At 42.7% G+C, this 72,089-nt stretch overlaps 8 protein-coding genes across 8 annotated transcripts; 7 read left to right on the top strand and 1 right to left on the bottom strand.

Moving 5' to 3' along the window:
• The first annotated feature begins 24,052 nt into the window (after window positions 1–24,052).
• LOC138935891 (uncharacterized) lies at window positions 24,053–24,778 on the top strand. The gene has a single exon (XM_070300785.1). It carries the CDS (start codon window positions 24,053–24,055, stop codon window positions 24,776–24,778), a length of 726 nt encoding a protein of 241 aa, XP_070156886.1.
• A 6,294-nt stretch (window positions 24,779–31,072) lies between these two features.
• LOC138935300 (uncharacterized) lies at window positions 31,073–31,489 on the top strand. The gene has a single exon (XM_070299752.1). It carries the CDS (start codon window positions 31,073–31,075, stop codon window positions 31,487–31,489), a length of 417 nt encoding a protein of 138 aa, XP_070155853.1.
• Window positions 31,490–36,111: 4,622 nt separating this feature from the next.
• LOC138935597 (uncharacterized) lies at window positions 36,112–36,837 on the top strand. The gene has a single exon (XM_070300278.1). The coding sequence runs from the start codon at window positions 36,112–36,114 to the stop codon at window positions 36,835–36,837; it is 726 nt and encodes a 241-aa protein (XP_070156379.1).
• A 3,875-nt stretch (window positions 36,838–40,712) lies between these two features.
• On the bottom strand, window positions 40,713–41,648 carry LOC138935299 (myosin heavy chain, clone 203-like). Its single transcript, XM_070299750.1, has one exon. It carries the CDS (start codon window positions 41,646–41,648, stop codon window positions 40,713–40,715), a length of 936 nt encoding a protein of 311 aa, XP_070155851.1.
• Window positions 41,649–46,630: 4,982 nt separating this feature from the next.
• Window positions 46,631–47,245, top strand: LOC138935297 (uncharacterized). The gene has a single exon (XM_070299749.1). The coding sequence runs from the start codon at window positions 46,631–46,633 to the stop codon at window positions 47,243–47,245; it is 615 nt and encodes a 204-aa protein (XP_070155850.1).
• Window positions 47,246–50,040: 2,795 nt separating this feature from the next.
• On the top strand, window positions 50,041–52,140 carry LOC138935296 (matrix metalloproteinase-24-like). The gene is made up of 3 exons (XM_070299748.1): window positions 50,041–50,365; window positions 50,535–51,017; window positions 51,773–52,140. Exons 1-3 carry the CDS (start codon window positions 50,041–50,043, stop codon window positions 52,138–52,140), a joined length of 1,176 nt encoding a protein of 391 aa, XP_070155849.1.
• Window positions 52,141–64,105: 11,965 nt separating this feature from the next.
• Window positions 64,106–65,005, top strand: LOC138935295 (collagenase 3-like). The gene has a single exon (XM_070299747.1). It carries the CDS (start codon window positions 64,106–64,108, stop codon window positions 65,003–65,005), a length of 900 nt encoding a protein of 299 aa, XP_070155848.1.
• A 1,499-nt stretch (window positions 65,006–66,504) lies between these two features.
• Window positions 66,505–67,737, top strand: LOC138935294 (uncharacterized). The gene is made up of 2 exons (XM_070299746.1): window positions 66,505–67,608; window positions 67,717–67,737. Exons 1-2 carry the CDS (start codon window positions 66,505–66,507, stop codon window positions 67,735–67,737), a joined length of 1,125 nt encoding a protein of 374 aa, XP_070155847.1.
• Window positions 67,738–72,089: the final 4,352 nt, after the last annotated feature.

The raw sequence follows: 72,089 nt of genomic DNA, 5'->3' as shown, positions 1-72,089 counted from the left end.
GAGTGGGGGGAGTTGAAGGGTAGGGTGTTGAGAGCGTTAGAAAAGACGGAAGAGGAAAAGCAACGGAGGAAGGAAAAAGGATGGTGGGATGAGGAATGTAAAGAGGGGAAAGAAGTGGTTAGGAGGGAGCTAAGGAGATGGAGGAAGGAGGGGGGGACAGGGGATAAATATAGAGAGGAAAAGAGGAGGTACAAGGTCATATGTGAGGAAAAGAAGAGGAAGGAAGCTGAGAGGTGGGAGAGAGAGGTGAGGGAAGTGAAAACGGAAGGGCAGATTTGGAAGATAATAAATAGAGAAAGAAGGATCAAGAAGAGAGTGAATGAGGGGATAGAAATGGAGGAATGGGATGGTTTTTTTAGAGGGCTCTTGGGGGGAGTAGAGTGGAGGGTAATAAGGGGGATAGGAAGGAAGATGGGGGAGAATGAAGAGGAGGAAATCGGAAGGGAGGAGGTTAGAAAAGTGATAAAGAAGTTGAAGGATGGCAAGGCGGCGGGGGGGGATGGAATACCGAATGAGGTGTGGAAGTATGGAGGAGAAGAGGTGGAGGAGGGGATTTGGGGGGTGTGTAGAAGGATTTGGAAAGGGGAAGAGTGGCCAAGAGAATGGAGGGAGGGGATAATAGTGCCGATACTGAAAAAAGGGGAGGGGGATAGGGTAGAGGAATATAGAGGGGTAACGTTAACCCAGACGGGGTATAAGGTGTATGTAGCGGTATTGGCGGAAAGGTTGAGGAATGAGGTGGAACGGAAGCGGTTGATACCGGCAAGTCAGACGGGGTTCAGAAAGGGAGTAGGGACGATAGACAACATATATGTGCTCAATTATTTAATTAATAGGCAGGTGGGAGAGAAAGGAGGTAGAATGGTAGCTATGTTTTTGGATTTAAAGGCAGCGTTTGATTCCGTGGATAGAGGGGTGTTAATAGAGGCGATGAGAGCAAGAGGAGTAAGGGAGGGTCTAATTGAGAGGTGTGGGGAGGTTTTGAGGGAGACGGTAAGTAGGGTGAGGGTGGGGGAAAGGGAGGGGGAGAGGTTCTGGACAGTGAGGGGAGTGAGACAGGGTTGCCCGTTGAGTCCATGTTTGTTTACGTTGTTGTTGGCGGACGTGGATGATGAACTGAGGAGGGGAGGGTGGGGTGGGGTCAGGCTGGGGGGAGGGAAGGTGTATACTTTGGCATATGCGGATGACATGGTTTTGTTGGCGGAGGATGAAGGAGGAATGAAGGGGATGATAGGGAAGTTGGAGAGTTATATGGACAGGAAGGGTTTGGAGGTGAATGTGGCAAAGACTAAAGTAATGAGATGTAGAAAGGGAGGAGGGAGATGGAAGAAAGTAAAATGGTTTTGGAAGGGAAATTTGCTGGAGGAGGTGAGGGAGTTTAAGTACTTGGGGTACACGGTGAGGTCGGATGGAAAACAGGATGCGCATGTGAGGGAAAGGGTTAGGAAGGGAGCAGCATTATTGGGTCAGGTGTGGGGGATAGGAAAAAGGAGGTTTGGGGGGGATTGGGGAAAAAGGATTTGGTTGTTTGATAAGTTAGTATGGTCGGTGGTTAGTTATGGGGTGGAGGTGTGGGGGTGGAAGGAAAGGGAGAGGGTGGAAAAATTGCAGGACAGGTATTTGAAGTGGGTGTTAGGAGTGGAAAGGTATACGCCGGGATATATGGTAAGGGAGGAATTGCAGAGGGATTTGTTGAGGGGGAGGGCGGGTATGAGAGCTTGGAATTATGAGAAGAAATTGGAGGAGGGTAAGGGGGGAGAGCTGGCTAGGAAGTGTTGGGAGGAGATGAAGGGAAGGATTAGGAGGGGAAAGGAAGGGATAGGATGGGAGGGGGAGAGGAGGAGATTTATAGAGGAAAGGGGGTGGGAAATGGAGGAGATGCTGAAATTAAGGGGGGAAGAGATGATTGAGAGAGAAAGAAAGTTGCAGAGAGAAGAAAGATGGAAGAGGATATGGGGGTCGGAATATAATAGGTGGTATAAATGGGTGAAGGGGGAAGGAGTGCCAGGGTATTTAAAAAAAGGATGGGGGGAAAGTAGATGGCAAAGGGTAGCAAGATTTAGATTAGGGAATGGGATGAGAGAAGGGAGATACTGGGAAGGGGAGGAGGGAAGGAAATGCAGGGAGTGTGAGAGGGTGTTGGAGTCGTGGGAGCACGTTTGGGAGGAATGCACGGATTGGGGAAGGGAGGGTGGGTGGCAGGAAAATGTAGGGATGGTATTAGGGGAGGAGGGGGAGGGGGAGAGATGGATGAGGGAATTGGAAGAAAGAAGGGGGGAAAGGGTGAATGAGTGGAAGAGTAGGGGAGTGGATGAGGGAGAATGTGAATAAACGGAAACGGAGATCCATAGGCTAAGTTAGTGGTTAAGACAGCGTAGATGCGTAGTGTGTGTGTGTATTAGGTAGGGTAATGGAGTATAGGTTAAGATTGCGCGATAGATTAAGAGTTTAGTTGTAAGAAAAAGATGTATAGCGTTGTTTTTATTTGTATGCTGTGTATGATGGTGTTTTGTAACCCCAAGGGGATCAATAAAGAATTATATATATATATTAAATTTTTATTTAAATATTCTATCTATAATTATATTTTATAAAAAAAGAGAAACCTATATAATGAATATACTGTGACGTGACGTTTTTGGGACGTCCGTCACAAGGGCCGAATGGCCCGATCGGGGGCGGTTTTTCGGGGGCCTGCGTCTTCCTAATTTAGGGAGAGAGCGGCCCGATGGTCAGATCAGCGCGATCTGACTCGGTTGGAAAAATCGCAAATGTAAGCTCGAGATGAGCCCGCGAATTAGTTGTCGGCGGGAGGTCGAGCGGCGGGATCCCATCCGGCGGAAGGAGAGGAAGAGAGAAGATAGACGGCCAAGAGCGGGAGTCCAGGACACAGGAGGCATCAGGTCGTAGTTTTTCAGTATTAACTACACTCATGGTGACCAATATACCTCGCTACCGATAATTTAAAATTACTATAACAGGGACAGAAGCGAAGGACCGGAAGGAACCGGCCGAAGGGGCGGCCACTCCACCCGCGCGAAACGAGGGAGTCCCACGGACGGAGCGGCGGGAGGATTCTTCACCATGGACCTATTTTTCGAAATAGGAAGGAGAACCGCTCGGACGCTGCCGAAATTCCGCATCTGTCGGTCAATCAACAACCGATTTAGGAAATTTCGGGGCGAGGATCCACCAACACGGCCGTGAGGACAACAAGGATCGCGAGGACCGCCGGACAGCCCTGCGTAACGCTAAAGCGCCACAAGTGGCGCGATAGCGATTTATCGCGCCGACGTGTCTCCTGCAGGACTCTCGCTCGGCACTGTTCGGCGAGCCTTTAGAGGAGACGCAGGCTTTTCCGGGAGCGAGCGAACATACCGAACCGCTTAGGAGAAGCACAGAGAACTTCCGGCCGGTGGGACGAGCGTCGTCGACCCGATTTTGTTGCCGCATAACTGTAGGTAATTAATTCGGATGAGTCGCGCCCTAAATAGTTGTCGAGCCACGCGCTTTGGTGAATTAATTTGGTGAATAATTTTGGTAGATTAAGTCGCACGGCCGACGGGCACCTGTCGCTCATCCGAATTAGATAAAATAGGCTCTCTCTATTCACTTCGCCGCCGCCGACAGTCATTAGTGTTATTTTCGCGTTAGTCTGTATAAAATGTTGTAAATTACCGGGATTTTTGTGTTCACGCGATCGATATTCCGACTCGCGCAAAGTATTGCGCCGCGAGACTCGTACATCACAATCGTTATCGATAGTTTCCGTATTGTTTCTGTGTATTGTTAGCGCGTGTTTTGGTGAGTATTGTAAGAAATTAGAGTTAAAAGGAGGCGAAATCCTAAAACTTTGTATAATAAATCTATCGGGTGTCTTTGAGCCCGCTATTAGTCTCCGCGAGTCATGCGAGTTAGATATTCGGTATTTCAACGGGAAGGTCACCGTCATTGTTATTGAGACGTGTATCGGCTTCCCGCGAGCCGGACCAACGGACCGATTTGAGTCGTGCAATCTAGTATGTTCTATTATATCGAAGCGGATTCACGAGCGTGCGTAAAGTAGTTACCGGCGTATTCGAGAGATTTCTTTAGCTGTCGCGGTCCAATTAAGTCTCGTACGGCGGAAATCCTCGCGGCCGAAAAGTCGAGTTAAAGCGCGTAAGACGCCCGGTAATTGGATACTGTTGCGCACGGTCGTGCCGATCTCCGCGGAAAGGATATATCTTATTCGCCTGTAAAATAATTACTGTCATCCAAGGCTATTATTTATACGAACTACTCTATACTCTTGTTTCTCTCGTTTTAAATATATTATTATTATCTTTGTTTTAACCGACCGAATGCTCATTTTGGCTCCCGTGTTCTCGACTCTCAAGATTTCTCCCGTCTTCCCCCGAACCCCCCCCTCTACCATTTTGGGTATACTGAATAGCCGCGGAATTTTGCCGTCGCGTTAATTATCGATCGCGCGATTATCTTTTGGTGTTGCGTTTTTCGTGAATGGTGCGGCCTGCCGTACCTGGCGCCCAACTTCGTTTATTTGTGATTCCGGGAATTTTTGTGGATCGCGAGATCGATATTAGAAATACGCGCCGAAGGTGTACCGTGGGCATCGGAGAACCGCCCGCCGAATCAATAATTATTAATTAAATAATTTAGACAGAAATATACGGTTACAATACATATATTTCACATTACACATATATCTCGCAATTGTACAACATGTTATTATAATATTAGTTATATGTATGCAAAGAAAGCCAAAGTATATATATACATAGTATTTATTATTCTCAAAGTGGATCTTATTGTAACAAAATTTTAATCGCTTTAACTTATTAATCCGTTTGTCAGTATATATACATAGTGTATGTATATTTTGGCTTTCTTTGCATATATATTGAAAGACAGAAAGACGAATTAAGTGTGACTTGAAAAAAACTATATTTAATTATATGTTTGTGTAAAATAAAAAGAACAATTATAACTTTTATATATATATTAAATTTTTATTTAAATATTCTATCTATAATTATATTTTATAAAAAAAGAGAAACCTATATAATGAATATACATATATTTCACATTACACATATATCTCGCAATTGTACAACATGCTATTATAATATTAGTTATATGTATGCAAAGAAAGCCAAAGTATATATATACATAGTATTTATTATTCTCAAAGTGGATCTTATTGGAACAAAATTTTAATCGCTTTAATTTAGTAATCCGTTGGTCAGTATACATAGTATATATATTTTAACTTTCTTTGCATACATATAACTGATACGTTATTTTATAAAACAAAAAACTTATGAATATATATCGCAATATCAAAACATGTATTATAATAATAGTTATATGTATGCAAAGAAAGCCAAAGTATATATACGTAGCATTTATTATTCTCAAGGTGGATCTTATTGCAACAAAATTTTAATCGCTTTAACTTATTAATCCGTTTGTCAGTACACATAGTATATATATTTTAACTTTTTTTGCATACATATAGCTGATACGTTATTTTATTTAAAAAAAAACTTATAAATATACAGGGTGTCCCATTTTAAAGAACCCACTCAAATATCTCAGAAACACTGCATTAAATCGAAAAATGTTTCAAACAAAAGTTGTGTGGCTTCAAGGGGGCCATAAGATGGTGACAATGATTTGACCTTGTAAAATCATTTGAAGGTCATGTGAAGGTCAATTTTAAAATATTAAATGGAAACCCCCATTTTGTATTTAGTATTCTTGTAGCTGACATCAAGAGCTTTCCAAGACACTATAATAAAGTATTTTTTTGTTAAGTACTTTTGAGTTATTTTATATTTTAATCTGACATATTTTGATATAAAAAATTAAATATCTCGTAAAATATTTAGTTTTTGATAATCTTACCGTAATACTTCTATGTACAGAATAATGAGACAAATCAATTAGTATAAAAAATTATTGTTTTAAGAAAAATTATTTATAATGTATGTGGCAGCCTACGGCAACCACAAAATTACGGCATCGCGATATTCGCGAAATATTAGCGTTTCTCGCAAGCGCTCGCCCATCCGCGCGTAGTGTGGGAGACACCGCTAGTCGGCGCAAGGCGCTCGGGCCAACATGGAAGTGGAAAGCAGTCCGGCGCGCATATAGCGCGTTCGCACGCAGTTACGGGCGGCACCGCTAGGCGGCGCAGGGCGCCTGGGTCAACCTGGAAGAGGAAAGCCGCCCGGCCAGAATATAGGTCAGACTCCCTGCGGTGAAAAGCACGAAGAAAATTCTTGGCGCCAGTCGCCTACTTTCTAAGCGCAAGCCGCTTTAAAAACTGCTCAACGATACGGCGCCAGTCGCCGCACCACTATTCAAAACGCCACGAATAAAGAGCGCCAGCACGCTGCCCACATTGGCCGAAATCACCCTTCGGCGCAAGACTCGCCCAACGCCGTTGCACTTTACCTCGGCCAAACGGAGAAGAATCGGCGCTCAGTCGCCTCCGGCGCTCGGTCGCCTCCAGCATCTAGAGCTCGGTCGCCTTCAGCCTCCGGCACTCGGTCGCCTCCAGCCTCCGGCGCTTGGTCGCCTCTAGCTTCAGGCGCTCAGTCGCCTCCAGCCTCCGGCGCTCGGTCGGCGGATTCACCAAGCGCTCAGCCGCTGCATACTCTGGGCACAATAGATCTGACCTACGGCGCCAATCCACCATCTGCCAGAAACGAACCACCGGCTTTAGAAGACTCGCTACCGAAGCGGAAGAAAACCAAGGCCCGGCTTCAGGCACTATTCGGCGCTAGCCCGCCGAAATCAATTACTTGGCATTCGGGAATCAAGAGGGACCGACCGATCACGCCAGATATTGGACGACCACAGAGTACCACGCCTCCGATCCCGTGGTTCTTTCCACCGCTTATATCGCCCCTACAAAGGACACCCGTAAAATTGAGCATCGCCATGCAGACGAGCCCTCACAAAACCGGCATCGACGCAGCGACACAACCGAAGAGACGAGGAAGAAGGGCACGCAAGGTGCTATTAAATAACAAATATCAAATGTGCAATCGAAATTACGATAAGGAGAATCGTTATTGTAAAAAGTAAATGAAAAAATAAATAAATTATATTCTAAACAACACATTCATTTCTCTACCTACAACTTTGGGTTAAGAACTGCGAATTAGCATATAAACTACGCGTATAACCGCGCAGCGACCCATATGTATTTTTTTAAACAATTTGTTTTTTGTGACACTAATTGATTTGTCTCATTATTCTGTATATAAAAGTATTACGGTAAGATTATCGAAAACTGAATATTTTACGAAATATTTTATTTTTTATATCAAAATATGTCAGATTAAAATATAAAATAACTCAAGAAGTACTTAATGAAAAAATATTTTATTATAGTGTTTTGGAAAGCTCTCGAGATAAGTTAAGAAGAATATAACAAGAATATGTAATGAAAAATAGGGGGTTCCATTTAAAAAATTCAAAGTGATTTTTATATGACCTTGACGGTGCTATTCAAGGTCATACTAATATTATTATATAATGCGCCACTTAGAGCTCTACAACTTTTGCATGAAACATTTTTCACGAAAATGCATTGTTTGTTTAAAAAACTGCTGATATGGGCGCTCTGTTACATCCTGTATGATACATATATATATTCTGGATATTATCACGTAACTTTCTATAAGTTACAATCTGTACAGTATAGGTCGTTTTTTTCCAATCAGTATAATCGATGGTTATATAAGAACAATGTATTATTTATATAAATATAATATACAATATTATATATATATTTTTTTGTTATTGTATATATATATATATATATAAATATTTATATATATGTAATAAAAATTTACAATTTACATGTATGTGTATGTGTACACACACACACATACACATACTCAAATGTTGTTCTTCTTGGAAGATATGTACGAAGGCATATAGCCCCTATGAACAATATGAAATTGTGTTCAAACATGTGAAGAAGGCAGATACGGCTATATTACTGCTATCTATAGATACGCTTATTAGATATGCTAATTAGATATGCGTGCGAGGCGATACAGCAGTAGAAATACACGATGTCTAATTTCAACATATTGAACACAATGCGAATTTGCTCCTTATAACATGCATGAATCATGCATAAATATTAGTATCGGTAACGGCAAAAGTAAAATTGTTGGTATTATCAATAATTTAGTCGATATATATATATATATATATATATATATATATATATAATACCGACAATTTTAGTTATATCTAAGTGAGGGCGCTAACCCGTCGGAATTTGCCCGTCGCTTTGGGATCCCCTTAAATCTTAGCCAATCCATTTTGCATTTAACATCAGAGACACTATTAATGCTCACAACTTATAAAATTGACGTGCAGTCACCACGTTTTCTTTACACATTTTTCTTATCTATTAAAATTATTTACAAGTATCTGTCTTTTATTAAACTTCTATATTTTGTTATGTCGTAACTCAAAATCGTATAACGTAATTACGATCTATAAAAGTAAAAAAGGAGCACAGCGCAAATTCAGCATTTTGTAAACTGTTGCGCGCGCTCCCAAAACCGCGATTAAATGCAAGATATGCAATTCGTTGCAATATGCAATTAAGACATCGCGACTTAATACCGAAAAACCACCTACTTTCGGACCATAAAAAGAGAGGTAACGAGTATCTCGAGGCCGTATTCCGAATCTAAGTGGTGACGCGTGTACTTGAAGAAACCGTGAGATTCTGCAAACGCCGACACTGTTACATCGCCGAAGCATCACCGAACCGAACTCTACGATACGAAAGCTGTACAAATAAATCTCTTTGCACGGAATCTTTGCCTCGTGTTTCTCGACACTCGGAGTCCCTACTCCTAAGACGAGCCGAACCCTTGGATCATCCCCAAAAATCTCGTCGTACTCGGAGAGGCACAACAAAATTGGTGGCAGCGGTGGGATTAGTCCAGTTAAAGGAATAAATAAGAAATGTGGGATACGCCCAACTATTTCGAGATACAATCAATAACAAAAAATTAATTGAGCAAATCAGCACAAAGTGCGAGCCAAAACATCGTCAGTGCCTGAGAGACCCGGAAGAAGAACCGTGACAGAGAAGCTAAAGCGCAAAGGAAGGAGCAATCCAACGCAACGCCCAGCAACTAGCCGATCGTAGCAAACCGAGAACGCCGCCCGTGCAACGGAAAACTCACCGACGCTGACCTACAACAACGTGCACCGCCGAGCGATCCAACCACAACAGCTGACCGTGCAGAAACAACGAGTAAGCGAAAGAAGAATGCGTATCATCGTTATACTGTAAGTCAAAAACATTGTACAATAAAATAGCGTGAATGTCGGCACAACCAAAAAAAGTTACGTTTCATCGACCGCGATTTCTAAGCGCACCTGCGCGACTAGCAAATAAGTTCGGCTTCGTAAACCCCGTACAAGTAATCGAAGGAGCGGCCCGCGACATTCGCGATAACGTACGGAGAAATTTAGATAACCATTTTTCAGGCGAGAATTCACCCGAATTAGGATCCCGCGAACTAGAAATAAACCAAGTAGCGGAAAATACACTCCCGCCTAACAATAACAATAACATAATAGAAGTAGACGGACCTGATATAAATCGTACATCCGTCGAACGCGTTGCCGTTAGGAGAAATTACTCTCCCGTATCATACGACAGTAGCATCTTCGAAGCAAATAACGAAGAAAACATGCAACGTAATCCATTACCATCAACTGTCCCCCCCCCCCGAAGACGTTGATAGGGGAATAAAACACTTGCGAGCACAGGCTAAAAATAACGCCACCGCGGATTATGAAGACGCCGGACGTCCCCTCGAACAATCCGAGCAATGTACTGATAATCGAAATCGTGCAAACCGTTTGAGAAAAGCCAGAAGAATTTTCCTGCCCAATAAGTGTTATAAACACTACCGAAAAATATATTAAACTACCAACTCCATGCGTAACAGTCGAAGAAATAAAAAAATACAGCGGCTCAAAAATGCAATACTCAAAAACAACAAGAGGCTACAACGCTTTCCCGTCGCGAACAAATAAAAAATTTACTGCGTATACAACACCTAAATTAATAAAAGGAAAAAACACTGCTAGAAATTTGCGAAGGTTTTAGCGACATATTTTTTATCGAAGGAGATGCACTCACTTATATTCCTACTATCACACATGAAATTACGGTTCAAACCAACAGTGCACCCGTACATATACGCCCATATCGCTTACCAGAAAAACATAAACCAGAAGTAAATCAGCAAATAAAAGGCATGCTGAGAGACAAAATCATTAGACCAAGTACCAGCCAATGGTATGCTCCATTACTAGTGGTCCCTAAGAAGACCGATGCGTCAGGTAAACAAAAACTACGAATAGTCGTAGATTTTCGAAAGTTAAATGATTTAACAATAGGCGATTCCTTCCCATTACCTAATATAACGGACATACTAGACCAACTGGGAAATGCAAAATACTTTACCACCTTAGATTTAGCGTCAGGTTATCACCAGATACCCGTGGCCGTGCAAGACAGCGTTTTCTACACCGTACGGACATTACGAATTCAATAGAATGCCGTTCGGATTAAAGAACGCGCCAGCCACATTCCAGCGGTTAATGAACTCTGTGCTGACTGGACTACAAGGAATCAAATGTCTAGTATATTTGGACGACATAGTCATATACGAAGTTTAAAGGAACATAATACACGGCTTATCGAAGTATTAAACAAAGTACGAAAACATAAGTTAAAGCTTCAACCTGATAAGTGCGAGTTCCTCAGAAAAGAAGTAATATATTAAGGGTACATAGTAACCGAAAACGGAATCATGCCTGATCTTTCTAAATTAAAAGCAGTACGAGAATTCCCAACACTGACCAAGGTAAAAAAAATACAATCCTTTATAGGTTTAGCAGGATATTATCGAAAATTTATAGAAAATTTCTCTAAAATTACCAAACCTCTTACGAAATTAACGAAAAAAGGAGAAAAAATAAATTAATTACCGTCCTGGTGCTAAAATATCCTGATTTCAGTCAAGAATTTCTTTTAACGACGGACGCATCAGATTACGCTATCGGAGCTATATTGTCTCAAGGAGAAGTAGGCCAAAACCGGCCGATTGCTTACGCCAGCAGATTATTATCGCAAGCTTATCGCAAGCAGAAGCAATACTTTGCACAAAGCTCAAGGGAAAAGCTATGGTAGACTTTGAAACGCGAATATAAACAGTTTCGGACAGTTTAAAAGAGAACTCGAAATCTGCTATTTAAGCAAGAAGAGCATCACTCACTTGCAAATCGAGTTTAACTCCTTAAAACAAAAAGCCGGTGAGAGCGCCAGAGCATACGGGCTGCGCGCCGACAATTTGGCCATGGAATTATATGAATCCATGATCGAAGGCCAAGATTACGGCAGCGAACGAAAACGCATTATACTTGAAACTATACAACAGCAAGCTCTGCAAAATTTCCAAATAGGTCTTCACGAGGATATCAAATTGGTAGTACGAGCACAGCATTACTCAACGCTTCAAGAAGCAATCGCAGGAGCCAATGCGGAAGAGAAAGTCAAGAGTCCATTAGAACATGCATTGCGGCATAAGCCCGATCATACAATTTCGCAAGCAGCGCGAAATAAAGTATTACAATGCAATAAATGTGGAAAACTAGTACATCACGGACGAGAATGCCGAACAAGCAGATATTCAAACCGATTCTCCTTACCGAAGCCACAGGGACAATCTCGAATAAATACATTCGAAAAACACTGCACCTACTGCAAAAAATCAGGCCATGGTCGAGATGAATGCTGGAGTCTACACGGACGTCCTGGGATAGTACAATCTAACCGGACGAAATCAAGATAAAAAGCCACAAAATCATAATAAAACGAATGGGCAACGAAGAAAAAATACAACGCAAGACGAGGATGAAGAAAAAGACGAAGAGAATACAAGCCAGCCGAGATCAGCGCTCGAGTATCAAATATCGCAAGTAACAGGAAAACCGCAAACAAAAACTGGATTAGATCTAGTAACTCTTCCCATCCAGGAAATTAAAAAAGGGAAATTAAACCTACTATTTGACACGAGCAACGGTTACATTAATAAAGTTAAAAAATCTAAAAGGAGAAACCATGATTTACGAGGAGCAAATAGCACTCACTGGAGTTACAGGACACAAAATGAATACAATAGTAAAAATCAAGGCAACGATAATCCTGAAGAACCAAAAAATACGGCACTCAATTTATATCGTGAAGGACGACTTCCCAATTGATTATGAAGGAATCCTAGGAGTAGACTTTCTACAAAAACACAAGGTAACGTGCGATTATACAATAATAAGAAGCAGATACAGCTAGCAGATACGATATTAAAATTATATCCGTACCGATCATTAACCTTAAAACCGTGTAGCGAGACAATCATTCAAGTTACTACCGACTCAAATAAAGTAGGCATAATACGTGCTGAGGAAACACAGTCTGGAGTTTTTATTGGCTATTGCCTAGTAAAGCCAGAAGAATTTTCTAGAGCGCTAATGACATGGAAGGCCCAAGAAATAACAACAAAATCAAGCCAAGAAGCCGGAAATAAAATAGAACAATTTAAGCAAGAACCAGGAATATATTTTGAAAAAATCGGTGATCTACATCAAGTAGAATCAAGCTGGAAGTTAGTAATAAACATTGATATAGGAGCCTTAAATAAAAGATTCCATGATTTACAAAATTACATCGATCATGCACTCTTCCTAGGCAACCTACAAAATAAAGCGCAAGAAAACTGCCAAACCTTAAAAGGAATAATCGAAACAGATAATGAGAAATTGGCGCAACTCCTGAGACGCGTAAAATATATATAAAACGCCAACAGATAAGCGCAGAGGCCTCATCAATGGAATTGGATCTTTAGCGAAAACTCTCGTTGGAACAATGGATGCCAACGACAAAAAAATCATCAAAGAACAACTTACCCTCTTAAAAAACCAAGAGCAAACGCTACATTATACAATGAAAAATCACGTTAAAATATTAAACGCCACTATTGTTCACATTGATAATTTAGAAAAAATAACGCAATATAATCAACAATTATTACTCAATTTTACTTCCAAAATACAAAAACAATTGACAAATCAGATTCAACGCGAAGAAATACATGAACACTTTTACATAATTAACACGATCATAACAGATTTAATGAGAGACATCGAGGATATAATACAACATCTAATGGCAATAAAGGACGGAAAAGTACATCCTAGATTAATCCCATTAGAACAAGTTGTAGATAGCTTCAAGGAAGCTACCTCACAAGTACCACAAGGACTACATTTTCCCTTTGGTATCTTCGAAAACAATTGGCTAACGATTGAAAAATTTATAACGATTAGCGCTTACTACGACACACCCTATAAACATACTATCTTACGCTTTCCACTAATCTCTCATCCTAAATACAAAAAAAATTTTTAGAACAGGGCGAATTGCACTAATAAATATGATAATGAAAACTTCGGGAGTAATAGATACTACCTATCTTCCAACATATTTGCCGGAATATAATATATCAAACTTAAAATTTGCCCTAACTAACACGCCAACAAAACCTAATGGAGTAAAAATAAAAAAAATAATACAAAATCCGAACGAATTAATGGATTTAAGCACTAAACTGCAGGAGATAACAAAAAAATTAGATAAAACTGTAACGATACCGTTACCAGCCTCGCGGGCCGACCAGCCGCCCGCAATTCCGAGACTCGGCGCCTATGGCGCCCCTAAACTTCCACACCCGTGTATCGGCCCCACCGTGGGGCCATCCCACCACGCGCCGATTCGCGTGAGTGGGAGGCCGGCCGCCGGTATATAAGGCGCTCCGGCAAGCATAGCGGTACCAGTTCCCGATCCCGAGTCCTACCTCGTACAACTCCAGATCCGAAACCTATACCGCGTTACACTAGGCTACGGGCTACCCGTAGTTACGCCGGGTTACCCGGTTGCTGGGACGGCGCACCCTGATACCTAGCGTTAAACCAGGTCACGGGCTACCCGTGGTTATGCCGGGCTTCCCGGTTGCTGGGACGGCGCATCCTACCCCGCGTTAAACCAGGTCACGGGCTACCCGTGGTTATGCCGGGCTTCCCGGTTGCTGGGACGGCGCATCCTACTAGTCGATAAGTTCGCACCGCGTTATACCGTAAGACCGTTTGCATATATACCGTGACCCGTTTGTATCGTAAGACCGCTTTGGTCTCCGCGCCCTGATAGATTCTAGCACCGGTTGTATATATACCGCGACCTGTTCGTATTATAAGACCGCATTGTACATATCGCGACTTTTAACTAGAGAGTTAATTAGACCTTAGGATTCCCGCCGGTGTCGCGCCGTTTCTATCTTCACCCACGGCCCTCAAACTACTACGGGAGCGTCAGTCCTTTTAAGGATAGAACGCCGAGAACGTCGACGCCCCGTCCTTTTAAGGATAAGGCAGTCAGGCAGTTGGAATTACATTGAGGGCCCCGCGACACCCCGTAGTGTTTAAGATCTGTACTGTACCACAAATAATAATCGTAGTTTAATTGCATGCGACCACCGCGAATGTAGAACACGGCCGCTTGAGCCACGCTCGCTTCCCGAGCTCCACGCGCAAAACTCTGTACGCACCGTGCTTGCACGTTGCCTCGTGAATAACAACCGTTCACGCACGAAACTCTGTACGCGCACCGTTCCCGCATGTTGCTTCGCGCATAGCTTTGAGTGTTAAATATCTCTTGTAATAACAGCTTGAATAAAACAGACTTGTTTAAACCGATTACCCGAAGGTAAAGTAAGTTGGAGTTTCCCCCTTCTCCCGAATCCTGGCACCGGCGAGCCTTGATCCGCGGCGTACGGGAAAGATGAAACGTTACAAAACTAACAATTATCCATTCTTACAAAAGCAAGTTATATACCCAATATCAGGCAGCTTTGCAATACTTATAATAAGTATCATAGTAATAGTATTATGGTGAGCCCACAAAAATTGTAAACGTACACCACGCATAGAATAAGAAAGAATTGTAAACAGAGTCTCACATACAGTCTCAAATAGAAAACGTCACTACCCTTCCGTTTTCTCCTTCAAAGGGGGAAGGATGTCGTAACTCAAAATCGTATAACGTAATTACGACCTATAAAAGTAAAAAAGGAGCACAGCGCAAATTCAGCACTTTGTAAGCTGTTGCGCGCGCTCCCAAAACGGCGATTAAATGCAAGATATGCAATTCGTTGCAATATGCAATTAAGACATCGCGACCTAATACCGAAAAACCACCTACTTTTGGACCATAAAAAAAGAGGTAACGAGTATCTCGTCGTATTCCGAAACTAAGTGGTGATGCGTGTACTTGAAGAAACTGTGAGATTCTGCAAGCGCCGACACTGTTACATCGCCGAAGCGGGAAAGGGAAAGAACGCACGATTAATCGAATTTGCCTAATGCACAATTGGCGAGGATTGACAAAAGATGTCGAAGACTATATAACAAAATGCGAATTTTGTTAAAAAAACAAATCGCGAAAAATTAAGGCACCGCTAATAATACCGGACACTGCCGACAAACCTTTTGAAAAATGTGCTTTAGATATCGTAGGTCCACTAACGATTACTAATAATGAAAATAAATATATTTTAACGTTCTAAGATAATCTAACAAAATTTAATAAAGCAATTTCGATACCGAACCAGGAAGCCGCGAACAAAATTCGCGACAAAAATAATCTTTGAACACGGTATCCCAGAAAAAATATTAACGGATCAAGGAACAAATTTTTTAAGTGAAATATTTAAAAACACATGTAAACTATTAAAAATCGAAAAGATTCAAACAACCGCGTATCATCCGGAAAGCAACGGAGCGCTAGGACGATCTCACCGAACGCTAGCCGAATACCTCCGACATTATATAAATGCCGATCAAACGGATTGGGACGAATGGATTCCCTACGCGATGTTTATGTACAATACAACACCGCACACGGCGACAGGGTTCACACCTTTCGAATTAATTTACGGGCACCGAGCAACATTACCGACAACATTGTCGCAACCGCCTCAGCCTACGTATACGATGATTACGCGCAAGAATTAAAAGAAAAATTACGCGCCGCACAGCAAGTTGCAAAGGAGCATCTAAGAAATGAAAAAATAAAAACCAAAGAAAACTATGATAAAAAGACGAAAGAAATTAAACTTAAGGTAGGAGAAAAAGTCCTCTTGTACGACGAAACAGTTCGCCGAGGATGATCGAAGAAATTGGACTCCCTATGGACCGGACCATACACAATAATCGAAAAGAATTCGGAAGTGAACTACACGATAAAAAGGGGAAGGAAAATCATACGCGTCCACATAAACCGACTGAAACCGTTCATCGAAAATTAAAAAAAGCAGGAGGAAGAAGGATAAGAAAAAATAAAATTCGCATGAATAAAATAAAAATAGAATAGATGATAAGGAAAACAAAAAACAAAAAACTAAAGAAGTTCCTACCTTAATGTCCTCCACGACCACGTCCAGCACCGCGACCCAGATTCCACTCCCGCATAGCCTGAAGGAGGCCTGACCACGACCCACAGGACGAGGCTCAGGGTTGAGGAAACGACCGCGACCCACAAAACGAGACGCCGGATCCCAACGGAACTCAAGTCCGCGACCTCGATTGATATAGGGCGGCGGCGCGTCCACAGGCACTTCCGGCACAAACGCAACGTCACGATCGACCATCAAATCTGGAAGACCCAGCAAGTCGACCTCGCGAACAAGCGCGGGCGCCAAGAGTTGATCGCGAAAGGAACGAGCAAAATGGTCCGACAAGTCTGGCACGTCCACTAAAGGATATTGACTCCTAACAAAAGCCTGAGCAGCGCTAAAGAACAGCTCGTGGCAGTTAGGAGCCATGACAAAAAAAAAAAAACGTCTGCACAACACCAATCGTATATAACGCTCGTAAAAAACGACAGGACGACGTCGAAAAACAGACTGAATAAAAGAATGAATAAATAGCCTGGAGAGGGCTAGGTAAAACAAAAGTAACTGCATATGCACCCAGAGAAAAAAGTAAGTGCACCGCATGATTCTAAGAAAATATTATAATATAATACAAAGCTTTTTATTACAGGAGTCTTATTGCATGGAGCACCTGCAAGGAAACCAAACCCGATACCCAAGAATTTAAAAAGAATAGAAGAGAAATAAAAGAATTTAAATATGGACCGAGTATCTATTTCGAAAAATTGGGCAAGATAAGCCAAATCGAATCCACATGGAAAATGGTGATAAAACTAGACATCGCCGCAATGGACCATCGGCACGAATAATTGAAAAACTATATGGCACAGACGAGAGCTCTATGCTACGATAAACCATTGCAAATAAAAATGAAAGAAACCTGCCACAACCTGCTACAGATAGCAGAAAAGGACAGAAAACAAGCACAAAAACTGCTGAAACGTCTGAAAATCGCGTACCAAGCACCCAGGAAGACAAAACGAGGGTTAATCGACGGTCTAGGAACGATAGCCAAAACACTATTCGGCACAATAGACGCAGACGACGAAAAAATTATAAAAGAGCAATTAAATCTCATGCAAAAAAATCAGCAAACGCTGCAACACGCGATGAAAAATCAGATTAAAATATTAAACGCAACAATTGCACATGTGGATAATGTTGAGAAAATTCTGCAAGAAAATGAAGAACAATTTCTAAATATAACAGAAAAGATGCGACAAGCCTGGATACAAGCAGAAGTCGGCTATGGACAACGAGAAGAATTCGACGAATACTTTATAATATTAAATGCCATAATAAAAGACCTAACAAACGATCTTACGGACATTATCGCGCATCTGACTAACGCGAAAGGAGGAGTAATCGACATAAGATTACTACCCATAGAAAGCATCCTAGAGAACCTCAAGGAAACAGCATCACAAATACCGCAGGGAACACACTTCCCATTTCAAATATCCGCAGAAAATTGAAAAACAATCGAAAAGTTCTTAACAATTACCGCCTATTACGATAATACAAATAGATTTACGATTATAAAGATTCCGCTAATCACATACCCCGAGTATGAAATAATAAAGACAATCCCACTACCTACGCACAAATATAACAATACATTTATATTTATAGAGGTAAATCAACCAATAATAGCGATAGACGTAGATAGCCAAACATATTTTACGCCTGACGAAAACGATCTAAATAAATGCGTGCGAAACAATGATCGATATGTTTGCGAACAGAATTATCCCGTACATCATTTAGACGAAGGAGCGCTATGCGAAGTACAAGCATATGTACAATTAGAAACATACGCAAACAATTGTACACATACATTTAATTCGACACATACATACGAATACAACAATATAGATAGCGCTGAGTAATGCGAACTCATAGTTATACTCTACACGAGCAAACCAACCGATCGAAATAACGTGCAAAAACGACGCAACGCGAAAAATAGAAATAAAAGAAGCGGACAAATCACATTAAAAGAAAAATGTAAACTAACAACACAAGACGTCATAATACGGACAAAAAAGCCCACGATAATAACGGTCGTACAGACAAAGTTACCAGACTACAATATCTTACGATAACACACAACGAACTAAACGAAAAAACATTGGACAAAATTAGACCGATAAAATTGCGAAAAGTCATTAGAAACCCGACAGAATTAAGGGACCTAAGCGAAAGACTTGACGAAACAAACGAAGACTTAAATAACAATTATTTCCCTACTAACGGACACATTATATATCCGTTAGCTTCAAGTTGCACAGGAATAACAATAATAATAATAATTACCATAATAGCAATTATATACGTTAAGAAAAAATGTAAAACGGAAAAAAAAAATTATCAGAAACTAACATAAATCCGATGTGCAAACCGAAAATAATTCAAGATCATATCTACGGCACCGCAAGCGGATCGAATAGAACAGCTGAGATAGAAACCGACACCGCGATAACTAACACTGCGATGTTATATTAAAATAAAGTAAATATAAGAAACAAATGCGAAAATGTATAGCGAAAAAATATGTAGGCGAAAATTCACGTATAGTTAATTTTCTTTTTCCAAAGGGGGAGGGATGTCGTAACCCAACCAATTTCTTAATATAATAAAGAATAAAACAATAAAGTGACACAGAAAATTGTAAGAAAGAGCTGAGTAAAGCAAAGCATTAAAATTAGAAAAGAGATCAAGGAAAATTAGGAAAGAGTAAAGTAATAAAAGAATATTAATAAAATAAAAGTAAGATACGTGACTAAAGAGAAGGAAGTCACGGTCAAGTTCTTGGAAGCTGAGTAAGCAGCTGACGAGACAGACTGACAAGCGAAGCACGAGACATGCTCCGGTCAGGGACACCACACTTCTCCCCAATCAACGACCTAATTAATTAAGAGATATAATAAGCGTGAGATGCACCTTGCGAGACGACTCGCAGACGACTCGCTGACTACTCGCTCGCTCAATATTATCGAAGTACCGTACGTATCGCGCCCGACTATTATAATCGCGAATAAGTGAAAGTGTATTAAATCTTGCAAAATATACTAAATTATACCTAACGTCCGGGAGTGTCTTATTTCGAGCGTGGATCCTAATCCTTTAGGCGTACAAATCCCAAAAGAGCTCTTCCTTAGCGACTAGAGGCACAACAGAATCATCGTACGAACAATGTACATAATATGCTATGCTAAATACTTTATGATGTTGGTAATTTCTCTCTTCCTCCGTCTTCTCTAAAACACACTCCAAGTCGGCGTACACGACGAAAGAAAGCCGCTCTTTCCGATTATAGTTGTTGAACGTGAGCCACTTGTCCTTATTGCTCGGTAATCGGATAGCGCACTCGTTCATCTCTCGACAGTCCACCGTATGTGACTGTAACTTGTCGTTCGAGCCAAAGTAGTGCAAATATCTGTAAAAGAAATAATTTTTAATTTTTGTTCAAAGATTTCTGCAATATAATTTATTAAATATATACGTACCGATCGCAGATATATTTTTGACCATTATGTTTGCTCAATTGCGAGGTCACGAGGCGGGATAGATTCTTGATCTACGCGAAATGTCCAACGTTGTTGTCTTCAATGTACAACAGGTTGACGTGTTTGTCTCTTTTCAGCTCATTCAGACGTATCGGGACAATGTTCTTTTTCTCGATACTATACCATATACATTGATTGTGATATCGTTGGCAAGTTCGAATTTTTTTATTTGATTCACAGTCACTGGAAACTCTTGGAGATTCAGCACTGTCGTGTAATGAGGATACGAAGATTCCCGATAAACATGATCTTCAGCTGGACATAAAGCGGCGACCTCCGCCCACGCAAAACACGCATTGTCATTAGATTGCACGTTTATTACCGCTCTCTTCATCGTTATTTTTTGCGGTAATTTAATGTGGCACCCCGCGCGCATTGGATTATATTTATTTATATTTATAGTTAAATCGAGTATTCGCGACAATGTCCACCCGCTGTCGCGTTCCTGAAATTCTTCGAGCGATGCTAGAGTGAGCTCGACAACGCGCCGCTCGTACCACTCGCGTAAATTGGATGTGCGAAAGAGTTCATAGTTTCTTGGTATTGATATTTTATTTGCGCGTTTATCACCCGTCACAAATTCACCAATGAACACTGTATTAATTTTCACATTAAAGTGTTTTTTCAGCACGTTTTGCACGTGTTCGAGCACAATATCTTTGGCATCCTCGAAAAATTGACGAGGCTTGATGTGATTATGATTTATAATCGCACCAGTCAATATGCGGCTGTCGAACGCCGTATCAATTTCTCGCCAACTCTATCCCTGTTGTCGCGTACTACATCCTGCACCCGCATGTACAAAACGCCTGCGTAACGAGTTCTTCAATCCCTCGAGTCGTGCAATTCGAGCAATCAGCGATTGCCGAATCCCGATCGATAATCGTGGACGTTTGATTCAACTTTGCTCTTCCAACGATTCGATATATTCGTTACATCGTTGTTCCCACGCAACGTACTCCTCTATCGAATTCGCCTTTGCAGCTTGCTCGCGCAGATTTTGTTCGGCACTGTTTTTCGCCATATTTCCAAATTTATGCCAAAAAAATTTTTGCTAACAAGATGCGCTTATTAAATAGCTCTTGTCTCGGAACTCTTGGCGAAAATACTGACAGGGTGTGCCTCTTTACCATGATTTTATATTCTATCTTGATGTCTCTTTTCATCATGTGTATCCATCTAGGTAAATCTTTATCTCGCGTTTTGACTAATATCGATTATTACATTTTTGTCATCTAGAGATGATGTCGAATCCCAGATGCATTGCAAAAGTTTCAAATTACATGCAGCTGTCCAATGTTAGTGCAATTTAATCATGAAAATTATCCTTATATTTTAGGATTTTGTCATGTTTTGACACGCGCGTTTGAAATCTGATATCTACGGGTGATGTCATCGCGAAGCAACCGCACATCGGCGCTTGAAAATTTTATATTACATTGCATTTTTTGTGCATTTGGCTAAATCTCACACCTGGTAATGATATCATCTCAGCCCAGATGCATCGCAAAAGTTTTAGATTAATTGTATATTGGCACGATTTAATCTTTATAATTATTCTTATATTTCACGATTTTGTCATGCTTTGACATGCGCGTTTGAATTCTGATATCTGAGGATGATGTCATCGCAAAGCAGCCGCACATCGGCACTTGAAAATTTTATATTACATTGCATTTTTGTGCATTTGGCTAAATCTGAAATCTGGTGATGATGTCATCGCGAAGCAGCCGTATATCGGCGCTTGAATAGAAAAATTGAAAAATATATTGTGTCATCAATAATCCCTACTACATTGCAATACCGCGACGCTAATATATATTTTAAATGTGTTCATACGTTCAGTATTGCATTGACCACTTGTGTGAAAGGATCATATAAAAATGTATCCCACTGAAGGAAGCTGCATGAATTATTACGTTCCAATTCAAGATGCTGAAGAAACTTCACCGTGTAAGAAGAAGAAACGTAACAAGTAAGTTTTAATTAACTTAATGAATTTTAGCATTTCATCCGAGCCTCATCGTGCGGTTCGTATACTTGGAAGACGATACGCCTTAACCCCGACGTCATACAAATATTTGGACATTGGAATAAAGGTTGGAGTTGTATCTTGCGTGGAATTGGCTCTTAGCGACAATTGAGGCAATCAAATAATATTGCCTTTCGAAACGTGGAAATCATTGATGCAAAAACGTGCGGACATTGAACAACTTCTACAATCGACTGAAACCCCATTGCGAATTCGAGATTTGATATTCGAAGTGGTTAAAATATCTGATTCGAATATTATAAAACTGGTGTTATCCAATAGTTTTTTATATATAAAGCCACCAACTCCATTATATTTATTTGATTTTGAAAAATGTATAGATCATATGTAGTAGGAAAGTAAGGTCGGTTCTAGCTCACTTTTGCAATGAGTGCGAGAGAGAGGTACCATTGGAGAGAGAGAGAGACAGATATATGTGTCAGAACAGTTTGACGGCAACCGCGGGGGGCAGTTCGGGCCGGGGGGAACGGGGGGGGGGGGTACGTAGGGCGAGGGGGGAAGGGGCGGAAGCGGATACGAGTCGCCGAGAGTGCCCGAGAGATGGCGCTCGGCTCGATCGCGGGGCCACACCTACTTCCTCGCCCTACGTACCCCCTGTTCCCCCCCCCCGGAAGTGTGGTTGCCAACAAACTGTTCTGACACATATCTCTGTCTCTCTCTCTCCAATGGTACCTCTCTCTCGCACTCATTGGAAAGTGGGCTAGAACCGACTTTACTAGGTATTCGACAAAATCAACGAGATCGCCCGGGAGATGGCGCTCGGGTCGATCGGGGGTTGCGGTTCCTCCCCGACTCGACCTTGACGCGACTCGTTCTTTAGGGACGCGCGCCGTTTCTAGCGCGCGATCCGCTATCGCGATTCTTTAAGGACGCGCGCGACGCTTCTAGCGCGCGATCCGCGAGCGGACGCCGGGCGTCCGGCGTCGAGAAGGACCGAGGATCGTCGGAGGGCGGTCGAGCGGATAGGGGAGCGTCCCTCGTCGCTCTCCTCTTCTCGCGGCGCGCGTTAGCGGCGATACGAGCGCGCTTATCGCGTTTCGGGGCGTTTTTTTCCGTTTTCCGGCGTCGACGCGCGTCCGGTGGCGAGACGCGTCCAAAAGCGATTATCCGGCTTGGTTAATCGGGGCGCGTCCTTGCTATTTTTCCCTGTTATAAAAGGACGCCGCGGCGATCTCAAAGTATTAGTACGTTCAAGAATATTCGCGCGATGAAACGCGCGCCGAGCGCGCCGGAAGAACGGTGAATGTACGAATCGGAAGTTCGAGGATATACAGAATTTGGAGATACCGAATTGTTCGAAGAAGGAACTGCACGAATGTTACATAGAGGACTGTTTGTACTGTAGAGAAAAGATCGGCTTCGCGGAAGAGTTCGTGCGAGAGGCGAGCGAGACGCGATTCGACGAGCCCTTCGCGAACGTCGGAGCCGGCGGCTATTTGCTTTATCGCAATTAAAAACGGCGATACGGAGTTCCAAAATTTTCAGACGTCGCGACGGAGGACGCGTATCGCGCGTGGGCACGACGGTGCGACGAGCGTCTCGAGTCTCTGCGGGAGAGGTGTCGAGGCGAGCGCCGGGGGAGATCGACCGAAGCGATCAATTCTCTTATCGCTCGAATCGTTCGATTGACGGGCGATCTGTGTCGACGTTTCGAACGCGTGGGAGGCGGCGTAGAGAGACGCGAGGGATTCTCGTGGTCCGAGATCGAGACGGCTTTCTCTAGACGCGTTTTAACCGGCGCGGTTATTAATTTCGATTATATCGAACCTCTGCAATTTCTCGAGGACGCTAGAGATACCGTGCTCGATCGAATACGCGATATTATGGATGAATATAACAGTGTCAAGATCAATACCGCGTTCATCGGCGAGTTTGTTTCGGGCGACAAGATCGATGTTAAGACTATTGCCAAGAAGAATTATCCGCTTCTACCTCTTTCCAACCTGCGAGAATGGTACGGGAAACGAGTGGTCGATGCTACTCTAGCTTCGCTGGAGGAATTTCAGGAGCGCGATAGCGGATGGGCGTTATCGCGAATATTCAATTTAACGGTGAATGTGAACAAGTACAATCCTATGCACGCCGGATGTCACGTCGAGATACCGCGAGAGATTATGTTGAAGAAAGCGGTGGTTAATGTGCGATCTACGGATAACGCGTGTTTCGCGTGGGTGGTAGTTGCCGCTCTATATCCAATCGAGAAAAATCCGGAGAGAAGCTCGCGGTATCCTCACTACTCGACGGTGTTGAATCTGGAAGGCATTGAGTTTCCTATGAGTTTGAACAGAATTACTAGATTCGAGCGTATTAACAACATATCTATCAACGTGTACACCGTTCGGGATAAGAAGGACGGGAAAGGCGGCTGCCGCGTCGTTCCTCTGCGTCTCACTGGCGATAAAAAAGACAGACACGTTAATCTGCTGTATCTGGACGATACGATGCAACGAGATAACGCGGCGCATTTTGCATGGATCAAGAATCTGTCGCGACTCGTCGGCTCGCAACTGAGCGGTAGGCAACATAAATCGCATATATGCGATCGGTGAGTACAAATTAAAAGAATTGTCGCGCGATGTCGATAATGTACGCGATTTAAAAATGTGTGTTATGTCGCAGATGCATGCATTATTTTCGAACGAGCGATAAGTTATCGGCTCATAGCGTGGATTGCGAAAAGATAAACGAATACGCTATAGTCCTTTCTACTGTTACGTCCTGGCGACTCCACGATTCCTTTCTTCCGCGACGTTGCGGTAACGATCGTCAGTTGGTGATAAGAACGAACCGTTCAATAAGCAGAGCATCTTGTGCCATACGTTTCTTTTAAACACAGTCATTTGTCAGTAACAATATCCACGAGTATCCGTGGGAAAGACGCAAGAAAATCGGTGATGGAAACCATGCTGGTCTTGAGATAAATAAAAAATAACAGCTACTCCTTGCAATAGAATTTCCGGCGGAAGAACAACGAGATAACAAGAACTTTTAACGAAATGTTTAATAAACTCAGCTGCATTAATACTGATAATAATTTTCTAACGGACAAGTAATAAACACAGCTGCATCAACGTTGACAAAAATAATTATAAGGAAGTAAGACTCTTTTCTAATCAGATCATGTGCGCGAGGTTCCTCCGGAAAGGCTAATGTTTAAAGAACTTTTGAACTAATATCGAACTCACCAACCGACGATCAGCACGGGTAAAAATACGAAAATAGGAGACACCCCTTGCCGAATGAGGACTTCAAGATAATTCACCTCAACAAGAACCTAGATTTTGACTACCATGTAGACATGACTGATTTATTATCTGATAAATCCATTATCCCTAGTCGTGCACAATGGATACATGAATATGACAAACAGGTCCACCGGACCAATTGGGGATTCTTCCCACAGGGTCCGCCCCCTACCTCTAAAAGTGTAGTAGTGCATTATCTAAAACAGGATACGATAACAGTAAAAGAAGTGATAAACATGCTTCATGAAGATAATGTACTCCTGGCCTGGAGAGTTATGGTAGCTGTACCAAAGGAACGGGAGTTCAAGGATGAGGATGCAAGATTTTATGGAAAAATGTGTTTTGAGATGAGACTGTACCAGACCTCCACTGAAAAGAACATAGTAGATGGGGTATTTCTTTATGTTAAACATCAATCTATGACTATGAGTGAAGAGCAGCTAATACGCACAATCCTACGAATGAACACGCCCATCATTCACTTAGAAGGAAAAACGTATGTTTTCATAGTGCTGGACTTTTCATCTTGGTGCACTAACTTCCGCTATGAGTTGATAACACCTTTGTGTGAAGAATTAGATAAGCTTTATGGTTTAAATGGCATTTTCTCCTTAACACATCTCTTTCCCATGATATCTGTGCTCTTATTTCAGGATAGGTTCAAACCACCTAAACAAAAACCAACAGGTGACCCAGAGGAGGGTCCACGCTGTTACTATGCACCGGAAGCTGGGCTGGAGGGCCAGGGACAAAAGGAATGGACCTTGGCCACCATTCTTATCATCCTTCTTGCCTCTTGGAGATGTGGCACGTCTGCCTCTTTGCTGGGACAAGGGGATAATCAAGTCATTCTTCTAAGGATACCCCCAGGAGATTTTCTTACCCAAAAGGGCCAATCAATGGATGACTATAAAAACACTAAGAGTGCTAAAAGAGTTGTGTGAAAAAGCACAAATAGTTATAAAACTAGAGGAGACATGGTATTCCAGGAATCTCTTTGAATATTCAAGAAAATACCATTATAAAGGTGCACAGGTGAGTAGCTCCTGTAAAAGAATAACAAAGGTTGCTAGTGAAGTTAACCAAGTTATACCTCCCTTAAACAGCGAGATAGCCAGTATTTTCTCAACAGGCACAGCAGCTGCAGCTGAGGACACTACACCTATGGCAGCATACTTTTTTGCACTATTGTAGAGGCATCACTACATTTATGGGATACCAACCCATGGATGAAGAAGGAACCATGAGAATATACCTGCAGTCTATTACTTTTAACAAGGAGTTTAGGGGGTTATCCCACCACCATATACAGTCAATTTTGCACAAGAGCTGTACAAAACACCCTTAGCACGAACCTACATTTAGTCAGAACTACACTAAATGATCCACTACTCTCTAAGCAAATGAGAAGAATAGCAACCCTTACTCCTGGTCAGCACAGAGACTTCCTTTCTCTCATAAAGGATCCTCAAAGCATACCTCTAGACATATCTTTGCAGCCTGAGAACTATATCAAAAGGGAAATCAAAAAGGGTCTAATGACACTAATAATTAATAAAGATGTGAAGGCCCTTTTCACCTTAGACACCGATGCGGCTCATGATACATTGATAAGGGATTTGTCTTCTATAACACCTTGTAACCCTAAACTTCTAAATAAACTTTATGCCCTATCTAATATAGGGCTACAAGAGAAGTGGACCAGCATGTTTGCAAACACCAGGCCCATACAGCAAGTAGCCTTTCAAAGTTGGAGTGACGAAGCTGAAGTTATAAGAGCTGTACATAATTTGGAGAAACAGTATGAACGTTATCTTCAGCAGAAGGGAGAAGACCCATCCTGTGATGCTGTAAAGGAGGCAGTATGCATCACCACATATACACAACTGCTGAGAGAAAGGGCATGGCAGACACAAATAGAGGGCATAACAATGCCTCCCCAGCAAGAACAAACAACACTCTTAAATTGGGACAGCCTAACGCCCGATCAAAGTAATCGTGCAATACTCATAACAGAACAACCAAGCATGGCGCACAAACCCACTACAAGAGGCAGATACACACCATACTTTGGATCACTGACACAATTAAGAGCTAAGAGGGCTACCCTACAAGTGGTAGAAGTAGGTAGCATGGTTTCTAATATAAAACAACTGATGGAGTTGCATGGTTGGCTGAAGGGCAATGAGACATTGACTAACTTAATAGAATTGATAAAAGAAAAGACTACCATAATAATAGAAGAGCTACAATAATACACCAAGAGAGTTTATTCGGGCGCCTTGGCACATCGGTTGCCGTGTCCTGCCCTTAGAAGAGGCGGTATGGCAAACCAGAACCTCGACCATTCAAGCTTTTACAGTATAACATCAGACACAGCCCTAGAGTACGCCAAAGGGGGCATCAACTATACCATTTGCTTTCAGAGTTGTTTCCTATATGGCCTTTCCGTTTTGTCCCATAGGACAGAGTTAGGATTGCGCACGACACCTCATACAGGTCTTGTGTTTACCTGCTCAAGCTGTACGTGGGTAATACTCCCTGAGATATTTAATCTACCACATGTTGCCTACAAGGGTGTATACACTGGTCTTACTATTGAGACACTTCGTCATAAGAATGTCTACGAACGATACCCTCTACATCAGCAAGTTAATGAATATGTATCCTATGCTGTACAGACAGCACAAAAGCTAGCAGCATGGATAATTAACAGAAGAACTGTAGACAGAATATCATCCTTGGATAATCAAACAATGGAGGAGAATCTGACCCTTACTTTCATCAACCTAGCTGAGTTCAGTAGATTGCAAGTGCCCCTCTTCGTTAATTCCTTTATCTTCTACTGCATTGTTTTTGATCCCTTATATTTTTATAAGAAATACGACTACTTCAATGAAATACTAGAAGGTGCCACCAAGAACCCCTATGATTTGCTAATTGACAGTCTCAAAAGATGTGGACACATGCCCGCACTCACCGGTCTTGTGAATGGACCTTCAAAGGCATTCTATACAGATGAAGAAGCACGCACCCTACTTTATAATATTATAACAGCTCTCTGTGAGGATTACAGGAGAATACTGACTACTGCATATATACTAACATTGGAGGACAAACTGCCTACATTAATAAGGGCTATGCAGGTCTGGTTGGAGATACAGGAAATCCCATCTGTCCTAACCACAAGTATGAGTAGAGAAGAGCTAGATCATTGTGGTGGCCTACGGGAGTGGTGCACTTGGACACAGTATAATTGGACACGGTGCAAATGGACACGTTACAAATGGACACGAGATTTTGCACACGGTTCAATTGGACACAGTGCATTTGGACACAGTAATTTTGGATACAGTAGCTTTTGGACACATAAGAAAATACGCATCGTTTACTTGGACACCGCTCAATTGGACACTGTTCATTTGGACACTGTTCGTTTGGACACAGAAAGATGCGCACCGTTCATTTGGACACCGTTCGTTTGGACACCGTTATTTGCCCACCGTTCGTTTGGACACCGTTCATTTGCCCACCGTTCGTTTGGACACCGTTCATTTGCCCACTGTTCGTTTGGACACCGTTCATTTGCCCACCGTTCGTTTGGACACCGTTCATTTGCCCACCGTTCGTTTGGACACCAAAATTTGATTTAAATTATACGACGTAATCCACACCAAATTTTTGTTTTAAATAAGAAATAGGTTTGGGTTAGGTTATATCTTCCGGAAGTGGAGCCCCCCCACAGGGGGTGCGGCACCCACTGTATCCATGCATGACATCCAAATATGCGAAAGGCTAAACAAAGTGCTAAAAGCAATGTAAAATTAATGACATCAGTATCAGAGATATATAAGTATGAATATATTTTATTTTGACAGATATTATAACCTTCAAATGTATCTCCTTTTCACGATTTCATATTTTACATAGATTTACCAGTATAAAGTGTTATAAGAATACTGATTATATTTTCCCAAAATGAGTTTTATTTCTCTCCATCTGTTACATATTCAAACAAACAGTGCGCATGTTTCTGTGTACAAATGAACGGTGTCCAAACGAACGGTGGGCAAATGAACGGTGTCCAAACGAACGGTGGGCAAATGAACGGTGTCCAAACGAACAGTGGGCAAATGAACGGTGTCCAAACGAACGGTGGGCAAATGAACGGTGTCCAAACGAACGGTGGGCAAATAACGGTGTCCAAACGAACGGTGTCCAAATGAACGGTGCGCATCTTTCTGTGTCCAAACGAACAGTGTCCAAATGAACAGTGTCCAATTGAGCGGTGTCCAAGTAAACGATGCGTATTTTCTTATGTGTCCAAAAGCTACTGTATCCAAAATTACTGTGTCCAAATGCACTGTGTCCAATTGAACCGTGTGCAAAATCTCGTGTCCATTTGTAACGTGTCCATTTGCACCGTGTCCAATTATACTGTGTCCAAGTGAAGGCCACTCGTGGCCTACTGCAATCACAAAAATTATGGCAGCGCGATATTCACAAAATTTAAGAGTTTCTCGAAAGCGCTCGGATTTCAGCGTTTCTAGAAAGCGCTCGCCCATCCGCGTGTTGCGGGCGGCACCGCGTGGCGACGCAAGGCGCCCGGGCCAACTCGTAAGTGAAAAGCCGTCCAGCCGAAATATAAGTCAGACCCCCTGCGGAGAAAGCACGACGAGTCACGAAGAAAATTCTTGGCTCCAGCCGCCAACCTTATAAGCGTAAGTCGCTATAAAAAACGTTGGAAGTAATTAATGGCGCTAGTCGCCGCACCACCCTCAAGATACCTCGACATCAGAGCGCTAGTACGCTGCCAACTTTGGCCGAAATAACTCGACGGCGCAAGACTCGCCCAACACCGTTGAGTCAAACCTCGGGCAAACGAAGGAGATCAGGCGCCAGGTCGCCTCCAGCCACAGGCGCACGGCCGCCTTCATCCTCAGGCGCTCGGACGCCTCCAACTCCAAGCGCTCAATCATCTCCGGCTTCGGGCGCTCGATCGCCAAACGCCAGGGACAAACCACCAACCACAGGAGCCCCGTTGCCGCTAACCGAGCGGAATCACCTCCCGGGGAGCCCCCGGAGGAAAAAAAAGATAAAAGCCCGGCTACAGGAGCTCTTTGGCGCCAGCTCGCCAAAAACCAGCCTCGTTAGCTCCTGTTCGAGAATTAGGAGGGATCGGCCAGTAACCCCTGACATTGAGCGGCCACGGAGTATCACACCTCCGATTTTTTGGTACCCCCCGCCGCTGATTTCGCCACTACGTAGGACGCCTAAGAAGGAGAGCATCACCACGCAAACGAGCCCGTTCAAAAACTACGTAGACGCGGCGACACAAACCAAAAGACGCGGGGGCAAACGGAGGCTCTTATTTAATAACAATAAAACATATGCGTACAACCGCAACCTCCGTTGTTAATGTATTAATTATCGTTGAAAGAATAAATGTATGATAGTATGTTTTAAAAAAACCGACTCGTTCATTCGTCTACCTTCAAGTAGGATAAGTTGGGTAGTATCTTACAGCAAATCCCGAAGCGATAGATCTCCTATTCCTCATACCTTACCCACAAATTGGTGACCCCGACGGTAGAAACCATGAACGCTAATGGAGAGAACGTCATCAACAAGTTTGCGATAAAAATACCTCCCTTTTGGAACGACGAACTATGGTTCGCCCAGCTGGAAGGTCAATTCATTCTGAGTGGAATCACCCAAGATACCACGCAATGCTCGTACGTATTGTCGCAATTAGATTCGCGCCAGATAAGAGAGGTCAAGGACATTATCACACATCCTCCTGAAGCGAACAAGTATGTAGTCATCAAGAGGGCACTTGTCCAGAGATTATCAGTTTCTCAAGAACAGCGTATTCGACAGCTCCTCGAATTAGAAGAAATAGGAGACCGGAAACCCTCGCAGTTCTTAAGACACCTACGCACGCTAGCTGCAGACAATGTACCGGATTCGCTATTGCGCACCTTATTGTTAGGGAGACTTCCTCGTCAAACTTAAATGATCTTAGCCACACGAACAGAGGATTGCCTGAACGACGTGGCCGAGCAAGCTGACCGAATACACGAAATGACGTCCAGAACAGTTGTCGCAGCAACAACGGCACCCAGAGAAACGCTTGAAGCACAAATTCAAGCCTTATCTAAGAAGGTCGCTACTCTCATGACACACCTCTCTCGAGGAAGATTAAGAGACAAAAAGCACGACCGGAAAGGTAGCCGAATCCGTAGCCAGAGCCGAGACTACGATAAAAGAAACTGCTTTTACCACAATAGGTTCAGGGATAAGGCCCAGAAATGCACGCCGCCTTGCGCATTCCAATCGGAAAAAGAGCAGGGCAGTCACTGATGGAGGCCAGCCGACCCGCCCAAAGACCCCGACGCCTCTATGTAACATGCCAAAGAACCAAGAAACATTTCCTGGTAGACACAGGATCCGACGTTAACGTATATCCCCGCTCGATGTTAACAGGACAAATCACATCAACAAATTACGAGCTATTCGCAGCGAATGGCTCCATTATTACAACGTATGGTTGGATAACTATCCAACCGGAGTTAGGACTACGACGGCTATTCCCGTGGCGTTTTGTCATCGCCAATGTCACAACACCCATCATCGGGGCCGACTTCTTGGCGTATTATCACTTGCTGCCAGATCTACAAAAAGGAGTCCTGTTAGACGGAAAAACAAGTCTAAGTACTAAAGGAACAGCAGAAATCGGATTCACGGAATCAATAAAGGTCCTGGCAATCAAGGATAAGTACCACCGAATTCTGGCAGAATTCCCCGACATTATAAGGGCTACTACCAAAGAACGAACGGTCAAACACAACACAATGCATTTCATAAAAACGACTGATGGTCCTCCTGAAGCAAGTCGTCCCCGCAGACTGGCCCCCGATAAATTAAAAGCAGCAAAGGCAGAATTTAATCTTCTGCTTCAAGAAGGAATAATTCAACCCTCAAAAAGCCCATGGTCGGCTCCCTTGCATATGGTTCCAAAAAAGGGAGACGCATGGAGACCGTGCGGTGACTTTAGAAGGCTGAATGACAGGACAATACCCGATCGTATATTGGGTACATCATATTGAAGACTTCTCATATTGAAGACTTCTCGCAAACACTCCATAATAAGAAGGTCTTTTCAACGCTAGACTTAGTCCGGGCATATAACCAGATTCTTGTACACCCCGAGGATATACCTAAAACGGCTATCACCACTCCTTTCGGACTTTTTGAATTCCGATTTATGCCGTTCGGTCTTCGAAACGCAGCGCAAACGTTCCAACACTTTATTAACGAAATAACCAGCGATTTGGAGTTCTGCTATGCGTATTTTGACGACATTTTGGTTGCATCGAACAACGAGAGGGAACATGAAGATCATCTGCGCAGACTCTTCAAACGGTTAGAGGAGAATGAAATTCTACTAAATCCAGCCAAATGCAAATTCGGGGCCAGTCAAGTTCTTTTTCTGGGATACGAGGTATCGGAACAAGGAACACGACCTCTCCCAAACAGAATTGAAGCAATCAAAAATTTTCCGAAACTCCAGAATATCCAACAGCTACGACAATATCTGGGAACGCTGAACTTCTACCGCAGGTTTATTCCAAATGCCGCAAAAGAACAGGTGCTGCTGAACAGCCTACTCAGCGGGCCTAAAACCAAAAAAAAATGCCGATAACCTAGAACGCCGAACTAGAGGAAGCTTTCTGTAGGAGCAAAGACAGTCTAGCCAGGGCAACAATGTTAGCACATCCCAAACCAGAGGCCGAGATCACTCGCACAACCGACGCATCCGACAAGGCTATGGAAGCAGTGATACAACAACGTGACAAAGAGGATTGGCAACCATTAGCCTTCTTCAGCAAAAAGTTAAATCCGGCACAACAAAAATACAGTCCATATGACAGAGAGCTCCTCGCAATCTACACGGCAATAAATCAGTACCGACACATGCTTGAGGGTAGATATTTTACGGTTTATACAGATCATAAGCCAATAACGTATGCATTCCAGCAAGACCCATTGCACAGCTCCCCTAGACAAGCAAGGCACCTGCAGTATATTGGACAGTTTACTACCGATATTCGCCATATTTCGGGAAAGAACAATACTGTCGCTGACGCCTTATCAAGAGTAGAAGAGATCCAAGCCGCGGTTAACCTAGAGAACCTAGCTAAAGCGCAAGAAGAGGATACCCAGATTCTTGGATAATTAAACGGGGAGTTTTCGCTCAAACTGCAGAAAGTGCAAATTCCCGGAACAGACGCTGTACTTTATTGTGACGTCTCAACACCGATTGCACGTCCGAAACAATATAGAAAGCAGATATTTCAGTCTCTCCATGGTCTATCACACCCAGGGACCAGAGCTACAGCAAAGTTGGTTGCAGACCGATACGTCTGGCCAAAAATTAAGACGGATTGCCACCAATGGACAAAGGCGTGCATCAACTGCCAGAAGGCAAAAATTTCAAGGCATAACCATGCACCTCTGGGAAATTTCATGGACCTAACAAAACGATTTGAACATATTCACATGGACTTGGTAGGACCACTACCTCTTTCAAAAGGCTACAGATACTGCCTCACAATAATCGATCGTTTTTCAAGGTGGCCTGAGGCTATTCCGATGGCAGACATTACCGCAGAGACAACAGCACAGAATTTATTCACTCACTGGATAGCAAGGTTCGGCACACCACTTCGGATAACAACTGATCAAGGGAGACAGTTCGAAGCCAACTTGTTCCGACAACTGACAAAGTTAACAGGAACAACGCATATCCATACGACAGCCTATCATCCTGCAGCTAATGGCATGGTCGAATGCTTGCATCGTCAAATGAAGACTGCTATTAAATGCCACGCAACAGAGGCATGGACCGAAGTTTTACCCGTAATCATGTTAGGAATCAGAACGGCTTTCAAAGAAGATCTCCAGGCAACACCAGCCGAACTAGTATATGGAGAAACACTAAGACTTCCTGGCGAGTTTTTGCAAGAGAGTAGGATAGTATGGCCGGTTTTGGCTCAGTTTGTCGTGAGTGTGAGAGAGAGGGTACCGTTGGGGAGGAAAAGAGAGAGATAGTTTCGGAGCAGTTTGTAGGCGCTCGAGGGATGGAGAGCGGGCTGGGCGGGTGAGAGGGGAAGCGCGGCCGGGGGGAAGCGGTGGGTACGAGTCGCCGAGAGCGCTCGAGAGATGGCGCTCGGGGGGTGACGGTTCCTCCCAATTCGCGACCTTGACGCGACTCGTTCTTTAGGGGCGCGCGCCGCTTCTAGCGCGCGATCCGCGAGCGGGCGGCGGGCGCCCGGCGTCGAGGGGGCGGGGGATCGTCGGTGGGCGGTCGAGCGGACGGAGGGGCGTCCCTCGTCGCTCTCCTCTTCTCGAGGCGCGCGTTAGCGGCGATACGAGCGCGCTTGTCGCGTTTCGGGGTGAGTTTTTTTCCATTTTCCAGCGACATCGCGCGTCCGGTGACGAGACGCGTCCGAGAGCGAGTATCCGGTTCGGTTAATCGGGGGCGCGTCCTCGCTATTTTTCCCCGTTATAAAAGGACGCCGCGATGGTCTCGAGGTATTAGTACGTTCGAGAATATTTCGCGGCGTGATGAAGCGCGCGCCGAGCGCTTTAACGAGATTAGCCGGAAGAGCGGTGAATGTTCGAATCGGAAGTATCGAGGATATATGGAATTTGGAGATACCGAATTGTTTGAAGAAAGAACTACGCGAATGTTATATAGAGGACCGTTTGTACTGTATAGAAGAGATCGGCTTCGCAGAAGAGTTCGTGCGAAAGGCGAGCGAGACGCGATTCGACGAACCTTTCGCGAATGTCGGAGCCGATGGCTATTTGCTTTATCGCAATTGGAAACAGCGATACGGAATTCCGAAATTTTCGTGGGAGGTGAATCACGTCATGCATTGTTTCTTTAAGTTCGGTTGCCGATTCGAGAACGGAACTTATTTCGAGGAGAACGAGAGATATTGCGCGTATTGCGCGCGTAGCTCGAGTTTCGCGAAAAGCGTATCGACGCACGTGACGAAAACGGTGTATAGCGAGATGGTGCCCGCTTGCGATCTCGTCGACGAGGTTTTCGACGTGTCGAATAATTGGTGCGCCGGCTGCGAGACGAGAGCTTTGTTCTACATCGAGAATTACGACGAGGAAGAGACGTGGTTTATTTGTAAAAAATCATGGCGTTCGTTAGACGACGAGTGACGAGTCGAGAAACGATGGAGGCGCGCGATTTTCTCGATAGCGCGCGGGACGTCGCGACGGAGGACGCGTATCGCGCGTGGGCGCGACGGTGCGACGAGTGTCTCGAGTCTCTGCGGGAGAGGTGTCGAGGCGAGCGCCGGGGGAGATCGACCGGAGCGATCAATTCTCTTATCGCTCGAATCGTTCGATTGACGGGCGCGAGAGACGATCTGCGTCGACGTTTCGAACGCGTGGGAGGCGGTGTAGAGGGACGCGAGGGATTCTCGTGGTCCGAGATCGAGACGGCTTTTTCTAGACGCGTTTTAACCGGCGCGGTTATTAATTTCGATTATATCGAACCTCGACGATTTCTCGAGGATGTTAGAGATACCGTGCTCGATCGAATACGCGATGTTATGAATGAATATAACAGTGTTAAGGTCAATACCGTGTTTATTGGCGAGTTCGTTTCGGGCGACAAGATCGATGTTAAGACTATTGTTACGAAGAATTATCCGCTTCTACCTCTTTCCGACTTGCGAGAGTGGTACGAGAAGCGAGTGGTCGACGTTACTCTAGCCTCGTTGGAAGAATTTCAGGAGCGCGATAGCGGATGGGCGTTATCGCGAATATTCAATTTAACGGTGAACGTGAACAGATACAACCCTATGCGCGCGGGATGTCACGTCAAATTACCGCGAGAGATCATGTTGAAGAAAGCGGTAATAAACGTGCAATCTAATGACAATGCGTGTTTCGCATGGGCGGTGGTCGCCGCTCTGTATCCAGCTGAAAAAAACGCGGGTCGGGAATCTTCGTACCCGCATTATACGACAGTGCTGAATCTGAAGGGGGTTAAATTTCCTATGAGTTTGAACAAAATTACTAGATTCGAGCGTATTAACGACATATCTATTAATGTGTACACCGTTCGAAATAAAAAGGAGGGAAAAGGCGGTTGTCGCGTTGTTCCTCTGCGTCTCACCGACGATAAAAAGGACAGACACATTAATCTGCTGTATTTTGACGATATGACGCGACGAGATAACGCGACGCATTTCGCGTGGATCAAGAATCTGTCGCGACTCGTTGGCTCGCAACTGAGCGGTAGACGACATAAATCGCATATATGCGATCGGTGAGTACGAATTAAAAAAATCGTCGCGCGATGTTGATAATGCGCGCGATTTAAAAATGTGCGTTATGTCGCAGATGCATGCACTATTTTTGAACGAGCGATAAGTTATCAGCTCACAGCGTGGAAGGATGAACGAGTGCGCTATAGTCCTTCCTACCAAAGACGACAAATGGTTAGAGAACTATAGTAGAAAGGAGCGACTTCCATTCGTGGTGTACGCTGATCTCGAATGCGTACTGAAGAAGAAAGAGGAGAGGAGAACGTCGAACACATCTATCGTTCAGCATCACGAAGTCTATAGCGCCGGATATTACGCGCGATGCGCGCTCGATGGCGTTAGCTCTACTTACAGAGCTTATCGCGGCGAGGATTGCGTATTGTGGTTCGTTAAAGAACTGCACGATCTAGCGCATCGCGCGAAAACTATTCTCGATATCGATGCTCCTATGACGGATCTTACATCGGATGAATGGGAGAGATTCGTAAACGCGACGCGCTGCAGCATATGCGAGAAACCCTTCGAATTGGGAGACGCTCGCGTGCGCGATCACTGTCATCTGACTGGACGGTACAGAGGTCCGGCGCATTCGAATTGTAATTTAAATTATAAGGATACTTACGTAATTCCCGTATTTTTTCACAATTTATCGGGTTACGACGCGCATTTTATCATTAAAGCTGTAGCTAACGCTTTTCCCGGCAGCGTGGAAATATTGCCGATAACGAAAGAAACGTACATCTCTTTCACGAAGAACGTCGAAGATGCGTGGGACGAGGGATGGTTCGGGAAACGCTTGAAATTGCGTTTCGTGGATTCTTTCAAATTTCTAAGCGCGAGTCTCGAGAAATTGGCGTCGTATCTAGATAAAAGCGAGTTGAGGATCGCGCGTTCGGAATTTTCCGATCTTAGCGACGCCGATTTCGAGCTTCTCGCGCGAAAGGGTGTATTTCCGTACGAGTATGTCGACGACGTAGATAAATTGTTGGAGACTTGTCTACCGCCGCGCGAGGCTTTTCACATTTCGCTAACCGGTGACGCGATATCTGAGAGCGATTACGTGCGCGCGATAAGAGTCTGGGAGCGATTTCGCGTCGAAACGTTAGGCGATTATAGCGATTTGTATTTAAAGACCGACGTTCTTCTATTGGCCGATGTTTTCGAAAATTTTCGTGACGCATGTATGAGAAGTTATAATTTAGATCCCGCGTATTATTACACGTTACCGGGATACACATGGGACGCTATGTTAAAGTATACGGGTGTGCGATTCGAATTATTAACCGACATCGATATGGTGATGTTCGTGGAATACGCGGCGGGCTAAGTCAATGTTCCAACAGATACGCGCGCGCTAATAACAAGTATTTACAGTCGTACGATCCTTCGGAACCATCGTCGTATCTCATGTACTTCGATATAAATAATTTGTATGGATGGGCGATGTGTCAATCGTTGCCTTACGAAAATTTTCGATGGGTCGATAACGTTACGAGCGTTGACTTAATGTCCGTGACATCGGACTCGCCTATCGGTTATATTCTAGAGGTCGACCTTGCATATCCGTCCGACCTTCACGATTCTCACGCTGACTTGCCATTCTGCCCGACGCGCGATAAGCCGCCCGGAAAACGAGACGAGAAGCTTCTCGCCACACTGTACGATAAGAGCCGTTACGTAATATATTATCGCAATCTGCAGCAATGCGTTCGACACGGATTACGCATTACGAAAATACACAGAATATTGCGATTCGCTCAATCTTCATGGCTGCGCGAATACATCGAACTGAATACACGATTACGAATTAACGCGAAAAACGAGTTCGAGAAAAATCTATACAAATTAATGAATAATGCCGTGTTTGGCAAAACTATGGAGAACGTGCGCAATCATTCGAATGTTCGACTCGTGACTCGATGGGACGGGCGATACGGCGCGTAGGCGATGATCGCGAAGCCGAACTTTCACAGTAGAAGCGTCTTCGCGGAAGATCTCGTAGCCGTGGAATTGCGCAAACTCGAGATTAAGTTGAACAAACCGATTTATGTGGGTATGTGTATTCTCGACATATCTAAGATTCGTTTATACGAATTTCACTACGAGTACATGCTACCATTGTATCGAGATAAGTGTAGAATAATGTACACCGACACGGATAGTCTCATTTATCGCGTCGAGTGCGAGGACGTGTACGAGGATATGAAGCGCGATATCGACAGATTCGATACAAGCGATTACGCGACGGACAACGCGTACGGTATGCCTCTCGCTAATAAGAAAATATGGTGCGATGAAGGATGAGAACGCTGGCGCGATTATGACCGAATTTATCGGACTTAGAGCGAAGATGTACGCGCTGCGAGTCGCCGGTAAAAGCGATACAAAAAGAATCAAGGGTGTTAAGAGCGGCGTTGTCGCGAGAACGATAACGTTTGACGATTACGCGTGCTGTCTTCGACAGGGGATCGAGATGAAGCGCGAGCAGTTTTGTATAAGATCCGAGTTACACGAGATGTATACCGATTTAAAGATTAATAGAATAATGATAATCACTCTAACCGATTACCCATTAACCGATTTTAACTAGTAAATTCGTTTTTAACCGATTAAACGGTTAATCGAATTAATCGATTTTCACAAGCTTTAATTTTAATTGTATTGTGTTATTTTTTTCTTTGTTTTATAATTATACGATTATTTTAGTTTTAACATGTCTACAATTTTTTCTAAGATTTTTTTGTTTTTGGTAACACGAGGTTTAATATTTAATATTTAATATTTAATATTTAATATATAGTTGGCGCGAGAAAGAATTTATGTGGAGCGCGAGAGAGAACTCGTACAAAAGCTATTTATAATTATATTTAATATATAGTTATATTTAATATATAGTTATATTTAATATATGTATAATATGTATAATATGTAGTTTTATTTAATAAAAATACATTTTTATCATAATACAGCTGTTTTATTTATCCAAGAATTGTGCGATTCGTCCATTCCTAACCATTTCACGTAAATCTTGTCACCCTTTCGACGCAGCACCTTTTCTACGAGATACACGTCGGGATCGCCAACGCGCAGCAACTCGTGCTCGTAGAATCCTCCAGCGATCGGCTCGCCGCGCGAATCCTTTAACAGATACGTTACGGGATTAGTCCGTTGTATCTTAGTTATTCGAAAAATCTCTGTAGTCCAGTTGGGTGTGAAGCCTTTCTCGAAGATTGTCTTAAATTTACTGACGCGTACCGGATCGGCTACTTTGAGTTTCGCCGGAGCCGCGATCTTTATATTGCTGTATACAGTATTTAAAAGTTTATCGTCAATTGCTGGAGTTACGTCGACAGGTCTCATACTTATAGTGCGATGTTTTCGCGTGTTATATTCCTCGACGAGTCGTGGTAACTCGTCGATCCACTTGTACATTCCGTTTAGCGTGAAATACTTCCACATAGAATTTTTGAGCGTACGATTGAATCGTTCGACTATCGACGCTTTCATCACCGAATACGTCGAATAATGATTTACTCCGCGCTTCTTCGCGAAATTTTGCATATCGGCGTTGTAAAATTCTTTTCCTTTATCGGTCTGCACATTTTTCGGACACTGCTTAGAGTCTCGCATTATTTTAGATAACGCTCGAGTAACCTCGTTCGCGCTTTTGCTCTTAAGCGGTACAGCCCATGCGTATTTGCTTAATGCGTCGATAACGGTGAGTATGTAGTTGTGGCCTTTGTTGAGTCTCGCGTAAGGACGCATCTCGACCACATCCGCTTGCCATAGGTCGTCGTACCCGCGCACCGCAACGCGACGACGCGGAAAGTTTCTTCTCGCGGGCGCGTGCAATTCCTCGACTAGTCTTTGTTTTTTGACGCTCATAATTCTCTTCTCTTTCTCTCGAGAATAACGTTGGATTGAATTTCTCTTTCGAGCGGCTCGCCACTCCCGCTAATCTCTCTTTCGAGCGGATCGTCGCTCCCGCTAATCTTTCTTTCGAGCGGCTCGCCGCTCCCGTTAATCTTTCTTTCGAGCGGCTCGCCGCTCCCGCTAATCTTTCTTTCGAGCGGTTCGCCGCTTGTGCTAATCTTTGCCAGTTCCCTCACTCTTCCCGATAGCTCGTCCGCGTCTCTCTTCAATCGTGACGTTGAATTTTCCAATTCTCGTATCTTCGTCTCGGATTTCACCGCGGAATTCGCCGCGATACGCGATTTTTGATTTAGTTCCTGTATTGCTTTACCTTGATTGAACATTATTTTACGATCGCTCGCGTTTCTCGTCGAGGATTCCGTCGCATTGAGCGATATAGTTTTTTTCGCGACCTCGATTTGATCGCTTAAATCTTTGATTCGTTTATCCAAAACATCGATCCATTTATCTAGAGCGTTAGCGCTCGATCCTATTCTCGAAATGGAATTTTCCACAGCGTCTATTCGTTTACTCAGAACGTCATCGCGCGTTTTTATCTCGGAAACGAAACTCTCCGCGACGTCTATTCGTTTACCTAAAGCGCTATCGAGCTGAGCAAGTCTCGTAAACAGTAGAATGACGCCCTGCCCCGCCTCGTTCGCGTCTTTTCTCAATTGCGATGTGATTCCCTCGACGTAGCTTTTGCTTGTCGCATCGGCGTCCTCCTCAGGTTGAGCCAAGCGTTTTATCTTGCGCTCTCTCGCGTCGTATTCGATGGAAGAGCTTAGACACAGCGCGTTATCGCGCACGTAATTTCGCAGAGACTCGAATGCCGGACGTAGTCTTCCGGTTCTCGCGTCGTAGCCTCGGTTTCTTAGAGGTGAGCCGAATTTGCTCACGGACATCGCGAATTCCGCGTACGACTGCGATGGTCATCCACGCAACAGTTCAATTTATATGATCGCTCCTGTTTCGCGAAGCTCCTCGATTATCGATAGAATATCGTTTTCGTGAGCGTTGTTGCCGGCTCGACGCGAAGCGTCTAACAATCGCAGACGATCCACTAATTCGTTCGGATCGTCCCAATGGACGTAATCGATTTTATTGTTCGTGACACGCATAGTCAACGGTACGCGACCCGCGCCTGTTTTTTTCGCGCCGCTGCTGTGAATAAGCGGAGCGATAATGAATTTGTATTTGTATCCTTTATTTCCTAAGACAGACTTTTTAGCGTCATGATCACGTTTATGAGCGTTCGTTGTTAACAATATACTTCTGTATGTTAATTTATCCTTTTCTGTATATATGAGACTATTAGGAATTTTCATAAAAATTAATTCGTACAAACCGGGAGTACCGATATATTTAATCTCATCTATAAATATGGAATCATTCGCGTCTACGTCAAATCGTTTATCGCCGAGCATCGCACTTTTCTCGCCGATGTAAACTCCGTAAACGTGATCAATCTCGTTCGGCGCTTCTCCGCCGAGAAGAGTCCCCATATATTTTCGCCCTAACGGTCCTAGTCGACCGTGCGATATTTCGCGATCTTGAGAAATTCGCGAAATTTGTCTAACGGGTATTTCGAGCGTCGAGGGCGATTCGAGACTCTCGGATTCGAACGTTTCGTATTCTTCGATTTCGTTTCGCGCGAATGGATCTCTTTCGACGGAAGACTCGTTTAATGGAGTAGAAACGGCGTTTAATCGTCGTCGCGCACGTATTCGTTTCGCTTTAGGTTTTTTCCAAACGGGAGTTAGCGCTTCGTCCTTCCATTTTTCCTCGACGCTCGTCGTCGAGGGTGAGGCGTCGATCGCGTCTCGTTTTATCGTTTCGCGCTTAATTTCGTTTTGCTCTATCTCGTCTCGCTCGGCGCGATCAGCGATGCGCCGCAGCGGTTCGACGATCGGTTTGAAACGACTCTCTATCGCGATCTCGTTTTTCATTTTGCCGGTCTTCAATGCTCTGTGTTTTTTACGAATTGACGCGCGCGTTTTAGCTATCTCTTTTGCGTCTTTTCGCGTTCACTGATATCCGTCGAGGCCATTGCAACTTCTAACTCGCGGGAGAGAGCGATCGGCGCGTTCGACGTATTCGCGACAACTGATCGCTCTACGGTACAATGAAGTCGTTAAATCCTCGTCTGTATCTACCGGCGCGAAGCGCGCTATCTTTGTCGATCACTAAGAAACCATATTTATATCGCCAACACGCGCGACATAGCGCGTGAAAATTCTCGTACGACATATCCGTGTTCACGTGATCGTTGTATGCGTGAAGTAAATTAGTACCATCCTGTTTAAAGAGAATTAACAGATTCGCGTTATCTCGAATCAAATGCTTCGGCATTTTAGCATACGTTTGGCACAGATAGAAGCAATCGACGTTCGAGTGTCGACCCATAGCGAAATATTCCCTGATAGTATTTTGTTTGTCGCACGCTACATCGTCGAACACGAATATCGAATTCGGGAGAGCTTCGCTGGGTGAAATAACGTCAAAGTTATTAGAAAATGTGAAATAACCTATATCTTCCATTGGTGTTAATAAATTTTCTAAATATTGATATTTAGGTTGCTGCAACGACTTCGAGTAAACGTAAACGTTCTCGAAGCGTACGCCATGCGGACTCTCCAACAAACTTATTAATGCGTTTGTTTTGCCGCAACTAGAAGGCCCGCAAATGACGCAGCGAATAGCGCTCGGTAATAGACGACTGTGTCTACGCGTTTCTTTCGATGGTCGCGTTTTATTGTCGAGGTTCGTCACCTTTATCGCGATCGGTTGCCGCACGAAGCGCATTCCTCTTGCTGCGCGCGTGCGCGGTACACTCGCGTGAGGCAGGGCGAGACCTTTTTGTTTATATACGAATAGATCGCCATCAATCGCGCAGTAGCGAATTGCGCGCGGTGAATCGAGATGTTTATCTTACTAATAGATGGCGACGATATTCTCGATTTCACCACCGATCAATTGCGGTATATTCCGAAAATAATTTTACTAAAGCATTTCGGTCGCTACGTAGAACGATTGTGGGAGAAACTGCCTGAATATATAAAAGTGGATCCGGAAGTGCGGCGCTACCGTCGATGTCTAGAGCATTATAATCGCCCTTGGCAACGAACGCACATCGACGGTCCAGCGCCGCTTGTTAAAGATTGCGGCGAATGCAATTCGCGAAACGGCAGTACGGTGTGAGCCATGGCGCTGGCTTGTTGAATAGAGCGATAAACGCGCTCCCTTTCGAACTACATATACCTGGATATCAATTTTGCGGGCCGGGTACTCGTCTCGCGAAACGACTCGCGCGAGGCGATCGAGACGTCAATCCTCTGGACGCAGCCTGCCGCGAGCACGATATCGCGTACTCGCGGAGCGGCGAGCTCGCTGATCGACACGTCGCCGACCACGCGCTCGCCAAAAGAGCGCGCGAACGCGTCGCGGCTAAAGACTCGACTCTCGGCGAGAAAGCCGCCGCGGCGGCTGTATGGATGGCTATGAAATCGAAGACAAAACTTGGAATGGGTACAACGAAAATCAAGAGAAAAAAGAACAAAAGGAGAATAATCGCTACGAGAAAAAGAACGCTTCCGATAGCGAAACGCGGCGGTTTTTTACCCCTGCTACCGTTATTGGGAGCTCTCGGTTCTTTGGCCGGGAAAGCGGCGGGAATCGCGAAGGCGGTGAACGATCGCAAAGCAGCGCGACGACAGCTGGAGGAGTTGCAGCGCCACGATCGCGCAATGGAAGGTCGCGGTTTATATCTCGCGCCGTACAAACGCGGGAGTGGCGCGTCCTCAACGAGAAGAAAAGCTAAAAAAAAACTTCGCGTAAACAGACGCTAGAGATCCTCCCATCCGTCGGAGCAACGACAAACGAACAATTAAATCGCGCGGCGATACTTTCGCGCGTACCTCACTTTAGAAGTGTGTTTATGCGCAACGCGCTTCCGTCGCGAGCGCGCCGCGATGAGAGCGGCATTGTGAATTTAGACGACGCATCCGGACCGGGTACTCATTGGGTGGCGTACGCGAAAAAAGGGGACGACGCGATTTACTACGACGGTTTCGGCGATCTTCGTCCTCCGCGCAAACTCGCGCGTTATCTCGGGCGCGACGCGAACATTCGATACAATCGTCGCTCCGAGCAGACGCGCGATCAGAATATCTGCGGACAATTGAGTCTTCGATTTCTCCGAGAAGTCGATTGGAGGAATCGTCGACTATAATATCAACCGTTATTCGTCGATCGAACGCAGTTCGATCGCTCTCGCCGATCATGTCGCTGACTCTCACTCTTTCCGGACGAAGCAGTATTCTCGCGGCGAGTTATTTTCCGCCTCTCGATTTAAACGACGACGATTACGAATTAGGTTTAACCAATTTCGAAACTTATAATACGATACCGAATATAAATTCCACGAATAATAAATTTTACTTCGACGATAATGACGAGATTATCGCGATTCCAGTAAGATCTTACGAATTAAGCGCTATAAACGCATATCTAAGAGCGGCGATTCGTCATAAACGACGAGCGAGAGAGGAGGAACGAGAACGCGAAAACGAAAAACCGGAAACGAACGATGACGATTACATATACGATGTTGATGACGATTATTTCGAAGACAATGAGAATGGCTAAAAGTGAAAATTCTATAACGCTTCGCGGTAACGATAACACTATGAGAAGCGAAATTAAATGCGCGTATCGAGTAAATTTCACAAAACCCGATAATATCAGTTCGCTCCTGGGTTTCTCGTCTCGTGTATTACAACCGAATAAATGGTATGCATTCGATAAACCAATAAATATTATGGCCATTAACCTTATTCGAGTAGAGTGCACAACAGGAGCGTATCACAACGACAAATCCGCGCATACTATACACGAATTCGCGCCTAACGTTCCACCCGGATATAAAGTGTCGGAGATTCCAACGCAGATCATTTACCTTCCGATCATCGCACGCACCATTACCGATATAAACGTGCGTGTTGTGGACCAAACGAATGAGTTGGAATCGACAGGAAAATTGATCGATTTTCGCGGCGAGGAAATTACGATTCGTCTACACGTGCGACGAAAACGGTAGAGAAGCGCGCGATGCTCCTAGTGAACGGATCGAACGCGAGAAACGCGTCCATTATCACTGTCGCGTCACTTCTAAACGCGGAAAAGAGAAGGAAGAAGGGAGGAAGACTAACCGTCGCCAACGAGACTTTTCTGCGCTCTTTGGGCTTCGTCGTGCCGAGGACCGCTTCTTCGTAAAAAGCGGAATGTGCGACATTCTAAGTATCAGTGGGGAGCCGATCTTCGACGATCGCATCGTCAAGATCGAGACTCACACGTACAACCCTTACGCCAATACTACGTTCGGAAATAGCGATGAGATACGAATTCCTATACAACAGCAAGATTTGTACACGTTACCGTGCGACAGTTTTCTCTACGTTGAGGGCAGACTCGAGTCAAAGGAAGCATCAAGCGCGCAAGGGGAAATCGCATCGATAACGAGATTAGTGAACAATTGCGCGGCGTTTATGTTCGAGGAAATTCGCTACGAGCTCGATGGCGTGGAGATCGATCGAAACAGAAACGTTGGAATAACGAGCACGATTAAGAATTACGCGTCACTGATGGTCGAGAGAAGCAAAATATTAAAAAACGCTGGGATTTATTAGCGACAACTCATTCGTCGATTGGTGATTTTAATTTTTGCGTACCTCTTAACGTGCTATTAGGTTTTTGCGAAGATTACAAGCGCGTTGTGATCAACGCGCGACACGAACTTATTCTAATACGAGCGCGCAACGATAACAATTGCGTTATATCGCTCGAAACGCAAGAACCTAAAATCGTTTTGTTAAAGATACAATGGCGAATGCCTCATATAGTATTGAATGATGTTAATAAATTAAGATTATTGCGCACGTTAGATAGTGGACGATACCTGAGCGTCGCTCTTCGCTCGTGGGATCTCTACGAGTTTCCGCTTCTACAGAGCACGACCAAACACTCGTGGGCCGTCAAAGCGGCGACACAACTCGAGAAACCGCGATACGTTATCTTTGCGCTACAATCTGGAAAGAAGAACGTTCTGTCCGAGGAGCCTTCTTTATTCGACGATTGCAAACTAACTAATGTCAAACTGTATCTTAATTCTGATTTTTATCCTTACGACGATATGAATCTAGATTTCGATAAACATAAAGTCGCCGTGTTATATGATATGTATTCGAAATTTCGAAAAACGTACTACGGATGCGAAAACAACGAAACGCTCTTAAATCTAAATAAATTTTTAACTCACGGCCCACTCGTAGTCATCGACTGTTCTCGACAGAACGAGTCGATCAAAAGCGCCACTGTGGACGTTCGCATAGAGTTCGACTGCAAGGAAAACATCCCCTCTAACACCACAGCTTACTGTCTTATTATTCACGATCGAGTGGTAGAATACAATCCGTTCACTAACGTCGTGCGCAGAATCGTGTAAGCGCGACGATACTCGAAAAAATATGGAGAAAGAATAAAATGCTTAGAAAAATCTAGAAAGAAACACTTCGAGTATCGCTAACAACGACGATGGACGCGCCGATCTTTGTCGATCTTCAAGGTTTCGTAGTTAACGAAAAATTCGTCGCGAAAGAAATAGCCGTGTTAAGAAATGGTGTGGAATTGACGCATCACATCTTTCGCTCGCCGATGTCGTGGGATCTGCTCACGAGAGCGGAAAAATCGCGAGCGTGTTGGCTGATATCGAATCATCGCCAGCTAAAGGGGAACAATGGACACACGAATTACGGGTCGATGAAAAAACTCGTTCGAGACGCCATATGTCGAGGATCTAGCCCCGATTCGACGGTGCAGATCTATGTCAAAGGTCACGAGAAGAAGTGGCTGATCGAGATCTTAGGAAACGTCGCCGATGATCGCGACATAGCCGTCTCCGTCGAAACTATCGACGCCGATTACGAAGACATCAAACGTCTGGAGACTCTGAACGCTTCGCGGGTCTTTCGTTGCGGATATCACGCGAAAAATTGCGCGTTAGAAAACGCGTGCAAACTGCACGATTGGTGGTTCGAGCGGCGCGATCGTTTGCGCGATATGCGCGATTGATTTTATATTATAAATTATATTATAAATTGTATTATAAATTATATTATAAATTATATTATAAATTATATTATAAATTATATGATAAATTATAAATTATAAATTATATTATAAATTATATTATAAATTATATTACATTATTGTATATTATCGTATATAATCTATAAATTTAAGTTATATATAATGTATCAAATTAATTATATATTTTAAACTTTATATATAATTATAATGTATTGAGTCAATTATATAATCTATAAGTTTAATCATGAATATATTAGTTATACTTATACTGTTGCAAAATACACGTTATACGAACGAACCGCGTTTTTCCTTTATCGCGGTCGCATCCTTTATCGCGGTCGCGTAACAAATTTAATTATAGAGATTTTAAATCTATTTAAATATACTATTTAAATATACTATTTAAATATACTATTTAAATATACTATACTTAATGCGGACATAGATGGTTATTACGAGAAGCGCGAGAACGAGAGGATGCGGAAGAAGGAAAGAAAAGCGTAAAGAATCAACGTTTCGCTTAACGTATAGCATTTATTCATAAAAATTATATCTTACAAATGCGCTTCATTAACGCGTAAAATTACTCCGTGTCGAACGGTTGCGATTCGGGCTCATAGTTCGCCAATCGTACATTCGCCCGCGATTCACCCTCGTCGACCGTCGCCGGTTCGGTCTCGTCCTCGTCTCGATTCGGGCTCTTCGTCGATCGGCGATGCGACGACTCGCCTAACCTCGGGAACGGCGAAGTCGCGCTCGCTCTCGCGAAGCGGACCAATTAACTCGGAGATGGCGAAGCCGCGCTCGCGCTCGTGAAGCCGACCGATTAAGTTGAACCGTTCGAGGGCTCGCGCGACGTCGCGTCGACGAGCGTCGCGCAACGCGCTATGAACGCTTTGCGCTTGTGCGAGCATAGTCCTCGTTCTAGTTACTAAATCGTAGAGCGATTCTCGCGCCGTTCTTATACAGCTCTCTATTTCTTGTCTAAAATACAAAAGTAAAAATTAGTAAAAATTAGTAAAAGTAAAAATTAGTAAAAATATTATAATTTATTATAATTTATTATAATTTATTATAATTTATTATAATTTCAATTAGATACTTACATTAAACGCGCGATATCTACGTCTTCGTTCAACTGAAAGGCGAGTCTAAACGAATCCGGACTATTTTCAATAACACCTTGTGCCTCCGCACGCAAATCCGTGGCGAGGTCTCCCAGAACGTAGGACTTTATCGCGATTAAGTCTCCGTTTACATTAATATAATCGGCCGCGTTAATTATCTGAAGCAGTGGTATCAACGCAGAGTACTGACCGATTTTAATTCTCGCCACTTCACGTTCCGCCGTTTCGCGCTTCGTTATCTTGCGAGCGAGAATACTTTAACGCTTCTCGAAACGATCTCGCGTTTTATAAAGATCGACGCGCGGATGTCGCGGTACGATTTATCGATCGCGCCGCATCTTCCTTCCGCGACCGCTTTGTTGCCGGAAGGGGGGTATCTCTACTCGCTCATCGAGTGTCCTTTTTAGAGGACAAATGAATAATAAAAATAGAAATAACAAAAAACATCCGTTAGATAACGCGCATTCCGAATACTCAGCGAACAATGAGATCATCATCGCCGGAAAGAAGTATCTAGGGGGCATCTAAAGGGTATCTCTAATATATCGTTACCGGAAGGAGATATCTCTAATCGCTCATCGAGTGTCCTTCTTAGGGGACAAACGAATAATAAAATAGAAATAACAGAAAACATCCGTTAGATAATGCGCATCGTTGAAAGGGATATCTTTAATCACTCATCGAATGTCCTTCTTAGAGGACAAACGAATAATAAAATAGAAATAACAGAAAACATCCGTTAGATAACGCGTATCGTTGGAAGGGATATCTTTAATCGCTCATCGAGTGTCCTTCTTAGAGGACAAACGAATAATAAAATAGAAAAACAAAAGAGGAACTCGAGCGCGTCCGCTAGATAACGCGCATTCCGAACGCTCGACGTCGAAAGAGACGCGTTTCCCTCTCCCTCTCCCCACCCACCCACATTATTCGTCGCCAATAAAAACAGGCGTCTCGCGGAACGCGCGAATCAATCGCACTCGGCGTCTCTCAACTGTTTACCGCGTCTTCCCCGCTTCGCGCGATGACTAACACGAGGACGGTTCTCACTCTAGCGACGATGCTCGTCGCTACGACGGTCGCCGCGCCCTTCGACTCGGAAAGAATCGAGGCGCTTCGTTTTCTGCGCGTATACGGTTTTTTAAAAGACGATGGAGAATCACTGTCGTCCGATAACGCGACATCTCTGCGTCGCGCGCTATCGCTGTTTCAAGAATATTATCAATTATCGGGAAACGGCGCGTTAAACGCCGTTACGCTTCACCTTATGCGTAAACCGCGATGCGGTCTCGCGGATATTCCCGATCGCGCGAAAATGGCCGAAGACGCGTCTCGCATGGAATTTTCAGGTGGCTAGCGAGGAAATCTCGCGAACGGCTGAAACGGCGTTCGCGTTATGGGCGGCGAACTCATCGCTAACTTTCGCGCGCGACCCGTTACACCCCGATATATTAATATCGTATCGAACGGGCGCGCACACTTACGCGAATCGTCGAAACGTCGGTATTTGCCCGGCAGCCTTCGACGGTCCGGGAGGAGCTCTAGCTCACGCGTTCTTTCCCTCTGGAACAACCGACTTCACATCGGAGATACACGTCGACGATTCCGAACCGTGGCACGTGTATCTAAACAAAAATCCTCCCGACACGCATCACCTGCTACAAACGCTAACGCACGAGATCGGCCACGCATTGGGTCTACAGCATAGCATGCGCAATGACTCTATAATGTTCCCGTATATACCCGACATCGAGAATCAATTTCCAGTTAAGCTGAGCATAGAAGACATTCTCGCTATACAGAATCTGTACGGATCACACGACGACGAAAACTATCCAACGGCGACTCCCGCGACCACCGCGGCGCCCGCGACGACGAGCGTCGCGCCGACCGACCCAGCGCGCGCGCATCTCTGCGCATTGCGGCGCGTGGACGCCGCGCTAATAATGAATCATCGATTATATATAGCTAATCGCCGCGGGAGTGGTGCACTTGGACACAGTATAATTGGACATGGTGCAAATGGACACGTTACAAATGGACACGAGATTTTGCACACGGTTCAATTGGACACAGTGCATTTGGACACAGTAATTTTGGATACAGTAGCTTTTGGACACATAAGAAAATACGCATCGTTTACTTGGACACCGCTCAATTGGACACTGTTCATTTGGACACCGTTCGTTTGGACACAGAAAGATGCGCACCGTTCATTTGGACACCGTTCGTTTGGACACCGTTATTTGCCCACCGTTCGTTTGGACACCGTTCATTTGCCCACCGTTCGTTTGGACACCGTTCATTTGCCCACTGTTCGTTTGGACACCGTTCATTTGCCCACCGTTCGTTTGGACACCGTTCATTTGCCCATCGTTCGTTTGGACACCGTTCGTTTGGACACCGTTCATTTGCCCACCGTTCGTTTGGACACCGTTCATTTGTACACAGAAACATGCACACTGTTTGTTTGAATATGTAACAGATGGAGAGAAATAAAAATCATTTTGGGAAAATATAATCAGTATTCTTATAACACTTTATACTGGTAAATCTATGTAAAATATGAAATCGTGAAAAGGAGATACATTTGAAGGTTATAATATCTGTCAAAATAAAATATATTCATACTTATATATCTCTGATACTGAACGATTCGATCTACCTCGCGGAATATCCCAGTCTTAAAGTAAAATCGGGTTGGCCGAGATATCTCCACGATATCGGACTTCCCCGAAACGTTAAAATCAACGCAGCGATAAATACGCACACGGGACGAACTTACGCTATATACGACGATGATAAAGTCGCGGAAATCAACGAGTGTCACATGGTAGTCATTAAACACGCTCCATTAAAAGATATATTTCCCGGAATTCCGTCCGCGATAACGTCGGCCTTCCGATACATCGATGGTAATCTATATTTCTTCGCCAAACGTCAGTTCTACGCCTTCAACGAATTCACGAATATCGTAACCTCGGCGGGTCCTTTCGATCTACGCGCGCTCGGCATCGAGTGTCCTACGGATGGACTGCTAAGGCAATTGCGCGATCTCCTTAGTCGCGTCTATCGTCTCAGCGACACGATCGAGAAAGAGAGGATCGACGATGAGAACGACTAGAGCGACCCTACCGTTATTTTTTAAAAATAGAATATATAAGAGAAAACGCGCGAAAGGGAAAGAAGCGATCTCTACGCGAGTATATAAAGACCGTCCATCCGTTAAGCGCTTCATTATTGACGGAGAACACCGAAGCTAACGCGCGAAAAAGAACAAACGAGAAAGAACGAGAAAAAACGAGCGACGATGTACGCGACAATGGGGGGACAACCGCAGCAGCAACACTCATTCGACGATCGATCGAAACTAACCGAAGGAGACCGCGAAGATAGCGCGGAATACGCTAAAAAAGCTAAAATGGACAATGGGTAAGACTATCGAACATTTATTCGAACTAATAATTCGCTAGCACCGTTTCTCTTATCGCTCATATCTATTTTTAGACGAGATCGCGATCGGACGCCAAGACACGACGCGGATGTCTCGGTCGCGCGACCGTTCAGAATCTTAGGAAGACGCTATCCATTGACCATAACCGCATATAAACATCTGGAAATTAGCGTTAACGTTAACCGTCCCTCTTTCGTAGAAATCGTCCTCGGAGATTGTCACGGCAAAGAGATCTCGCTAACGCCGGATACGTGGAAGGAACTGCTCGATCTACGACCCGCGCTTCTGTCGCACTTTCGCTCCGACGAGCGCGACGAGGCGCGCCCGACGCCAATACACATCGGACAGTTGACGCTACGATTCGGCAAACTCAACAATCTCCAGTAGTGATACTGGGCCGGTTCTAAGCCAGGTCCTCTGAGGGGGGTGAGGGGCGAGGGGAAACCGGCGCGGGGGTATGACGTCACGGAGAGGGGGGGGGTGACGTCACGGGGGGTATGATGTCACGGGGGGGGTGTATGACGCCACGGGGGTGGGAATGACGTCAGGGGGGTATGACGTCACGGGGGGTATGACGCCACGGGGTGGAAATGACGTCAGGGGGGGTATGACGTCAGGGGGTGGGAATGGCGTCACGCGGGGGTGACCGCGGCGGAACGGTAGGCGCGGGGTCCGCGGAGAGGGGGAGGGGACCGCGGCGGAACGGTAGGCGCGGGGTCCGCGATGAGGGGGAGGGGACCGCGGCGGAACGGTAGGTGCGGGGGCCGCGGGGAAGAGGGAACGCGAAGGTACGATGCCGCGAGTAGGTGTGACAGAGATAGCGCGAGGCGTGCATGTAGGAAAAGGCATTGTCTCAAACATTTTAGAGTAGGAGATGTATCACTTACGAAGAACGCTTACTCTCAGCTCTTGATAACAAAACAAATGTTAGCATGTTTCCACGAGCAAATATCTAAAGTCTTTTAAATATGAATAATATATTATTATAATATGTAAACCACTATCGAACGGCAATCGAATGGCTATGAACGGCTATTAAACGGCTATCGAACAGCTTTGAACGACTATCGAACGGCTATTGAACAGCTTTTGAATGGCTTTGAACGGCTATTGAACAGCTTTGAACGACTATCGAGCGGTTTTGAACGACTATTGAACGGCTATCGAACAGCTATTGAACGGCTTTGAACGACTATCGAACGGTTATTGAACGGCTATCGAACGGCTTTGAACGGTTATCGAACGGCTATTGAACGGCTTTTGAACGGCTATTGAACGGCTTTTGAACGACTATCGAGCGGTTTTGAACGACTATTGAACGGCTATCGAACAGCTATTGAACGGCTTTGAACGACTATCGAACGGTTATTGAACGGCTATCGAACGGCTTTGAACGGTTATCGAACGGCTATTGAACGGCTTTTGAACGGCTATTGAACGGCTATCGAACGGCTTTGAACGGTTATCAAACGGCAATCGAACAGCTATTGAACGACTATTGAACGGCTAACGAACGACAATTAAACAACAAAACAATTATTTATACACCATTCAAATATTTAAAGTCTATGTGCATGTACTGAAATGTAACATTCATAGCCTGATAAGGTGGCTGACGCTGCTATCTAACGTCACGTACTGAAATTTAATACTCGCATACTGGAATATGAAAGAGGAAAAGGGAAGAATAAAAGAGAATAAAATATATTTTAACAATAGTTTATTCTAAATAATGTTTGGGCGAATCTTTATGATGATTCGTCCACCAATTGAATATTTTAAATACATTTTGTAAAGCGCAATTTTTCAAATGTTTTTCACAGCGCATAGTATTAGTAACATCTAGCTTATTTAACGAAGTGATATCTTCATAGTCCGCATCCAAGGTCTCAATAATAACGTCGTTTCTCGCATCATCGTCAAGTATATCGACCAGCCATTCTCGTTTTTCGCATCCTTTAACGTACACGATAGAAGATGCTCCATCTTCCTCTTCCGTCGCGCCCATCACAGCTCTCGTAATTAAACGCCTAGCGAAGCTGTATGGAACGTTTCCATCCTCCCATTGAAGTCCATGGTGATGTCCGATTAACCATGAAGCTTGGCATCTCTCAGATTTTGTAAGCGCACGCCATGGTACGGGACTTGCAAAAAAGTAATGAGAGAGAAAAGATCCATTTCTCAATATCGCTACTTCCTTCACGACAAAGTTTCTCCCGATAATGAATCCCTGCAGATCCACAAACGTTGGCGCGATCATGCTGATAATATTACCGTACCATTGCAAGAACGATGTACGACTGTTGCCGATCGTCAAAATCTCAATCTTTTTATATTTTGACATTGGAGGGGATATTTGCTGATTTAGGTAATTTTACGAACTACGTTGGTCAATGGGCAATATTCGACAACGCGATCGTGCAAGATGAGACAATAGGCGGTAGTATTTGTCGGTATATCCTCCTTGCACTCAAACTCTAATCTCACGTCCACGGTGGAATTTTTGACAGACTCGTTTTGTCGCGAGCAATCGATAACTGCGAGAGGACCGCAATGTAGAAATTTTGAAATGTTTAATAACACATCATCATTATCACATCCGTAATAAGATTTGCGAAAACGAGAATACATATCGAACAAGAGGGCGAATCTATTTTTATCGAAATCTAAATTCAAATCATCGTAGGGATAAAATTCCGAGTTCAGATAAAGTTTAACGTTGGTCAATTTGCAGTCGTCGAATGTAGTAATATCTTTTGACACAGCATTTTTTCTGCCAGTCTGCCGCGCAAAGATCACGTATCGCGGCTTCTCCAGCTGAGAGGCGGCTTTCACGGTCCAAGAATGCTTGGTCGTATTATGCAATTCGGGAATAAGCTATGTCGTGCTCACGACACGCGGCATCCAATGGATTGATACCTCGATCGCCTCTAGCCAATCGTGTTTCTAAATGAGTTCCCGGTCCGCAAAACTGATAGCCTGGAATATGTAATTCGATAGGAAGTGTGTTTATCGTACGATTTAACAAACCGCTACCTCTTATAATTTTTGCTGACATTTGTCCCAATTTTTTATTAACGGTGTTGGACCGTCGAAATGTGTTTGCTGCCACGACAAATTATAATGTCGCGTGCATCGACGATACTGTTGGACCTCTGAGTCAGCTTTTATATGTTCGGGAAGCTTGTCCCACAATTGTTCCACGTAGCTACCAAAGTCTCGCAGTAAAACAATCTTGGAGATAATCTGTAACTGCTCGGTTGTAAGCTCGAGAATATCGCTGTCAACCGATAGAAGAAGAAACATTTTTGAGACTGAGCGGTTTCGATTCGGTGCACCTCTATAAATAGGACCCCGATGACTCATTTTCCAAAATCTGATTTGAGACTCGCGAGAGCAAACATGCGGTTCGCGCGACAAGCGGCGATAATCAAAGTGATAAATTTTGACGATAAAACACGAGTAATGTCCGAGAAAGAAATACGCAAGCATGGAAACATGCTGCCGACTACTATACGCGGTATCATTTGCGGTCCTTCGAATTGCGGTAAGACTAACGTGTTGATAAGTTTGATAGAAAGTCCACACGGTATACATTTCGAGAATGTGTACGTATAGTCGAAATCACTTCAACAACTGAAATATCGATACTTGGAAAATTTGCTATTATCGATCGATGAAATTGATTATTTTACATTCTCTAATAATAGTGACGTAATTCCACCGAGCGAGGCGCTTCCGAATTCCATTTTTATCTTTGACGATGATTTATCGCACGTGGCGTGCGATAAGCAAGATACGATAAGAGAGTACTTTGCAATGGGTCGACACTCGAGCGTCGACTGTTTCTATCTTTGTCAAACGTATGCCAAGATACCCAAGCATCTTATACGGGACAATGCAAATTTACTAATTTTATTTAAACAAGATGGTACAAACTTGAAACATGTATACAACGATCATGTAAATACTGACATGTCTTACGGCGATTTTCGCGCATTCTGTCAGAAATGTTGGCAACACAAGTATGGATTTGTAGTGATTGATAAAGACAGTTTACAGATTAATGGAAGATATCGAAAAGGATTTAACGATTTTGCAATACCGTAAAGTGGTTAGTCGCTATCGATACATCGATCGAACGTCTAAAAATTTTCGTCCGAGCGCAACATGACGACGACGATTGACAGTGACGATCGTGAGAAGATTGCGAGAGAGATTGTAAAAACGAGCGAATCAATCTGCAAAAAATATCGTTCTTTAAAAACCAGTCAAATGGAGGAAGACGTCGCATTGGAGAGGCACTTTAAACCAATTATCAAACCTCTAAAACAACTTGTCGAAAATACAATCAATGTGGAATCTAATGAAGCGAAAATTGAACCATCGAGTATGCTCGAAGACAAGCATCTGAAAAAAAAGTCTGGAACAAAGCGAACAAGGTCAAATATATCATTGATTGCTAATAACTTCTACTCCAAATCAATCGAAACGTAAGCGAATGAAACAATTATCGAATGTGGTTACTTCTACTCCGATAAAAGATGTACAATCGAGTCAAATATTGCACGAAAGATCGTCTCCGTATGTGGAAGAAGTTTTCGAAACCACGCCTGAAACGCTTGTGACATCGGTTCAACATCTGCTACAAACGTCCGAGGGTCAAAATACATTGCGCACACATCTGGGTCCATTAGAGCAAAAATATGTTGGAGCTATTTTGAGTCAAGATAAAAATAACAGTATGGATTATGTTTACGGTGTTAAATTTTGCAACGAAGGAATGATGCTTGATGATAAAATTTTTGATGTGGATAAAGATGACAATATAATTATCGGTGGGATAAGATACGTGGGAACACCAGGTCTCTACGAGTTGATTTTCAAGAGAATACCCGACGGTGATGTATACAATGACGATGATAAAATTAAATACAAAAATATATTACTGGCGACAAATGCGAATAGACGTGGCAATGATATGCGTAATCCAGTGTTAAGTAACAAGGGATACAAGTATAAAAATATAATAGCGCCTGGAAAAAAGCTGGAAGAGGTATAAACATACCGCGCGCTATGACGTTAAACGATAATAAGATCGATTATGTGCATTGGAATGATCCCAACGAGTTGGTAGATCGCTTGCGATTGCTGGAAGCTTCGCGTCAAGCCGGCAACAATGCCCACGACAATGAAATATTATCAATTATCGAGGAACTTTACGAAGCTGGTCTTATTATAAATTAATCTATGCGTCGGCGAAACGAGTCAGTCTGTCATTATTGTTTGTATTGAAATGTCGATTAATAAATTTGGATTATCGTTGGGAACACCCAACAACTCATACTATCAATGGAATGAATTACTAAGAAATTACGTGCGCGATAACGCTCTGTGTCAGACAGCCTCCGGCTTTGACGCAAGGTCGCGCAAGATACGACGCGTAGCGCAACCGGAAGATGATACTGATGCAGCAAACAAACAGTACGTGGAAATACGTGTCAAGCTTTTGGAAGACAGACAGGAAGAACTTGAGAAAAAAATAATCACGCTCGAGACGAATGTGCAAACGCTGCAAATAATGATGGATGAGATGAAGAAAATGCTTCGGTATGCAACTCACGCGCAGACTACATCTAATTCAGCGCAGGAGAAGAAAGATATATAAAGAATATATGTGGAGAAATTATCTCATTATTGCAAATTATGCCTCGATCAAATATGTCGCAAAAGACCTCTGAAAAACAGCTGCTCGTGGAAGAATTGCATGCTCCGGCGAGAAAAAATTTCCCACGTAGACGTGTCATAGTACGCGGATACGACGATCTGTGGCAGGCGGACGTAGTCGAGATGCGTCTATATGCACGATTCAACAAAGGCTACAACTATATACTCACAGTTATCGATGTGTTGAGCAAGTATGCGTGGGCTGTACCGCTCAAGAGTGAGAGTGGAAACGAGACGGCTGATGCTATCGCAAAGATAATTCGAGACGATGGAAAATGTCCGAAAAATTTTCAAACCGACAGAGGAAAAGAATTTTACAACGCAAATGTACAGAAACTCGTGAAGAAACACAACATTAATCTTTATTCGACGTACTCTATCATGAAAGCCTCGGTCGTGGAACGATTCAACCGAACGTTAAAGAGCAATATGTGGAAAATGTTTACGTTTAATGGAAATTACAAGTGGATCGACGCGTTGTCCCGGCTCGTTAGAGAGTACAATGCGCGAAAACATCGCACTATCGGCATGAGACCTATCGATGTTACTCCCGCGATCGCCGATAAACTTTTAAATACGGTATACAACAACGTAAAGATTGCGGCACCGGCAAGATTCAAAGTAAGCGATCCAGTACGCGTGAGTAAATTCAAGACCATTTTTGACAAAGGTTATACGCCAAATTGGTCGATCGAAGTGTTTAAGATCGTTAAAGTGCAGAAAACTAATCCCGTGACTTATGTACTCAAAGATTCGCGCGGAAATCCCGTCGCCGGCGGATTTTACGAATATGAGTTACAACGCGTTGCCAATCCCGACATACATCTCGTGGAAAAGGTAATACGCAAAAAGGGCGACGAGGTTTATGTGAAATGGCTGGGATTTGATGCAACGCACAATTCTTGGATACATAAAAATAATATATTATAAATATGTTAACAATAATACATAATATTAAAGATATTTTACAAATATATAAACAAAATTGTACACTTTATAAAATATACATATAATTTACAATAAATATACATATAATTTTAATTTACAATAAATATACGTAATTTTTTATTTACAATAAATATACATGATTTTTATTTACAACGGTATTTTGTAATGTCCCCACGGCAGTGTGACCAGAAACAGGTCCCGCGGCTCACGGCTCAGCAATGGAGGGGATAACGCACACAAGCGCGAACCGCGTACATGTGCGCTCTGCGCTTCGGTTAGTTTCGGAGAGTAGAGAAGAACAGACATATGTTTCCGTCTTCTTCTCACTTTCTACCGAGCTGACAACGATGGTTGCGTTCCGATATTCACTGCCAGTACTGAAAATCTATAGTACACGTCACGTGCACTATAGATTTTCAGTACTGGCAGTGAATATCGGAACGCAGCCGAAAGCAATGTTGATTGCTTGGCTTATTACATACGATAGTGTTAAATGTTTTTCTGACTCGTGAACTTTTTATTATGCATATATGTATATATATATATATATATATATATATATATATAAAATATTTTTTTGTTATGCTATATTAGTATAGCATTGGCTATAGTTTATAAGTTTTATTGTGATATAGTAAAAGTAATATATTTACATATAAGGACATATGCAATTTTTTAATTACTTTATATTACTTTAATAATTACTTTATTAATTATTTACACAAATATGTGTTTGTGTAAGATTATAAATATTACAATAAAAACATAAAACAAAGAGTGAATGGACTTCCATACCACCCATGAGGTTCCACTAATGGCGCGTTAGATTTTTTTATTACATGGATCTTTGCCTGGAGTCCTATTGTACCACATTTTATTCATGTCTTATATAGAAATAATATATTTTACATATCTACTTTATCTTATATCTTATGTGATATCTTTTACGGACAAAATACATGGATGATAAAATTCAAAAAATAAATCTTTTAAATCAATTAAAATAAATTTTTCCTTTAGACTACCGATATTATTTTTAATGATATTTACCTGAAATATTGTCCAATATGTTCATTGTTTTTCTCGAGCAGATTTCTGCTTGTGTTTACAAATAAACGCACAGCCTGTCGTGTCCGCTCGTCTCGATATGCCCAAATCAGCTGACAAAGTATTTTTTTCTTGTTATTGTCTCGGAACAATTTTGTTGTTTTTAAACATGTAGAATAGGCTCTCGTCTCTTTTCTCGCCGAAACGTCGACTAGATAAGTAGTACGCGGGCACAGAATCAATAAATTATATCAATTCAAATTTCATTTCAATAGATTATATCAATTCAAACTTATCTGGAATTCTTTACGCTGCTACCTTTCGTTTTAATAATTTTCTCTAAACAGTGCTCTTATATGAAATCTTAATGTTCAGAAAGTTTATTCATGTCCTTTATAGACATAATATATTTTACATATCTACTTTATGTTATACCTTATGTGATATCTTTTACGGACAAGATTTGCGGATGATAAAATTTATGGAACTATTCCAATTGTAAGTCTCAAATTTATTTATATTTTTATCTGTTATATTTATATATTTATATTACATTCTTCATTGTATTTATTCATTATATTTATTCATTATATTTATTCATTGTATTTATTCATTATATTTATTCATTATATCTATATATATATATATATATATATATATATATATATATATATATATATATATATATTTCATTCTTAGAGTCTTTGTTGTTGACAATTCTATATAGAAATGTGTGATACATTAAAAAAGAAACCTAAGCGAAGCTTTTCAGAAGCTTAGCTTAGTGATGATCGATTTAAATTTTGGATACGCAAAGTATCATTTGACGATAGCCTTTTCCATTGTATTATATGTAATAAAAATTTTTCGTGCGGTTTATCGCACGTTATAAGACATGCGGATTCTGCGTGTCATAAAGAAAATGCATCATTATTAAATAATAACAATATAAGTTCAAATACAATAATACGAAAACGTTTTAAACAACAATGGTTAGAGATCGATTTGTTTAAGCCATGGCTACGCGAAGTATCAGATGACGTTAATTCATTTTTCTGCGCGTTTTGTAATATATCTGTTATTGGTGGTTTGTCTCAAATCTATCGTCACGCAGAATCCAAGCAACATATTATAAAATGTAAAGAAAATGAAACAAACAAATCCAGTGAAGATATGAATGTGAACGAATCACTTTTGTCATTTGAAGAGCGAAAGAAATCAGCAGAAATTCGCTATGCCGCGTTAATTGCTGATAAAAATATTTCGCATCGAACGGCAAAAGATATTCTTACTCTTTTTCAAGAAATAGGAAAAGATTTTAATGTTTTGAAAAATATGAGTATATATATATGGGCCAAACAAAATGTACAAGTATAATTTCAAATGTGTTATGTCCGATTGAGACGGATCGTATAGTTAACAGCATTCAAAACACTAAATTTTCAATTTTTATTGATGAAACATCTGATATTTCAAATGAAAAATGGATGACGTTTCTTGTTCGGTATGTTGATTCGAAAACATTAAACATTCGCTCGCAATTAGTAAAATTAATTAATATTGATGCGAGAGACTGCAGCGCAGAAAAATTGTTTAATGCTTTTAAAGCTGAAATGTGGAAATTGAATATTCCATTTTTAAATATTGTTGCTTTATCATGTGACAATGCATCCGTAATGACGGGAAAACATCTTTCATTAAAAAAAAAGCTGAAAGAGACGTGTAAAAATTTAATTACACTTCCATGTCCTTGTCATTCCACTGCATTAGTTGCGCATGCCGCATGCGCTAAAATACCGGATTATTGCGAGAAATTTAAAAAAAAAATCGTGAATTTTATTAACGGTAGTCCAATACGTTCGGCAATTTATCAAGAGTTCTGTGAATGTTTTCAGCAAACAAAAAATTTTAAAGTTGTCTGATACATGGTGGCTTTCTCATCATTCATGTGTTGAAAGACTTCTTGAGTCTTGGGATACTCTATCAAGTTATTTCTGAATGAAATTACCATAAGCGAAAGAACAAAGTCTGGAACATATTTATTATCTATGATGCAAAATCTAGATATAAAAGCCTATTTCTTATTTTTACAGCATATTTTAAATTTTTTTAATTCATTTAATGCATTTTTCCAAGCTGTGGAAACTAGAATACATTTATTGCAGCCAAAGTCAGTAGAACTTTTAACCACAGTTTGCAAACATTTTTTAAAGTTAGAGCATTTGAATAATTTATGTGATAATATTAAATTTGATGAAAAGGAGAATCAAAAATTGTTAAAAGAAGTTTCTTTAGGATCTGAATGTGAAGACTACCTCGATGAATTAATGAAGGAAGGACATGCAGATATAGTTGCAAATGTTCAAAAGAATTGTTTGCAATTTTATGTAAGTGCCGCCGAGGAAATTTATAAAAGATTACCAATTAATGATAAATTTTTATCAAAATTAAAAGTTTTCGAACATAACCTGATATTATTAGATATTGATAGAGAAACATCATTCAATGATGTTTCTTTTATCGCTGAAACTCTTGACGAGTTTGACGAAAACGGTTTGAAGAAAGAATGGCTTACTTTACATATAGATTTTACAATAACAGAAAAGGAAAAGCTATTAAAATTAAGCTTTGATGATATGTGGAAACAAATTTTACAAAGTCAGTATTCCACTGATATTGATAAATATCCCAATCTCAAACGTCTTTTGAATGCTGTTAGATCACTTCCAAATTCGAATGCCGATCCAGAAAGAATGTTTTCTGTTTTAACAGATTTAAAAACAAAAAAAACGAAATAAACTTTCGTCTTCCTCTATAAATGCTATTTGTGTTTTGAAATCAGCATTGAAAGCAAGAAAAGAAACCATTCTAAACATGGAAATTGATGAGAAGCATTTATCTCTCATGTCGTCGGACAAATTATATAACACTCCTCCTAAAAAACAAAAAAGCATTCTTACATTATATGCTGCAGATGTTTGTGATATTGCTGGTCCCTCAACATCTACCGATATGCAATAATAATGTTCAGAAGATAATGACTTATATTTTATGGCCATTATTATTCATATAATATAATATAATAAAAATAGTTGCTTTACTTATTTTCTTGTAAAAATATCATGTCGGTAATAGATATTATGTCTCCAAAAGACACCATATTTGTAAAAGGCGCGTCTAAAAATTTTTATGTCTGTAATAGACATTATGTTTGCAAAAGACATAATAAAGTAAATATGTAAAAAAATATTATGTCTACAAGAGACATCAATAAAATGTGGTACAATAGGGCTCCAGGCGAAGATCCACATAATAAAAAAATCTAACGCGCCATTAGTGGAACCTCATAGGTGGTGTGGAAGTCCATTCACTCTTTGTTCGTATATTATTGTAATATTTATAATTTTACACAAATATATATTTATGTAAATAATTAATAAAGTAATTATTAAAGTAAAGAAATATATATAAGAAATCGCATATGTCCTTACACGTAAATATATCACTTTTACCATATCATAATAAATAATAAAACTTAATATAGCATAACGAAAAAATGTTTTATATAACTATGTATATATATACATATATATACATAATAAAAAGTTCACGAGTCGGAAAAGCATTTAACGCTGTCGTATGTAATAAGCCAAGCGATCAACATTGCCTTCGTTGCCAGCTCGGTAGAAAGTGAGAAGAAGACGGAAAACATATGTCTGTTCTTCTCAACTCTCCGAAACTAACCGAATCGCAGAGCGCACATGTACGCGGTTCGCGCTTATGTGCGTTATCCCCTCCATTGCTGAGCCGTGAGCCGCGGGACCTGTTTCTGGTCACACTGCTCGCGGAACGCGCGAATCAATTGCGCCCGACGTTTCTCGATAGTTTACCGCGTCTTTCCCCGCTCCGCGCGATGATTAACGCGAGGACGGCTCTTCTCGTTCTAACGACGACGCTCGTCGCCGCGACGGCCGCCGCGCCTTTCGATTCGGAAAAGATCGAGGCGCTCCGTTTCCTAGGCGCGTACGGTTTTCTGAAGGACGACGGGGGATTGCTGTCGTCCGATAACGCGACGTCTCTGCGTCGCGCGCTATCGCTGTTTCAAGAATACTATCAATTGTCGGGAAACAGTGCGTTAGACGCCGTTACGCTTCACCTTATGCGCAAACCGCGATGCGGTCTCGCGGACATTCCCGATCGCGCGTATAGCCCGATCGCGCGAAAATGGCCGAAAATGCGTCTCACGTGGAATTTTCAGGTGGCTAGCAAGGAAATCTCGCGAACGGTCGAAGCGGCGTTCGCGTTATGGGCAGCGAATTCGTCGCTAAACTTCGCGCACGACCCGCTACGCCCCGATATACTGATATCGTATCGAACGGGCGCGCACACTTACGCAAATCGTCGGAACGTCGGCATTTGCCCGGCGACCTTCGACGGTCCGGGAGGAGCCCTAGCGTTCTTTCTCTCTGGAGCGACCGACTTCACGTCGGAGATACACGTCGATAATTCGGAACCGTGGCACGTGTATCTAAACAAGAATCCTTCCAACACGCATCACCTGCTGCAAACGCTAACGCACGAGATCGGCCACGCATTGGGTCTACAGCACAGCATGCGCAATGACTCTATAATGTTTCCGTATATACCCAACATCAAGAATCAATTTCCGGTTAAGCTGAGCATAGAGGACATTCTCGCTATACAGAATCTGTACGGATCTCACGACGATGGAAATCCGACGGCGAGAAGCCTTCACTTGCGCACAGTACAATTGGACACGTTGCAATCGCACACTGTGATATTAGACACATAAAGTTGCGCACCGTTCGATTGGACACATTTCAATTGCGCACGGTTCGTTTAGACAAGTGTTATTTGCGCACCGTTCAATTGGACACGTTGCTTTTGAACACAACACATATTTTTGTATAATTTAAAATACACACGCATGTATGCATGTATAATTTTGAAATTTTTTGACATTTATTATTAATTTCATTTGGTAAATAAACGTTTGTTACTGTTCGTTTACACACAGTTCTTTTGCGCACAGTTCTTTTGCACACATTTTTTTTGCGCACATTTCTTTCGCGCACAGTTCTTTTGCGCACATTTCTTTTACGCACAGTTCTTTTGCGCATAGTAGTGTTAATAGGCCGGTTTTAAGCCGGGTCCTCCGAGAGGAATGCGGGGCGAGGGGAAATCGCGCTGGCGAGGGGGCATGACGTCACGCGGGCGGAGGAGGATTTTGGTGGCGCGGAGGACTGACGTCAGGCGGGCGGGGGGAGCTTATCGCGGGAGCATAATCGGCGGGGTGTATTACAAAGGCGAGGGCCGATGTCCGACTGCTCGAGAATTTATAAATAATATAAACAAGATAGAACCATCGCGGTGGTCTCTTCATCTTTTTTCCAGGAAGAGCCGCTCGCGCACTATTGTGCGTAATAAGGCAAGCGCCGATTATTATATTATTTATTTTATTATTATTATTTTTATTATTTTATTATTTTTATTATTTTGTATTATTTTTTTATATTTTGCTCGCGCACTATTGCGCGTAACATTAGAATTAGATGATAAAGCGAGCGCCGATATCCGGCTGCTATAATTCGCGTCGGGACATGTTTATCGGTGTACTTACAAAGGTGGGTGTCGATATCTGAAATATAAGGCGAGCGCCGATTTCCGACTGCTCGAGAATTTATAAATAATATAAACAAGATAGAACCATCGCGGTGCTCTCTTCATCTTTTTTCTAGGAAAAGTCGCTCGCGCACTATTGCGCGTAACATTAGAATTAGATGATAAGGCGAGCGCCGATATCCGGCCGCTAGAATTCGCGTCGGGACATGTTTATCGGTGTACTTACAAAAGGCGGGTGTCGATGTCTGAAATATAAGGCAAGCGCCGATTTCCGGCTGCTCGAGAATTTATAAATAATATAAACAAGATAGAACCATCGCGGTGCTCTCTTCATCTTTTTTTCCAGGAAGAGCCGTTTATCGTATCGCTTGTCGGGATACGTTTCACGATACCATAACGCGATAGATTAAAAATATATAATGAAGAACGAAGGGTGTCAAAAACTCAGTATGCGATTTGAAAGCTTACGGTCCATATATCGACTGAAAGAGGTACAGCGGGTACTTGTAATTTTTTGTGATTGAGATATACGACGTGATAAGTGGCCGGTCCTGCTCCAATTGCAGACTTCCGATGTATCAGATCTTTCCGTGCAATATGTGCCCAATTTGCACACAGTAAAAAAACACATTGGCATAAAAAGTGTGAAAAAATAATAATAATAAAAACATGGAAAACACCAAGCAAACTGAACGCGACCTGTTGGAGCTGTCGCGTCGAGTCGCTACCTTGGGCGAGTATTTCGCGTGGGCGCAGCGATGCGAGGAATTTATCAAACAGCTCGAAGAACACAGTCGTGTCAAGCGTCCGCGACTCTCGATCGGAGTTCGACAATCTTTGGTGGCTAGAATCGCGCGACTCGAGGGTGCGAGGACTCGATTAGAGAGACGGTTTATACACAGCGGTGGTGATTACAGTGGTGACAATACCGCGGAAAGACTCGTTTGGCGAGAGATCGATACCGCGTTCGAAAACCGTATACTGACCGGTGCGGTGATTAATGCAGATTATATCGAACCGCGACAATTTCTCGAGGACGCCAAAGACATCGTGCTCGAACACGTGCAAAAAGTTATGGAAAGACATAATAACGTGAAAGTGAACACTGTGTTCAACGGTGAATTCGTGTCGGGTGATAAGAGCGCAAATAAAAGTGTAAATACCAGAAACTATGAACTCTTTCGCACGTCCGATTTACATGAGTGGTACGAGCGACGCGTCGTCGAGCCCACGCTTGCCTCGCTCGAAGAATTTCAAGAACGCGATAGCGGGTGGGCTTTATCGCGAATTTTCGATTTAACTGTAAATATAAATAAATATAATCCAATGCGCGCGGGGTGTCATATTAAATTACCGCGAGAAATAACAATGAAGAGAGCGGTAATAAACGTGCAATCTAAAGACAATGCGTGTTTCGCGTGGGCGGTGGTCGCCGCTCTACATCCAGCCGAAGATCATGTTTATCGGAAATCTTCGTATCCACATTATACGACAGTGCTAAATCTCCAAGACATTGAGTTTCCGATGACATTGAGTCAAATTAAAAAATTTGAACTTCACAACAACATTTCGATAAATGTATATAACATCGAGAAAGAAAACAACATTGTCCCGATACGTCTGAGCGAACAAAAGAAGGACAGACATGTCAACTTGCTGTACATGCAAGATTCGCAAGACGTAGGACATTTCGCGTGGATCAAGAATCTATCCCGCCTCGTGAGCTCGCAATTGAACAAAAAAAAACACAAGAAATATATCTGCGATCGGTACGTATATATTTAATAAAAATGCAATATATAAAATATACGAAAGAAAAATTAATTATTTCCATTTTTTTACAGATGTTTACACTATTTTGGATCCGATGACAAGTTGCAGTCGCACATTGCCGAGAAATGAACGAGTGCGCCATCCGGTTACCGAGCGATAAAGACAAGTGGCTCGACAAGTGGTTCAACAACTACAACAGAAAGGAGCGACTTCTCTTCGTCGTATACGCCGACTTGGAGTGTGTGCTAAGGAAGACCGACGGTGATCCGATGGCGTCTACGTATACGTTTCAGCATCATCAAGTATTTAGCGTAGCTTATTATGTACATTGTTCGTACGACGAATCGTTATCTGCGTTTTATTCTCGCCGTAGTACCGATTGCGTTTCGTGGTTCGTGGAAAAATTAAAAAATTTAGCGCAACGCGTAAAGATTATTTTAACCACGAATGTCCCCATGATAAATTTAACGTGAGATGAGCGGGAAAAGTTTCACAGCGCGACACACTGTCATATTTGCGAAAAACCGTTCGCGCAAGACGACATGCGCGTACGCGATCATTGTCATCTTACCGGGCGGTATCGAGGTCCCGCGCATTCAAACTGTAATTTAAATTATAAAGACTCTTTTTGCATTCCCATAGTATTTCACAATTTATCCGGTTACGATTCACATTTTATCATCGAGGAAATAGCTACCGCGTTCGAAGGCTCGATCAACGTACTACCGATAACGAAAGAAAAGTATATTTCATTCACAAAACACGTTGAAGATACCGCCGAAAGATCAGATTGGCGAAGCGATATAAAGTTACGGTTCATCGATTCATACAAATTTCTCAGTACTAGTCTCGAAAAATTGGCATCGTTTCTAAATAATGATAAACTTCAAATTTTAAAATCGAAATTTCAAAATTTATCGATCGAAGAGTTCAATTTATTGACGCGAATAGGTGTCTTTCCATACGAATACATTGACTGTGTCGATAGGTTGCACGATACGTGTTTACCACCGCGCGAATCATTTTATAGTTCCTTGACCGGTGACACCGTATCCGAGAGCGATTACGCGCACGCCGAAAGCGTGTGGGAGCGGTTCTCCGTTCGAACGCTGGGCGAATACAGCGACTTGTATTTAAAAACGGATGTCTTGTTATTGGCCGACGTTTTTAAAAATTTTAGCAACAAATGTATCGAGAGTTAAGTAGTAGAACTAGGAGAGTTCTAACGCTGGTCTTCCGAGGGGTATGCGGGGCGAGGGGAAACCGTGCGGGCGAGTGGGCATGACGTCACGCGGGCGGAGGGGGATTTTGGCGTCGCGGGGAAATGCCGACAAGGTAATATAGTTTTTCAAACAGAAACAAAAAAAACCATTATCCTTTTCATTTTTTCTAGGAAGATGGGTTTATTGGGGGTCGGGATATGTTTATAATCGGCTTATGTATTACAAAGGTGGGTGCCGATGTCCGGATCCTCGAATTTATATTATATTATATTTATATTTAATAAACCCCGTAGAATTCACATGTTATCATTGTCGGTCACTGTCACTATATCTTTATAAGCGTTATCAAATAGGTAGTTCGATGATATCAAGGTGATATATCCATCGTCCATTTCTACGAAACAATCATTCGTCTAAAGTCCTCCTTTTTCTTTACTTAATAAATATAACATTTCTATTGATTTGTGATAAATGCTTGTATCTATATTTATCACATTTTTCTATGCTATTTGATAAATATTATTTGTTAGTATTAATGTTTGATTAATTAAAAAATATGACAGTATATATATATATATATATATTATATTATATTTATATTATATTACAAACAGTGTCTCGCAAGATTGCACGTGCGGCCGAATCGGCGCGGTGTATTACAAAGGCGGGTTATTATATTTATATTATATTATGAACAAATAGCGTCTTGCAAGATTGCACATGCGACCGAATCGGCGCGGAATGCTTTCCTTTTCCTACTCGCGAACACCTCGCGCTATCCTTCTCCCACCCGGTCGCGCCACAGTTACATATCTATCTTATATGCGGGAAGGGAAGCGAAAGAAATAAACCTTTTTTTCTTTTCATTTTTTTTTAGCACATTTATTTATGTTAAAATACATCACCTCGTCTCAAGGTTTCAGACAAAATTTCATCCACAGCATAAGCTAATAGTTCGCAATCTATGATAGATGTTTTATCATAGACTTCGCGCAAGATTTTAACCGCAGAATCTCTCTCGGCTCCAAACATACTACTTTGCAAACTCCGAACAAATTGATCGAAACTCTCATTTACAGCTTCTAGATTCTCGCACAGCTTCAAATATTCGTGATTAACACAGTGTTCGAGTTCGAATAAGAAAAATATAGTTGACGGTTTCATGTACAAGAATCGCGCAACGTAAGTTTGACAACACTCGCATCACTGTTATAGCCCAAACAGGCTATACACGAATTATTAAATATATTATTCTAAATACATATTATTTTATATGATTGCCCAATGTGTAACGCGAATACAGATCACGTTACGAGCGTTGACCGAACAAAGCGCTGACAACGCGAGCCATGCGCTAAGCCCGAGCGACCGTGCAATCATTTCATTGCGAAAACGCGGAAATCAGGGCAAACGGAAGAAGGACATTGCGAAAATGCAACGTAGAAGTCCTACATAAAGGCGAAATAAAAAGGAATAAAGAAATTGCGAAAGTGCAAGCAAAGAAGTCCTACTTAGAACTTCTTAGCTTGCATCCGGATATTGCCAAAATCAAGCGACACGACACACAGCCTTGTCGCTAAACGACCCCCTCCCGGGAAGCCAAGGGGAGTTAATAAAAAGGCCCACCGCTAACGAACGGCGGGCAGTCTTTACCATAAATATTACGCGGGCAGTCTTGATCATTAATTAATATTACGCGGGTAGTCACAATAACTACCAAACGGGCAGTCTTTATCATTAATATTACGCGGGCAGTCTTGATCATTAATTAATATTACGCGGGCAATCTTTATTCCTTTACGCGAGTAATATCTCTAACAACCGCGAGTGTCAAAACGAATATCAATAATTATTATAATATTAAATAGCCACGCAGTCGGCAGAAATATACACGAAGAAGCGAGAGGCGAGTCTCGAGACCGAAACTCGACTCTAGACACGCGCACGTTAAGATAACCATTATCGTGATACGCGAAGTGAGCGAAAGTGCGGGAACATTGTAAATAAACCAAACCACAAATAAATCTGATATTAATCTATTTATTTAATGTGGAAAGTGTCCGAATTATTTAAATAAAGTTCTCAGGCGGAGCCCGAATTCCCAAATTCCTTCCGGCAAACGATCCCAACTACCGTGCCTCTCCGGAGTCACAACAATCACTTATTTTAACAATCTCAATTGTTAAATCGTTAATTCATATCGGTGCATGATTAGGCGTCTGTACAAATTGTTCAACGTCCGCTCGTTTCAGCATTAGCGATTCCCATGTGTCAATAGATAATACGATTCGATTGCCTCGGTTATCGCCCAGATGCAGTTCCACGTAAGATGTTATTCCAACGCTGATTCCAATATCCAAGTATTTATAAGCAGTGCGCGTCAAAGCAAATCTGCGTACCAAAATATGTGGTTTACCGCATCTGAAAAATACAAAAAATATGAAATAGCATAGAAAAAAACATATATGAAAAAATATATGAAAAATATATGAAAAATATATATAAAACATTTGTGATACTTACAAATCAAGTGGTTTCTTGTACGGCTTAATTTCATCTCGTGGTTTCTTCCACGGTTTAATTTCGTCTCGTGGAACGTAGTAATTCGCGCGTTTGCAACCGTTGCTGGTGCTTCCTTCAGCGGAGTACATTTTGTCTCTCGGTTATGAGAAGTGAACCGTTGGTACTAGCAGTTGACGCGACACTGATCGTATAAAAAATTAATCGAATATACGTGACGCTTATTTTTCAAAAGTATGATGTGGTGGGAGATCAATGCTCTGAAAATTTAGGAGAAGGGGAAACGGTTAACGTATGATGCGATGGGATATTATTGCTCTGAAAATTTAGAAGAAGGGGAAACGGTCAACGTATGATGCGATGGGAGATTATTGCTCTGAAAATTTAGGAGAAGGGGAAACGGCCAACGTTAAAAAGAATTCTTAAAAACGACTCGCGAGGAAAGGAGTGGGAAGAGGAAACGGCCAACGTTAAAAGGAATTCTTAGAAACGACTCGCGAGGAAAGGAGTGGGGAGAATAAGAAATAAAAAACATTAAATACGTTTACACATTTTATTTATAAAAATATTGCAATTTTTTTTGGCGTTGCGACCACCAGTTAAATATTTTTAATACATTCTGTAATGCGCAATTCTTAACATGTTTTCCGCATCGTATAGTATTAGTAACATCTAGATTATTTAAAGATTCAATATCTTCGTAATCAGCATCCAAAGTCTCGATGATTAAATTTTCTC

Source organism: Polyergus mexicanus, unplaced genomic scaffold (genome assembly GCF_030449975.1).
Source record: "Polyergus mexicanus isolate NDT 795.1 unplaced genomic scaffold, iyPolMexi1.0 SCAF_8, whole genome shotgun sequence".
Lineage (NCBI taxonomy): Eukaryota > Metazoa > Arthropoda > Insecta > Hymenoptera > Formicidae > Polyergus > Polyergus mexicanus.
The sequence above is the reverse complement of the archived record's forward strand: the minus strand, read 5'-3'. Positions and strand labels throughout refer to the sequence as shown.

Excerpts from the sequence above, each read along its gene's own strand:
- LOC138935597 (XM_070300278.1), top strand. The coding sequence starts at position 36,112 with ATGAATGAATATAACAGTGTTAAGGTCAATACCGTGTTTATTGGCGAG.
- LOC138935300 (XM_070299752.1), top strand. The coding sequence starts at position 31,073 with ATGAACGCTAATGGAGAGAACGTCATCAACAAGTTTGCGATAAAAATA.
- LOC138935296 (XM_070299748.1), top strand. The coding sequence starts at position 50,041 with ATGACTAACACGAGGACGGTTCTCACTCTAGCGACGATGCTCGTCGCT. Across the intron at positions 50,366-50,534 it reads GTCTCGCATGGAATTTTCAG|CCTTCGACGGTCCGGGAGGA; the intron begins GTGGCTAGCGAG and ends TTTGCCCGGCAG. Across the intron at positions 51,018-51,772 it reads GAGTGGTGCACTTGGACACA|CGATAAATACGCACACGGGA; the intron begins GTATAATTGGAC and ends AAATCAACGCAG.
- LOC138935295 (XM_070299747.1), top strand. The coding sequence starts at position 64,106 with ATGATTAACGCGAGGACGGCTCTTCTCGTTCTAACGACGACGCTCGTC.
- LOC138935891 (XM_070300785.1), top strand. The coding sequence starts at position 24,053 with ATGGATGAATATAACAGTGTCAAGATCAATACCGCGTTCATCGGCGAG.
- LOC138935294 (XM_070299746.1), top strand. The coding sequence starts at position 66,505 with ATGGAAAACACCAAGCAAACTGAACGCGACCTGTTGGAGCTGTCGCGT. Across the intron at positions 67,609-67,716 it reads AATATATCTGCGATCGGTAC|TCGCACATTGCCGAGAAATG; the intron begins GTATATATTTAA and ends GACAAGTTGCAG.
- LOC138935299 (XM_070299750.1), bottom strand. The coding sequence starts at position 41,648 with ATGTCCGTGAGCAAATTCGGCTCACCTCTAAGAAACCGAGGCTACGAC.
- LOC138935297 (XM_070299749.1), top strand. The coding sequence starts at position 46,631 with ATGCCTCATATAGTATTGAATGATGTTAATAAATTAAGATTATTGCGC.